The sequence below is a fragment of the Oncorhynchus gorbuscha genome, linkage group LG10 (assembly GCF_021184085.1).
Source record: "Oncorhynchus gorbuscha isolate QuinsamMale2020 ecotype Even-year linkage group LG10, OgorEven_v1.0, whole genome shotgun sequence".
Taxonomy (NCBI): domain Eukaryota; kingdom Metazoa; phylum Chordata; class Actinopteri; order Salmoniformes; family Salmonidae; genus Oncorhynchus; species Oncorhynchus gorbuscha.
The window spans coordinates 55,281,757-55,353,845 of record NC_060182.1 but is presented as its reverse complement, the minus strand read 5'-3'; the positions used below and the strand labels follow the sequence as shown (position 1 = coordinate 55,353,845).

The window sequence follows — 72,089 nt, the reverse complement described above, 5'->3', positions numbered from 1 at the left end:
TGACCTATTTAAAAGGTCTTGCTCACATCGGCCAAGGAGAGCATAATCACACAGTCGTCCGGAACAGCTGGTGCTCTCATACATGCTTAAGTGTTGCTTGCCTCAAAGCGAGCATAAAAGGCATTTATGTACTCTGTTAGGCTCGCGTCGCTGGGCAGCTCACGGCTGGGTTTCCCTTTGTAGTCCGTAATTGGTTTCAAGCCCTGCCACATCCGACCAGCATCAGATCCGAAGCAGTAGGATTCAATCTTAGTCCTGTATTGAAGCTTTGCTTCTTTGATGGTTCGTATGAGGTTATAGAGGAATTTCTTATTAGCGTCCGGATTAGTGTCCCACTCCTTGAAAGCGCAAGCTCTAGCCGGTGCGGATTCTGCCTTTAGTCCATGGCTTTGGGTTAGGAAATGTACGTACGGTCACTGTGGGGACGACGTCGTTGATGCATTTATTGATGAAGCCGGTGATGGGGGTGGTATACTCCTCAATACCATTGGATGAATCCCAGAACATATTCCAGTCTGTGCTAGCAAAACAGTCCTGTCGCGTAGCATCCGTGTCATCTGACCACTTCTGTAATGAGCGATACATCCCGTCACTGGTACATCCTGCTTTTAGTTACAGGAATCAGGAGGATATAATTATGGTCAGATTTGCAAATGGAGGGTGAGGAAGAGCTTTGCTAGCATCTCTGTGTGTGGAGTAAAGGTGGTCTCGAGTTTTTTCCCCCTCTGATTACACATGTGACATGCTGGTAGAAATGAGCTAAAACAGATTTAAGTTTGTCTGCATTAAAGTCCCCGGCCACTAGGATGAGCATTTTGTTGTTTGATTTTGTTTGATTATGGTGTTGTTTGATTATGGCCTTATGCAGCTCGTTGAGTGTGGTCGTAGTGCCAGCTTCGGTTTGTGGTGGTAAATAGACGGCTACTAATAATATAGATGTGAACTCTCTTGGTCGATAGTTTGGTCTACAGCTTATCATGAGGTATTTTACGTTCACTATTTTACGCTTAGTCTATGAAGCTGATAAGACTGCTGGAATCATTCATAGAGGGTTCTCTGCAATGGGTTCTACCTAGCACCAAAAAGGGTTCTCTATGGGGGAAACCGAAGAACCCTATATGGTTCTTCTCAGCACCTTTTTTTCAAAGAGTGTAGTTCTTCATATACAGTATATACACAGGAAGGTCAGTGACTGAGAGGAATGCATCTTATGTTATGGGCTTTTCCTCTGCTGTCTACTCCACAGTTCTCACTAATGTACATAATTAGAATGTAGTATCACTAGTTGGTCGATGTTTAGTGGGAGACAGACACTATTATATTTACTTTGTAATGTACTGAGTAAAGGGGACTGTTGAAGAATCTTTGTCAGATAGCAGAGGTTTAATTAGTCTTGGCCTTTAGTATTCATGTGAACCTTATCAGCTTAATATAATGTTAGCTATCATGTTTGCTAACTTCACAAGTTTGAGGACGCAAATACTAATTATGCTCAGATGGACTCAAAGTCACAAATGCTGCAAACGTTGAGACTGTAGATCCAACTACACTTGAACTATTCACACACTTCTAAAATGTGTTGCTTTCATTGGCATGTCTTTCTGCAATGTAATGTACAAAGACAGAGTAGATGTGGCCTATATTTATGAGCAAACAAAAGGGCACAGATCTCATGCTGTGGACTGGCTTAATCTGACAGTGGTTGTGAAATAGCACTTCTGTGTTAACACCACTAAACAGACATTAACACATTGAGGTTTGCTAGTTGAGCACTATCTGTCAGACAACAAAGCGGCTGCATTGGCTTGCAAAGTGATGTGTAATTTCTATTGAAATCCAGCCAGAGTGGAAAAACCCTCTCAGTAACGGGTGCAATAAATGTATGTTATTTACCAACATCCAAAAATTGGAACTGTTAATTTAGAAGGACTACGAGGGTACAGGCATTTGACTGATGAGACTGCCTGGAACATATAAACCGGAACAACCATCTCAGTAATGGGTGCAATAAATCCAACTACAAACAGATTGGATTCGTTTGGAAAAAATATGTTATCTATGGCTGCATTAGGCCTTGAACAACGAGGCTTCAAGAAAGTGTTATTATTTTACTTTGTTGGGTACATTAAGGTGGTGACTTGTTGGGGAGGTGGAGTGATGTTTCCCTCTGAGGCACAAAGCTTCCCTGCAATGAGCCTTATAGTTGCCTGGTATTGTGATGACAGGATAAGTGGATCCATTGGGTTGAGATGGGGCTTGTTCTAGTGGTTAATGAGAGGCCTCACACAAACCTGTTCCTCAGAGCCGGGCGAACCGGCTCTGAGCCGGGTCTCAGAGCCGGACACTTTTTCCGCCATGGAGACCCAAGGTCCAGGCTCTCAGCCAAGTACTCTGCCTAAACAGGATAGCCTCAAAGGGAGTGGGCAGGGGACAAGTAGGAACAATCGCAAACTCTGTGATCTAGCAAAACCGTACACCTCTTCAGGGCTAATCTGTGAGTGCCTGTGAAATTGGTTCCCACCCACTGTTGCCAAGTGAGTCATCGTAAGACAAGACCTGTTAGCGAGCCAGACGTCTGATCCCTTCTTCTAAGGAGGAGTTAAAAGCTATAACACGTTGAATAGAGTAAACATCTACTATTATATATTTTGACAATGAGAGTAGGGTAACAATGATTACATACAGTAATCATGCAGCATGCATCTGACAGGTTTGCTGGTATAGCATGTCATCAATCAAGAAAAAATCTACATGTTCAACCAGAGTCAAGGAAAATGGCTGAGAATAGAAGGATCCTCAAAAAGTTCTACAGCTGCACCAGAGAGCATCTCGACTGGTTGCATCGTCGCTTGGTATAGCAGATGCAAAGCGCTGCAGGAGGTGGTGCAGACAGCCCAGTATATCACTAGGGAAAAGCTCCCTGCCATCCAGGACCTCTATATCATGCAATGTCAGAGGAAGGCACGAAAAATTGCAAAAGAGTCCAGCCACCCAAGCCATAGACTGTTCACTCTGCTACCTTCCGGCAAACGGTACCAGATCAACAGGTTCCGAGACAGCTTCTACCCCCAAGCCATAAGACTGCTAAATAGCCAGACTGCTAAATAGTCAAGTAATGCTACCCAAACTATCATGACTGACTATCTTGCACTGACCCTACACACACTCACTAGACTCACTTTGCCTTCAAAGTATTCACACCCCTTGACTTTTTCAAAATGTTTTTTTTTTTACAAATATGTTTTTATGTACAAATACGAGGTATTTGAGGTAGGGTAAAGTGTCTAGGCATTAGGATAGATAATAACAGTCAAATAAAGAACAGAGACGCAGCAGCAAATGATGAATACAATTGTGTGTGTGTGTGTGTGTGTGTGTGTGTGTGTGTGTGTGTGTGTGTGTGTGTGTGTGTGTGTGTGTGTGTGTGTGTGTGTGTGTGTGTGTGTGTGTGTGTGTGGGTGGAGGCACTTATCCAGTTTTGGCACTCCCTGCATATAGCTCCATTCTTGTGTATTTTATGTTATTATTATTCAACTCTGTATTGTTGGGAAGGGCTCGTAAGAAAGCATTTCACTGTCAAGTCTACACCTGTTGTATTCGGAAGCATGTAACGAATACAATTTTCTTCATTTTTTATTTTACAATTCTGTGTTGAATTGAAACAATAGCTGTTGATGACTTCGCAAATGGTATTTAGGTCTAAATGGCATCATTGATTACATATGACTGATATGGTCCTATTTAATTTGCTCTGTGAAACTTATCCTTTGAAATGACTTCCATTGCCACAGTGACTCTATTACATTGTTAAGTGGAGATCATTCAACAATCATTCTCAGAATTGATAATAGTCAATGACAAATATCATGGCTGGGCTTGGTTAAAACCCTGGATGGGAGACCAGAGGTTAGCTGTAGATAAATCAGTTCTCCAACAGGTGCTGCTGCCCAGCCTTTTTTCTTTCTGATAGTAGATATAATGTTGAAGATCTGATGTTGTTTAAAAGGTACAATTTCAACATATTTTATACAAAAGTTGTTGATGCTGAAAATTGGTTACCATGATGACATAACCCGTGGTTTAAATTTGTACCTATTTTCTGCGTAGATTCCATGCCACATTACCTTGACAAATGACATTGAATCAACATTGATTCAATCAGTTTGTGACCAGTGGGGTGACTCTTTTAATAAAACAAAAGGCCTTTTATTTGAAAGACAGAGTGGTTTAAGGATCTCTACAGATCGGTGTCCCATCCGTTTTGTTCAAGAACTTGTTGCATTAGATAGCAAACGTGTCCACTCTGGTCTTGGCACGTGTACTCTAGCCAGCTCAACAGCTTGCTGATAAGCCTACAGTGTGGGTAGTTCACCTATATTATGAGATTATTATGGATAAGAGCGATATTTTTATTTCTCAAACAGCAGCCAAGCATCAATCATCATGTCACCAGAATAAGACCCTCAATATTTATTGGAAAGGAGCATCAAGCTTATCATTGTGCACTTTCACCACCATGTGAAGTTCATCATAATTTATCTGTAGCCTAATAAACTGCATGATTTCCTGAGTCATAGTGGGTCCACCATAGGTCCACCCACTTGGGAGCCATGCCCACCCACTGGGGAGCCAGGCCCAGCCAATAAGAATGGATTTGTCCCTACAAAAGGGCTTTACAGACAGAAATACTCCTCCGTTTCTGTCTTTCTGGGTGTCTGGTCTCAGATGATCCCACAGGTGAAGAAGCTAGATGTGGAGGTCCTGTGCTGGCGTGGTTACACGTGGTCTGCGGCTGTGAGGTCGGTTGGACAAATTCTCTAAAATGACATTGGAGACGGCTTTCAGTAGAGAAATTAATGACATAATCTGACAACAGCTCTGGTGGACATTCCTGCAGTCAGCATGCCAACTGCACGCTACCTCAAAACTTGAGACATCTGTAGCATTGTGTAGTGCGACAAAACTGCACATTTTAGAGTGGCCTTTCATTGTCTTCAGCACAAGGTGCACCTGTGTATTGATCAATCTGGTTAATCAGCTTATTTATATGCCACACCTGTCAGATAGATAATTTCTTGGCAAAGGAGAAATGTTCACCAAAAGGGACGTAAACAAATTTGTGCACTAAGTTTGAGAGATATAAGCTTTTTGTGCGTATGGAACATTTCTGGGAACTGTTAAGGATCGGGGTCCCGTTTGCGGGACAACATCCGGTGAAACTGCAGGGAGCACAATTCAAATCAATTCTAATATTTCTATTATATTTGAAACATTTAGGTAAAAATAAGTGTCTTATATTTGCTGAAAGCTTAAATTCTTCTTAATCTAACTGCACTGTCCAATTTGCAGTAGCTATTACAGCGTAAAAATGCCATGCGATTGTTTGAGGATGGAGCCCCACATCAAAATATTTTCCCACTGGCACAGGTTTCATACATTCACAAATAACGATTAAATATTCACTTACTTTTTGCAAATCTTCCTCTGATTTGTCATCCAAAGGGTCCCAGCTATAAAATGTAGTGTCGTTTTGTTAGATAAAATCCTTCTTTATATGCCAAAATGTCAGTTCAGTTGGTGCCATCGATTTGAGTAACACACTCATTCAACTTGCAGTGAAAGAAAACCCGAAAATCTACCCCTAAACTTAGTTTCAACAAATCAAAATACGTTTCTATTTACTCCTCCGATACCCTTAAATGTAATCAAACTTCATAATTTATTTCGGAAAGAAGCATGTTCAATAGGAACCGACTTTAGCAGGTGCATAATTTCTTCAGGGCGTCCCCTGACACGGATTTCCCAAGACTGTGTCCTTCTACAAAACCTGTTCTTTCTTATTTGTTTTTCAAGTTACAAGCCTGAAACCTTAAACATAGACTGCTGACACCCTGTGGAAGCCATGGGAATTGCATCCAAGGGAGCCATTTTACAATATCGCCTTTCTCTTGCATTTCTAAGAGGATGGTCTCTCTCTCAAAAAGAAAAATCTGGATTGGTTTTTCTTTGGATTTTCTACTACCATATCTATTGTGTTATATTCTCCAATATTATTTTAACATTTCTACAAACTTCAAAGTGGTTTCTTTCCAATGGTACCAATTATATGCATATCCTGGCTTCAGGGCCTGAGTAACAGGCAGTACTTTGGGCACATCATTGGAAATGTTATTTTACATGTTGCGTTTATTTTTTGTTCAATGCAAATATAAACAATATTGGTTAGTCTGTAAGAAATTGTAACCTCCATTTGTATGCGGACGATACTGTTGTGTATCCTGTTGCTTAAGGTGGCCAGATTTATGAAATTAAAACCGGGGTCATTTCCAGTTCGGCGGTTAATATATCATTAAAATATCCAATGTTACTATCTATGAAATAAAACAAGGGGACAATTCCAGTTTCATGTATTTAGTAGTGCTCCAAATTCACTCCATTCATTAAAATCAACATCTATTTGTTGGACTACTGTAAGGGTTTTTTTCTGGTGAAAGAGAGGCGGACCAAAATGCAGCGTGGTGGTTATTCATGTTTTTAATAAAGACGACTATACATGAACAGACTAAACAAAACAAGAAAAGTGAAAACCTAAACAGTCCTATCTGGTGCAAACACAGAGACAGGAACAATCACCCACAAAACCCAACACAAAACAGGCTACCTAAATATGGTTCCCAATCAGAGACAATGACTAACACCTGCCTCTGATTGAGAACCAAACATAGAAATAGGCAAACCAGACACACAACATAGAATGCCCACCTAGCTCACGTCCTGACCAACACTAAAACAAGGAAAACACACACGAACGATGGTCAGAACGTGACAGTACCCCCTTCCCCCCCAAGGTGCGGACTCCGAACGCACAACCAAAACCTATAGGGGAGGGTCTGGGTGGGCATCTCTCCGCGGTGGCGGCTCTGGCGCTGGACGTGGACCCCACTCCATAATTGTCTTAGTCCACCTCCTTAGCGTCCGTTGAATGGCGACCCTCGCTGCTAACCTTGGCCTAGGAACCCTAACAACGGGCCCCACTGGACTGAGGGGCAGGTCCGGACTGAGGGGCAGCTCGGGACTGAGGTAGCTCGGGACTGAGAGGAAGCTCAGGAAGGTTGATGAATCTAGCAGATCCTGGCTGGCTGGCGGTTCCGGCAGATCCTGGCTGACTGGCGGTTCCGGAAGATCCTGGCTGAATGGCGGATCCTGGCTGATTGGCGGATCTGGAAGATCCTGGCTGACTGGCGGATCCTGGCAGACTGGCAGTTCGGGCAGGTCCTGGCTGACTGGCAGTTCGGGCAGATCCTGGCAGATCTGGCTGACTGGAAGATCCTGGCTGACAGGCGGATCCTGAGACTGGCAGTTTGGGCAGATCCTGGCTGACTGGCAGTTCGGGCAGATCCTGGCTGACTGGAAGATCCTGGCTGACTGGTGGATCCTGGCTGACTGGCGGATTTGACTGGCAGATCCTGGCTGACTGGCAGTTGGCGGATCCTGGCTGACTGATCCTGGCTGACTGGAAGATCCTGGCTGACTGGTGGATCCTGGCTGACTGGCGGATTCCCCTGGCTGACTGGCAGTTCCGAGATCTGGCTGAAAGATCCTGGCTGACATCCTGGCAGACTGGCATCCAGATCCTGGCTGACTGGCAGTTCTCCAGGCTGGGATCCTGGCTGACTGGCGGATCCTGGCTGGCTGGCGGTTCCTGGCTGACTGGCGGATCTGGAAGATCTGGCTGCATCCTGGCAGTTCTGGCGGATCCGGGCAGACTGGCGGATCCTGGCAGACTGGCAGTTCTGGCAGATCCTGGCTGACTGGCAGATCCTGGCTGACTGGCAGTTCCTGGCTGACTGGCGGATCCTGGCAGACTGGCGGATCCTGGCAGACTGGCAGATCCTGGCTGACTAGCAGATCCTGGCTGGATCTGGCGGATCCTGGCAGTTCTGGCGGATCCTGGCAGACTGGCGGATCCTGGCAGACTTGCGGATCCTGGCAGACTGGCGGTTCCGGCAGTTCCTGGCTGACTGGCGGATCCTTGCTGAATGGCGGATCCTGGCTGACTGGCGGATCTGGAAGATCCTGGCTGACTGGCGGATCCTGGCAGACTGGCGGATCCTGGCTGACTGGCGGCGCCTTGCAGACTGGTGGCACTGGCTGCGCTGGGCAGACTGGCGGCGCTGGGCAGACTGGCGGCACTGGCGGCGCTGGGCAGACTGGCGGCACTGGCGGCGCTGGGCTCTGACGCCTCTGGCGCCTCTGGACTGAGAGGTCTCTGGCGCCTCTGGACTGAGACTGAGGGCTCTGGACGGCGCCTCTGGACTGAGAGGGCTCCGGCTCTCCGGCGCCTCTGGACTGAGAGGGCTCCGGACGCGCCTCTGGACTGAGAGGGCTCCGGCGCCTCTGGACTGAGAGGGCTCCGGCGCCTCTGGACTGAGAGGGCTCCGGCGCCTCTGGACTGAGAGGGCTCCGGCGCCTCTGGACTGAGAGGGCTCCGGCGCCTCTGGACTGAGAGGGCTCCGGCGCCTCTGGACTGAGAGGGCTCCGGCGCCTCTGGACTGAGAGGGCTCCGGCGCCTCTGGACTGAGTCCGGCCCTCTGGACTGCTGGGCCTCTGGACTGACACACCGGCGCCTCTGGAGGGTGAATGCGCCTCTGGATACTACGCGCCTCTGGAAATCAACTGCTCTGGACTGAGGAGCTCGCCTCTTCGCCGGACAGGCTGTGTTGATGGGACCAGCCTGGTACAACTGGTGGTACTGGGGACACACACCTCAGGGTGAACACCTCCTCGCCAAATCAACTGTGTCTCCTCATCTCCCATCTCCCATCCGTTCACTCACCTCCATGATGTCCAATAACTCCTCGACCCTCTCAGACTCAGTCCTCAGCTTCGCCGATAGCTCCGATAACATCCATGGCTCCTTATGGTAAACAGGCTCAGGTCTGGCTCCTGACTCTGCCACACTCTCCCTGTGCCCCCCTCCAATACATTTTTGGGGGTGCCTCTCGGGCTTACAGCCGCTCTGCCGTGCTAGCTCCTCATAATGCCACCTCTCTGCCTTCGCTGCCTCCAGCTCGGCTTTGGGGCTGCGATATTCCCCTGGCTCTGCCCAGGGTCCTTTCCCGTCAAGGATCTCCTCCCAAGTCCATTTCTCCAAATAGTGCAGCCTCTCCCACTGCTGCTGCTGCTGCTGCCTCTGTTGCTTCTCCTGCTGCTGCCTTTGCTGCTGCTGCTGTTGCACCTGTCGCTTCTCCTGCTGCTGCTGTTGCTGCTGCCTCTGTTTACCACGCCGCTTGGTCCTTGGTTGGTTGGTGATTCTGTAAGGGTTTTCTTCTGGTGAAAGAGAGGTGGACCAAAATGCAGCGTGGTGGTTAATCATGATTTTGATAAAGACGACTATACATGAACAGACCAAACAAAACAAGAAAAGTGAAAACCTAAACAGTCCTATCTGGTGCAAACACAGAGACAGGAACAATCACCCACAAAACCCAACACAAAACAGGCTACCTAAATATGGTTCCCAATCAGAGACCATGACTAACACCTGCCTCTGATTGAGAACCATATCAGGCCAAACATAGAAATTGACAAAAGAGACACACAAAATAGAATGCACACCCAGCTCATGTCCTGACCAACACTAAAACAAGGAAAACACACACGAACGATGGTCAGAACGTGACAACTACCTGGACCTGCCATTTGGTTTTTAAGGTTTGCAACCAAACTATTTGAATTAAAAGTATTTTAATAAACAACATGAAAAGGTTACTGTAAGAAAAGCTCATCATTTGAAGTAGGCTACATGTCGTTTTAATTGGCATATAAATGCTCTTTTAATAGGTCAGGAGCCAGAAAGGTAGACTAAGAAGAAAGAAAATTGATTATTTTGGCTATGTTATTAGCCTATTTCAAGGATGTAGCCTATAAAGAAATACATTGTGAAACATTTGAGAGTGCGACACACTAGGCTGGTATGGACAGTAAGCTCTCCGCAATTAAGCAAAAATTTGTTGTATTAAATCATTATAGCCAACAAATTACGCATATGGGCTTTCACTTAGAATGAAATGCCTTGTTAGGCTCAGTCTACGGTGCCTTTGAAATCATTTTTAGAAACACTAGTTTGGGTTCAGGATAGCAGGCCAGCAGCGCTTGCAGAAGAAAAAAAATGATTGACCTTTTATTTAACTAGGCATGTCAGTTAAGAACAAATTCTTATTTACAATGAAGGCCTTATCCCGGCCAAATCCGGATGAAGCTGGGCCAATTGTGAGTTGCCTTATGGGACGGATATGATACAGCCTGGATTCAAACCAATGACTGTAGTGACGCCTCTTGCACTGAGATGCAGCGCCTTAGACCACTGCACCACTGGGTAAACACTGTTCAGGCCACTCTTGCCAGGCTGGGCAGGGATGCAGAGTTTTTGTTTTATTTTATATATGTAGGCCTAAAGGTTTTTAGGCAAAATAACCCTATCAAAACAGAAAGCTCCTTGAAAGAGGTAATATGTTAGGCCTATTGGGCCAAAATAAATTATAGCCTATTGTATAGATAATATAACATTTAAGAGATCAGATTTGTTGTTTATACTGTACATACTTTGCTACAATGACACACTTAGCAAGCTACCTACCTTGTTTCTTTCTGTGCACATAGAAAGTACACCATGATTTTGGGATACATCTTTTTTTCAGATTCCATTATAATTTTTTTGTTGTGGACACTATATCATTGCACTCCCACTATTACGCTTGGTCCTCCTCATAAGTCAACTTGATTTTGAATGTTTTATCAGTTTCTTTATGATAACATTTAGAACTCCATGACAATAGGTAAAGCAAGGGGCTATAGCAGCACACAAGTAGCCTACCATTGCATGCTGGGATGGTAATGCCCTGAGCTCGAAGTGAGCGGTACTGGAGAAAAATTGGAGTGGGTGAGAAGGCTGGTGCTGAAGACTTTGGAAAACTCACTCACCACTCCAGTCAAATTGGGCACGATCCCGCTCACATACTTTGGTCAGGAAGAGGTTGAAAATGCGAGTGAAGACACTTTGCCATCTGATCAGCACATGCTCGGAGTATGCGTCCTGGTAATCCACCTTGCACTGTGGCATCGTGAATGTTAACCTGCTTAAAAGGACTTACATCAGCCAAGGAGAGCGAGATCACACAGTCGTCGGGTACAGCTGATGCTCTCAAACTTCGAAGCGAGCATAGAAGGCATTTAGCTTGTCTGGCGGACTCGTGTAACTGGGCATCTCACAGGTGGGTTTCGCTTTGTAATCCGTGAGTCCTGCCACATCCAACTCAGTCCTGTATTGACGCTTTGCCTGTTTGATGGCTCGCCAGAGGTCCTAGTGGGAATTCTTATAGGCCCTCTTGCACAAACTTCAGCCATACCTTACTACATGGTTGTGTATGTGACAAATAAAATTTGATTTGATTTGATTTTTGTTTTAACCTACTGGTAAGAGCTACCAGTCCCGTTGTCACGGATGTCTAACTTTGGAGATCCCTTCGATCTCCACTTAGGGTTAGGTACATCTGCATTTCATTGTGTTTTTTTGCATCTTACTTGTGTGATAATCTTCTGAACTCTCTAAAACTGGATGAATTGGTGCCTCTAAGGCAATTCAGCCAGCTGAATGTGGACGTTTTTACTGAAGAATGTGTCTAAGAGCCGGCTCTTGTAGGTGAACATTGGGAGCCAGCTCGCATATCAGAAGAGCCGAATCTATTTATGAAAATATGAAAAAATTAAGATATGAATAATTAAAATATTTAAATAAATAGAATTACCTCGTTCGAAAAAAGAAATATAATAATATATGCCTAAATGCTCAAGCGCACACACATTCGTTCTGACTGTCTGCTGCTCAGACTTTACATTTTTGATTTATTTCACCTTTATTTAACCAGGTAGGCTAGTTAAGAATAAGTTCTCATTTAAAACTGGGACCTGGCCAAGATAAAGCAAAGCAAACAACAACACAAAGTTACACATGGAATAAACAAACACACAGTCAATAACACAATAGAACAAAATAAGTCTATATACAGTGTGTGCAAGGTAAGATAAGGGAGGTAAAGACAATAAATAGGTCATAGTGGTGAAATAATTACAATTTAGCAATTAAACACTGGAGTGATAGATGTGCAGAAGATGAATGTGCAAGTAGAGATAATGGGGTGCAAAAGGAGCAAAAATAAATAACGGTATGGGGATGAGGTAGTTGGATGCGCAGATAACATGTGCAGTTATCTGTGAGCTGCTTTGACAGCTGGTGCTTAAAGTTAGTGAGGGAGATATGAATCTCCAGCTTCAGTGATTTTTGCAATTTGTTCCAGTCATTGGCAGAAGAGAACTGTGAAGAAAGGCGGTCAAATGAGGAATTGGCTTTGGGGGTGACCAGTGAAATATTCCTGCTGGAGTGCATGCTACGGGTGGGTGCTGAGACATAGATGACCAGGAGCCAGTGGGTTTGGCGACGAATATGAAACAAGGTCGAGCCAACAAGAGCATATAGGTCACAGTGGTGGGTAGTATATGGGGCTTTGGTGACAAAACGGACGGCACTCTGATAGACTGCATCCAATTTGCTGAGTAGAGTGTTGGAGGCTATTTCGTAAATGACATTGCCAAAGTCAAGGATCGGCAGGATAGTCAGTTTTACGAGGGTACGTTTGGCAGCATGAGTGAAGGATGCTTTGTTGCAAAATAGGAAGCCGATTCTAGATTACATTTTGGATTGAAGATGTTTAATGTGAGTCTGGAAGGAGAGTTTACAGTCTAACCAGACACCTAGGTATTAGTAGTTGTCCACATATTCTAAGTCAGAACCGTCTAGAGTAGTGATGCTGAATGGGCGGGTAGGTGTGGCCAGCAATCGGTTGAAGAGCATGCATTTAGTTTTACTTGTGTTTAAGAGCAGTTGGAGGCCATGGAAGGAGAGTTGTATGGCATGGAAGCTCATCTATAGGTTAGTTAACACAGTGTCCAAGGAAGGGACAGAAGTATACAAAATGGTGTCGTCTGCATAGAGGTGGATCAGAGAATCACCAGCAGCAAGAGCGACATCATTGATGTATACAGAGAAAAGAGTCGGCCTGAGAATTGAACCCTGTGGCACCCCCATAGAGACTGCGAGACGTACGGACAACAAGCCCTCCGATTTGACACACTGAACTCTGTCTGAGAAGTAGTTGGTGAACCAGGCGGGGCAGTCATTTGAAAAACCAAGGGTGTTGAGATTGCCAATAAGAATGTGGTGATTGACAGAGTCGAAAGCCTTGGCCAGGTGGATGAATACAGCTGCACAGTATGGTCTCTTATTGATGGCGGTTATGATATCGTTTAGGACCTTGAGCATGGCTGAAGTGCACCCATGACCCGCTCGGAAACCAGATTGCATAGGGGAGAAGGTACAGTGGGATTCTAAATGGTCGGTAGACTTTTTAGAAAGGCAGGGTAGGATAGATATAGGTCTGTAGCAGTTTGGGTCTAGAGTGTCTCCCCCTTTGAAGAGGGAGATGACTGCGGCAGCTGTCCAATCTTTGGGGATCTCAGACGATAGGCTAGTAATAGGGGTTGCAACAATTTCGGCTGGTAATTTTAGAAAGAGAGGGTCCAGATTGTCTAGCCCTGCTGAGTTGTAGGGGTCCAGATTTTGCAGCTCTTTCAGAACATCAGCTAAATGGATTTGGGTGACGGAGAAATGGGATGGCTTGGGCAAGTTGCTGTGGGGGGTGCAGGGCTGTTGACCAGGGTAGGGGTGGCCAGGTGGAAAGCATAGCCAGCCGTAGAAAAATGCTTATTGATTTATCGGTGGTGACAGTGTTTCCTAGCCTCAGTGCAATGGTCAGCTGGGAGAAGGTGCTCTTATTCTCCATGGACCTTAGTGTCCCAGAACTTTTGGAGTTTGTGCTGCAGGATGCAAATTTCTGTTTGAAAAAGCTAGCCTTTGCTTTCCTAACTGCCTGTGTATATTGGTTTCTAACTTCCCTGAAAAGTTGCATATCGCGGGGGCTATTCAATGCTAATGCCGTATGCCACAGGATGTTTTTGTGCTGGTCAAGGGCAGTCAGGTCGGGAGTGAACCACGGGCTATATCTGTTCCCAAGTTCTACATTTTTTGAATGGGGAATGCTTATTTAAGATTGTGAGGAAAGCACTTTTAACCTCTCTTGGGTGGGGGGCAGTATTTTGACGTCCAGATGAAAAGCGTGCCCAAAGTAAACTACCTGTTAATCAGGCCCAGAAGCAAGGATACGCATATAATTGGTAGATTTGAAAAGAAAACACTAAAGTTTCTAAAACTGCTAAAATTATGTCTGAGTATAACAGAACAGATATGGCAGGCGAAACTCCAAGGACAAACCACCCCCCGCCACCAAAAAAATCAGCCTACCCCTATTTTCAATGTCTATCACTTTTATTATCAGGCCAAGTCCTCCCAGATTGGAGTTCCTAGGGCTTCCAGTAGATGTCTACAGTCTTTAGAAAGAGTTTCAGGCTGGTTTTTGGAAAAATGAGCCAGAAATTGTAGTTTTTCTAGGTGGCTCCCCTTTCACATATGGTGTCCAGGGCACAGCTTTGGGCAGAAGGTGGTCTATAGCAAGCAGCAACGGTGAGTGACTTGTTTCTGGAAAGGTGGATTTTTAAAATAGAAGCTCAAATTGTTTGGGCACAGACCTGGAAAGTAAGACCGAACTTTGCAGGCTATCGCTGCACTAAATTGCAACTCGGCCCCCTTTAGCAATTCTATCTTGATGGAAATGTTATCGTTAGGGATGGACATTTCTGGGTTTTGGTGGCCTTCCTAAACCAGGATTCAGACACAGCTAGGATATCCGGGTTGGCAGAGTGTGCCAAAGCAGTGAATAAAACCAACAAAACAAAGGGAGGATGTTAACATGCATGAAACCAAGGCTTTTGGGGATGAGAGCACCTGGGGAATAGGAGTGGAGCTTGGCACTGCAGGGCCTGGATTAACCTCTACATCACCAGAGGAGCAGAGGAGGAGTAGAATAAGGGTACAGCTAAGGGCTATAGGAACTGGTCGCCTAGCCTGTTTGGAACAGAGAGTAAAAGGAGCAGATTTCTGGGCGCGGTAGAATAAATTCAATGCATAATGTACGGACAAAGGTATGGTAGGATGTGGATACAGTGGAGGTAAACCTAGGCATTGAGTGATGATGAGAGAGGTATTGTCTCTTGAGACATCAATTAAACCAGGTTAGGTCACCGCATGTGTGGGAGGTGGGACAAGAGGGTTAGCTGAGGCATATTGAGCAAGCCTGGGGGCTCTACAGTGAAATAAGGCAATAATTACTAACCACAACTGCAATGGACAAGGCATATTGACATTAGGGAGAAGCATGCGTAGCCGAGTGATCATAGGGTCGAATGAGTAGCTGAATGGGCTGGAGACACGGCGATTCAGACAGCTAGCAGGCCGGGGCTAGCAGGCTAGCAGAAGGGCCTTAGAGGGATGTCGCGACGGAAGAAGTCTGTTGTCGCCCCCTCGTGTGGTCACGTCGGCAGGCCAGTGATGATGAATCAGCAGGGGTCAGTGTAGTAAAAGGGTCCAGGCCAATTGGCAAAATAGGTATAGTAGCCCAAGAAATTGACTGATGGACCACTTCAGCTAACAGTCCGGTATGCTCTAGACAGCTAGCGGGCCACGGCTAGCAGGCTAGCAGATGGGCATTCAGGGGATGTCGCGTCGGAGTTGCCTGTTGAAAAACCACATTGGGCGGATTATGTCGGTAGTCCAGACGTGATGGATTGGCGGGGCTCCGTATCGGCAATAAATGGGGTCTAGGCCAATTGACAAAATAGATATTGTAGCCCAAGGAGTGGCTGATGGACCTCTTCAGCTATCCGGGAGATGGGCCTAGCATAGGCTAATTGGTGCTTGCTTCAGGACAGGAACATTAGCCAGGAGAAGTCAATCAGGATAGCAGCTAGCTAGCTGCGCTGATCCAGGTGAAGAGGTTCAGAGCTTGCGGTAGGAATCCGGAGATGTGGAGAAAGGGAGTCTGATAAACTCTGGGTTGAATCACGCTGTGCAGGCTAGCAGGAGTTGTCCAGGTTTAAGGTTAGCTGATGACCACTAGCAGTGGGTAGCTGACTACTATCTAGTAGCTAGTTAGCTGGCTAGACTCTGTTGGGGGTTCCGGTTCTAAAGTAAAGAAAATAGCAGAGTGAGTTGCAGGAGTGTATGTTGAAGTTGGGGTAAATAAAAATCTAAAAATATAAGCAAAGAAAAAAAATAGAGAGAGAGAAGATCAGCTGTGAATACAACAGCAGGAAAATGAGTTGGAAGCACAGTAGTATTTTGGATGCATTTTAATAATGTGGACAATGTTAGCGCACAGTGTAGAATTTGCCAAAACAAAATCTCATGTAAAGCCGGATCTACGCACAACCTACAGCGGCATATGTCGAACTGTGCACCCAACTGTGAAGCTAGCTGTAGCGGAGCTTTGAGAAACTAGCGGGCCTGCTAGTGATAGTGGTGGAGCCAGCACCTCCACACGTGGAGATGTATCCACTCAGTCAAGTAGGCCTACTCCACGACCCACAGCAACAGTCTTCTATGGACCAGTTTATGCCAAAGTCTATGTCTGTAGTAAAACAAGGCTAAATTGATATTGCTTTGGCTAAAATGATTTCCACCTCGATCGTGGAGGACATTTTTTTTATAGAAATGATAGCTATAGTCTAAATCCAATGTACAGAATTCCAAGTAGGAAAACTCTTTCAAAATCACTTATTCCACAATTGTACGAGAGCACACAGGTTTCAGTGCGGGACCTGATTGTAAGAGATGCTCTGAAGATGATGAAGCCCACTGTGGACAAAGTTAAAGCAGCTGTGGAATACTTCCACAGGAGCGCAGTAGGTGCTGAAAAACTAAAGTCTCCACAACTCCAGATAGGGATGTCTGAGCTGAGGCCTAAACAAGACTGCACTACAAGGTAGAATTCAACATGTTGAAGCGGTTTCCTGAGTGCCATCATCTCTACCCTGTCCATTGTCAATGCACCTGTTGACGCTCTGACCCAAGAGGAATGGGAGGTGGTGGAGGAGGTGTGCAGTGTCCTGGAAACCTTTGAGCAGGTCACTGTGGAGATCAGTGGAGGAAGGTACAGTAAGCACTTATTCTTACATCATTATTTAATCCAGTATTATATATGTATATGATGAGAATGTAGTATCAGTAGACAAAACATGAACCTGAACTAATAAGTTACTGTTCTCTCTTTTCAGCTATGTGACAGCCTCACAAATTATACTCCTGTGTAACGGTCTGCAGCGAATCACAGCCAGCCGCCAGAGAGAAGCAAATGTAACCACAGGACATGTGACAGACAGCCTTATGTTCATCAATGGACAGAAAGTTCCACAGAATGGAATATAATCCCGTCCTATCAGAAACCGCTGCAATTTGACCCCAGGTTTAAGAAGTTAGCCTTCAGTGATGCCAGATCGATTGATGAAGCTCTTCAAAGAATAACCTCAGCAGCAGGGAGGGACAGCCCCTCCTCCAAAGAACTGCAAATCTTCTGAGCTGGTGGAAGAACAAGGCCTCGGTCTACCCACGCCTTAGACTCTGCATAGCGGCCTCTGAGAGGGTATTCTCGAAAACGGGAGAAATAATTTCTGAGAGAAGAAACCGCATCAGCCCCTCAAAAGTGAGGCAGCTTGCATTTTTGAATGCAAATCTCTCATAACAGTGAAATATGGGCAGCATCGCTGTGTGCTGCTGGCAATAAAGAAGAGAGAGAAGAGAGAGTAACGAGGGACCCGTTTAAACGTTATAAGTGGGATGCTGCAGTTTTGTTATTTATTTTTCTTTCATATTGTTCAATATTCTATTATTATGCTGTTCAGATTGTATGTGTTTTGAATTGCTACATTTATATGCACTTTGTTTATATACATTCAAAAGTTATACTTTAAATGCAAATGTTTAATAGCATTCTTTTTCATAACAAACCAATGCATTTTTAAATACATTGTGGCTAAGGTAGAGTATGAATTAATTTAATAATTTAATTATAATTTTTAAACACCAATCATAGTCAAAATATCGCAAACTGTTTTACTTGAAAAAATGCAAAACATATATTTTTAAATGAGCCGCTTGGGAGCCAAAAGAGCCGGCTACGTTTTGGTGAGCTGAGCCGAATGAGCCGGCTCACAGAAAAGAGACGGAATGCACATCACTAATATCAACACTACCACATATCAGTTAAATTGGTAGAGCACTCTCACAAACGGGTGGCAGAAATGTAGCCCATTATAAGGCATGCCTCCATGTATGTTAATGAGCCAGAAGCAACAATACCATGTAACCACTAGTGGTCAAAAGGTTTTTAGTGTGCCAACCATACTGTATGATACTATATTCTGTGGGGTGGAATTACAGAAAAATTTGAAATACAGCAATTCTTTGCACATAATTTACAAAAGGTTGCCAGCATCCCACCACACTGTGCGGTTACAGTAATGTACTGTTAAACCAAAGTTAAATTGAAATTTAAGGAATCATTTACTGTTTACACCTAAAATCCCCGACTGCATTGCCATTTATGGCAATTTACTCTAAATAATTAATATGGAACTTAACTGTGAGTTGTATTGTATAATACTGTAAAAACAAGATTATTTTACAGTGTACAGTATCCACACTTAAGATTCATGCAAATCTTGCATTGAATTCTATCATGCTTATCTAAAGTTAGGGTTTGTGTTATGCTGGTGAATGAGGACCCAAAAGCGACTTAACGAAAACAGAGTCTTTATTCCAGTAAATGACAAAAGGAATAATCCTGGAAAAATCAAGAAGAAAACAAAACAGGAAAAAACTTCAATCCACTCGTAGTAACGAGGACAGACTGGAGACTCGACCATTGACTGCAGGATGCTTCGGGAAGGCACCGACCGTAGCAGACTAAGACACCTGCTCACACGCAGCATCTGAAGGAGACAAAACACGACAGGGCGAGACAAGGACACAGAACAGCGAACATCATACAAGGATCCGACAAGGACAGAAGCGGGAAACAAGGGGAGAAATAGGGACTCTAATCAGAGGGCAAAATAGGGGACAGGTGTGAAAAGAGTAAATGAGTGAGTTAGGAGAATGAGGAACAGCTGGGAGCAGGAACGGAACGATAGAGAGAATAGAGAGAGGGGGGGGAGAGAGGGATAGAAAAAGGAACGAACCTAATAAGACCAGCAGGGGGAAACGAACAGAAGGGAAAGCACAAGGACAAGACACTATATGACAAAACATGACAGTACCCCCCCACTCACCGAGCGCCTCCTGGCGCACTCGAGGAGGAATCCTGGCGGTAACGGAGGAAATCATCAATCAGCGAACGGTCCAGCACGTCCCGAGATGGAACCCAACTCCTCTCCTCAGGACCGTAACCCTCCCAATCCACTAAGTACTGGTGACCACATCCCCGAGAACGCATGTCCATGATCCTACGTACCTTGTAAATAGGTGCGCCCTCGACAAGGACGGGGGGGGGAGACGAACGGGGGCGCGAAGAAAGGGCTTGACACAGGAGACATGGAAGACAGGGTGGACGCGACGAAGATGTCGCGGAAGAAGCAGTCGCACAGCGACAGGATTGACGACCTGGGAGACACGGAACGGACCAATGAACCGCGGAGTCAACTTACGAGAAGCTGTCGTAAGGGGAAGGTTACGAGTGGAAAGCCACACTCTCTGGCCGCGACAATACCTAGGACTCTTAATCCTACGTTTATTGGCGGCTCTCACAGTCTGCGCCCTGTAACGGCAAAGTGCAGACCTCACCCTCCTCCAGGTGCGCTCACAACGTTGGACAAACGCCTGAGCGGAGGGAACGCTGGACTCGGCGAGCTGGGACGAGAACAAAGGAGGCTGGTACCCCAGACTACTCTGAAACGGAGATAGCCCGGTAGCAGACGAAGGAAGCGAGTTGTGAGCGTATTCTGCCCAGGGGAGCTGTTCTGCCCAAGACGCAGGGTTTCTAAAAGAAAGGCTGCGTAATATGCGACCAATCGTCTGATTGGCCCTTTCTGCTTGACCGTTAGACTGGGGATGAAAACCAGAAGAGAGACTGACGGAAGCACCAATCAAACGACAGAACTCCCTCCAAAACTGTGACGTGAATTGCGGACCTCTGTCTGAAACGGCGTCTAACGGGAGGCCATGAATTCTGAACACATTCTCAATGATGATTTGTGCCGTCTCCTTAGCGGAAGGAAGCTTAGCGAGGGGAATGAAATGTGCCGCCTTAGAGAACCTATCGACAACCGTAAGAATCACAGTCTTCCCCGCAGACGAAGGCAGACCGGTAATGAAGTCTAAGGCGATGTGAGACCATGGTCGAGAAGGAATGGGAAGCGGTCTGAGACGACCGGCAGGAGGAGAGTTACCTGACTTAGTCTGCGCGCAGTCCGAACAAGCAGCCACGAAACGGCGCGTGTCACACTCCTGAGTAGGCCACCAAAACCGCTGGCGAATAGAAGCAAGTGTACCTCGAACGCCGGGATGGCCAGCTAACTTGGCAGAGTGAGCCCACTGAAGAACAGCCAGACGAGTAGAAACAGAAACGAAAAGAAGGTTACTAGGACAAGCGCGCGGCGACGCAGTGTGAGTGAGTGCTTGCTTAACCTGTCTCTCAATTCCCCAGACAGTCAACCCGACAACACGCCCATAAGGAAGAATCCCCTCGGGATCGGTAGAAGCCACAGAAGAACTAAAGAGACGGGATAAGGCATCAGGCTTGGTGTTCTTATTACCCGGGCGATAAGAAATCACAAACTCGAAACGAGCGAAAAACAACGCCCAACGAGCTTGACGTGCATTAAGTCGTTTGGCAGAACGGATGTACTCAAGGTTCTTATGGTCAGTCCAAACGACAAAAGGAACGGTCGCCCCCTCCAACCACTGTCGCCATTCGCCTAGGGCTAAGCGGATGGCGAGCAGTTCGCGGTTACCCACATCATAGTTGCGTTCCGATGGCGACAGGCGATGAGAAAAATAAGCGCAAGGATGGACCTTATCGTCAGACTGGAAGCGCTGGGATAGAATGGCTCCCACGCCCACCTCTGAAGCGTCAACCTCGACAATGAATTGTTTAGTGACGTCAGGAGTAACAAGGATAGGAGCGGACGTAAAACGCTTCTTGAGGAGATCAAAAGCTCCCTGGGCGGAACCGGACCACTTAAAGCACGTCTTGACAGAAGTAAGAGCTGTGAGAGGGGCAGCAACTTGACCGAAATTACGAATGAAACGCCGATAGAAATTAGCGAAACCTAGAAAGCGCTGCAACTCGACACGTGACCTTGGAACGGGCCAATCACTGACAGCCTGGACCTTAGCGGGATCCATCTGAATGTCTTCAGCGGAAATAACAGAACCGAGAAATGTGACAGAGGAGACATGAAAGGCGCACTTCTCAGCCTTCACGTAGAGACAATTCTCTAAAAGGCGTTGGAGTACACGTCGAACGTGCTGAACATGAATCTCGAGTGACGGTGAAAAAAATCAGGATATCGTCAAGGTAGACAAAAACAAAGATGTTCAGCATGTCTCTCAGTACATCATTAACTAATGCCTGAAAAACAGCTGGAGCATTAGCGAGACCAAACGGCAGAACCCGGTACTCAAAATGCCCTAACGGAGTGTTAAACGCCGTTTTCCACTCGTCCCCCTCTCTGATGCGCACGAGATGGTAAGCATTACGAAGGTCCAACTTAGTAAAGAACCTGGCTCCCTGCAGAATCTCGAAGGCTGACGACATAAGGGGAAGCGGATAACGATTCTTAACCGTTATGTCATTCAGCCCTCGATAATCCACGCAGGGGCGCAGAGTACCATCCTTCTTCTTAACAAAAAAAACCCCGCTCCGGCGGGAGAGGAAGAAGGCACTACGGTACCGGCGTCAAGAGAAACAGACAAATAATCCTCGAGAGCCTTACGTTCGGGAGCCGACAGAGAGTATAGTCTACCCCGAGGGGGAGTGGTCCCCGGAAGGAGATCAATACTACAATCATACGACCGGTGAGGAGGAAGGGAGTTGGCTCTGGACCGACTGAAGACCGTGCGCAGATCATGATATTCCTCCGGCACTCCTGTCAAATCACCAGGTTCCTCCTGAGAAGAGGGGACAGAAGAAACAGGAGGGATAGCAGACATTAAACACTTCACATGACAAGAAACGTTCCAGGATAGGATTGAATTACTAGACCAATTAATAGAAGGATTATGACATACTAGCCAGGGATGACCCAAAACAACAGGTGTAAAAGGTGAACGAAAAATCAAAAAGGAAATGGTCTCACTGTGGTTACCAGATACTGTGAGGGTTAAAGGTAGTGTCTCATATCTGATACTGGGGAGAAGACTACCATCTAAGGCGAACATGGGTGTGGGCTTCCCTAACTGTCTGAGAGGAATGTCATGTTTCCGAGCCCATGCTTCGTCCATAAAACAACCCTCAGCCGAACCGGTCCAGCATAGATGGACCGACATGGTAGTACAGGATCTTGATGGAGAGACCTGAGTAGTAGCGCTCACCAGTAGCCCTCCGCTTACTGATGAGCTCTGGCTTTTACTGGACATGAATTGACAAAATGTCCAGCAGAACCGCAATAGAGGCAAAGGCGGTTGGTGATCCTCCGTTCCCTCTCCTTAGTCGAGATGCGAATACCTCCCAGCTGCATGGGCTCAGTCTCTGAGCCGGAGGAAGGAGATGGTTGCGATGCGGGGAGGGGGAACACCGTTAACGCGAGCTCTCTTCCACGAGCTCGGTGACGAAGATCTACCCGTCGTTCTATGCGGATGGCGAGTGCAATCAAAGAGTCCACACTGGAAGGAACCTCCCGGGAGAGAATCTCATCCTTAACCTTAGCGTGGAGTCCCTCCAGAAAACAAGCGAGCAACGCCGGCTCGTTCCAGTCACTAGAGGCAGCAAGAGTGCGAAACTCTATAGAGTAATCCGTTATGGATCGATCACCTTGACATAGGGAAGCCAGGGCCCTAGAAGCCTCCCTACCAAAAACTGAACGATCAAAAACCCGTATCATCTCCTCTTTAAAGCTCAGATAATTGTTAGAACACTCAGCCCTTGCCTCCCAGATAGCTGTGCCCCACTCTCGAGCCCGACCAGTAAGGAGTGAAATGACGTAAGCAATCCGAGCTCTCTCTCTTGAGTATGTGTTGGGTTGGAGAGAGAACACAATATCACACTGGGTGAGAAAGGAGCGGCACTCAGTGGGCTGCCCCGAGTAACATGGTGGGTTATTAACCCTAGGTTCCGGAGACTCGGAAGACCAGGAAGTAGCTGGTGGCACGAGACGAAGACTCTGAAACTGTCCTGAGATGTCGGAAACCTGAGCGGCCAGGGTCTCAACGGCATGACGAGCAGCAGACAATTCCTGCTTGTGTCTGCCGAGCATAGCTCCCTGGATCTCGACGGCAGTGTTACGAGAATCCGTAGTCGCTGGGTCCATTCTTGGTCGGATCCTTCTGTTATGCTGGTGAATGAGGACCCAAAAGCGACTTAACGAAAACAGAGTCTTTATTCCAGTAAATGACAAAAGGAATAATCCTGGAAAAATCAAGAAGAAAACAAAACAGGAAAAAAATTAAATCCACTCGTAGTAACGAGGACAGACTGGAGACTCGACCATTGACTGCAGGTTGCTTCGGGAAGGCACCGACCGTAGCAGACTAAGACACCTGCTCACACGCAGCATCTGAAGGAGACAAAACACGACAGGGCGAGACAAGGACACAGAACAGCGAACATCATACAAGGATCCGACAAGGACAGAAGCGGAAAACAAGGGGAGAAATAGGGACTCTAATCAGAGGGCAAAATAGGGGACAGGTGTGAAAAGAGTAAATGAGTGAGTTAGGAGAATGAGGAACAGCTGGGAGCAGGAACGGAACGATAGAGAGAAGAGAGAGAGGGAGGGGGAGAGAGAGGGATAGAAAAAGGGAACGAACCTAATAAGACCAGCAGGGGGAAACGAACAGAAGGGAAAGCACAAGGACAAGACACTATATGACAAAACATGACAGTTTGGCCCGCCGTGACCAACTGAGACCATGGATCAATCTGTGTCAACTCTGCATGTTCGAAGGGATGATTGTGAATGCCAGAGTTCTAGTGAGGATCTTGGGTAACTAATGGCCAGAGAATTGAGGAGCAACCATCATAACACCGGGCCCTTTTTTTTCAGGATCCTATCCTGGTCTGAACATATTTTTTTTTACAGGATCTAAACAGGATTTACAGTCTGGGATTTGGGACACTCTTCATTTAGAAGACTTTCTTATTGAAACCTTATGAACATTGAACTTAGTCAATCTAGCACATTGTCTTCCAATCAATATGTAACGTATATGAACAGTTTAAAACGTATTTTCTTTTATCAATTTCTTTATTTTCTTGACACTAAAACACATCTACAGTTCAACACAACATTTGGCAAAATACAATGATTTGGCAAAAACCTTGTAATGATTGATTCAACATCTCTTCCAGTAAACTGGCAAAAAATTTGCATTTCTCAATTAGGATTCAGTAAAACATGAAGAATGCACTTCAATGTCTATGACACTAACTTTGTGCCAACTTGAATAAGAAACACATCCTAAGCTGCTCTCCTAATACACTCACTCACAGACTTGAAAAGGGAGAACAGAATTTGTGCAAAGAAAAAAGAGATCAGAGAACAAACCTTTTGCGACAGATCACCACCACATTGAACCTCAGTTTCATTTCTGTACAACAAAACAGTTTCATAATCATATTCTGGGACAGTTCATAAGCTCACAATAGCTCAATTTGAGACAGCCACCAGCACAATGAGTTACACATGAATAAAAGTTATACATCTCTGCTGAATTTCTAAAAGATGGTTGAAATGAGGTAATGTCACAGCAGGATTAGCATCTAAGCCAAAAATTGTCTGCATTCTCCTTTGTGTAATTGTCTCACTGGTGGAAAAATGTCCTTCCCACAACAGTATTACCACTGTCTTCAACACTGGCTCTCTGGATTAAGTGTCTCTTTTCCCCCACCATTCATGAGCTGCTTTGAAGCACCAACATTATTCAAAGCTGAATACACTTGAACATTAGCAACGGAAATATTACAAATACAAAATATACACTATATCATGCTACAGTGTTTAGAATGCCGTTTGACGGTCTTGATTGACTGTATTTTATTGCATAATTTGAAAATATGATTGGTTTATACAACTATGACATAGCCAGAAGATCCAAGCAAGGCAATGCCAGTGGCTGAGCTGAAGAATACAATCTTTTTATTAGCTATAATCTGTGGCTGTAAAATGTAGTGGTCTGCGGACACTAATAGGCTATGTGCTGTCATTTTATTTTACTAGCAAGTTATTTATTAATACCTACCTCTGCAAGTTGGGCTCCCGAGTGGCGCAGCTGTCTAAGGCACTGTATCTCAGTGCAAGAGGTATCACTACAGTCCCTGGTTTGAATCACATCTGGCCATGATTTGGAGGTGTGATTGGGAGGTACACAATTGGGCCAGCGTTGTCCGGGTTTGGCTGGGGTAGGATGCCATTGTAAATAAGAATTTGTTCTTAACTGACTTGCCTAGTCAAATATAAAAAGTTAATCTATTAGCCAGTAGTTGTTGGCCTATTCACTGGGCATTATTAGCTAGTGAGAATTAGTGTTAGCAATTTGCTTTTCAAACTTAAATAGCTATTAATGGACAAGCTAACTTAGTTGGAGTATAGGTTAACTCTGGGCTGCCGACTGGTGCAGCGGTCTATGGCACTGCATCTCAGTGCTAGAGGTGTCACTAACGACCCTGGTTCCATTCCAGGGTGTATTACAACCGACCGTGATTGAGAATCCCATAGGGCGGAGCACAATTGGCCCAGCGTTGTCCGGGTTAGGGTTTGGCTGGGGTAGGCTGCCATTGTAAATAAGAATTTGTTCTTAAAATGACTTGCCTAGTTAAATAAAAGGTTACAAAAAATTATAAAAATGGACCAACCAAGGGTATGCCTACATATTACTGTCAGCTGCCTACAATATCAGCTAGATTGATTGACTTTGCTGTGCAGCTCACCCTTGACTGGCGGCAGGCTATAATGCACCGCTGGCGCAGCTCTGCTTCAGCCTTTGGAACTAGGCTATGTCACAGCAGTATAAACCAATCACAGACCGGAACAGTGGAACAAAAAGCCATTTGTTGAACGGCCTTCTTAAATCTCTCTACACTTTTTAATTAATGGTAGAGCTGTGGGGTGTTTTTAAAATGAAAGTTACAGAATTCCGTGTGTCTACCTATAGGCATTGATATGTGTCAGTGGACTAGTTTGTTTGAAGGATGGAACACACCATTACGAATGTCGGCCATGCACAGTACTCTAGATCATCTTCAGGGAGTCAACAAAAGGTGACGTTTCGACATGTAGAGGCTATGATTGTTTTTTTCCCCCTACATAGTCTATAAGAAAAATACGTATTTACCCTCTTTATACAAATGGTCCCACACAAAATGAAAGCAGCCTGAAAGTTGTTTACACCGTTTGCTCTAAGATTCAATTGTAAACCTTTAGGTGACAATATCTTTGAAGTTTGCATGTATAACTTGATTGAATGCGTATCGTGGAAGATGGCGCGAATTGATATTTAAAGGCAATGTCCCTGTGTTTGCGGAGACTGCATTCATGGTAAAACGCTGCGTATGTTCGGCTCAAACGGAAATTACTTTTACACTTGAATTGCGCCATACTACGGATCTTCTGCGTAACGGATTGAATCAAGCCCGAACTTGGCTTGAAAGCACCACCTGCAGCACTGCATTGGTGATGTAGCTTTTTGGTAGCGCAGCTCGCTCAAGGTGTTTCAAGAGGGTTGTCGTGTGTTGTTGCGAGGCAGAGGTTATTTTCTCGGTGTGAGCTGGAGGAAGTGGCACGGCTTAGCAAGCACAGTGATCCATTACTCCTACATAAAGCATTCATAACAGCATAAGAAACATTCATAACACATCCATTAAGGTATAAGTCACATTTATAAAAGACCTTCCATAGTGCATTCGTAAAGCATCCACAGAAAGAACTCAAATGCGAAAACATTGGGAATGGTGGTAGTTCAGAACACTGAAATGTGCTTAACTTTTCAATTTAACTTCTCAAACCTTTTATTATTACTTTTATTGATTGCATTTTTACATGTGTTTGCAAAACATATAGCCAGATACTGTAAACATCTGGTGTATTTCTAGAGCATGTAAGCAACAGAAGTTATATTTCCCATTCGGTTGACCGGTCAGTCTAACTCTGAGGTTCATATATTTGAGGATCAACTGCATGTCATTAGTGACATTAGTCCAAAGTTAATTATTGTTTCATGACAAATATAAACATTTTCTTATTTCATGTTTTGGTTGATCACTATCATTTACATTACGAAATAGTATATGGTAAGTTTTAACATTTGGAAAGCAAAAGGAAATGGCTAAATTGCTTTTAACAATTGCCAGTGACAGTGTTCTGTTTTTGGTAAAAACATCAGAGGTAGGATATTATTTCAGACCATTTCAAGAATATGCTTTATGCTGGCTATGGATATTTGGAAATTAAATTCAAAGTAAGCAAAGTATAACAATGGCAACATTCATGACTACTTTGTAGTGATACATAATAATGCTCTAGAGGGAAGAAAAATATGTGTTCTGACAAAAATGTATTTGTTCATGTGACTTTTATTTTCACATTTATCCTGTCATGTGACATACTATTCAATAATGACTATATGAATGCACTCTGAAGGTCATTAGGGTGCCACATTTTATGTATCGTTTATGTATGCTGAATGGTTTGTGTATTCAACCTTCAACGAAAGTGGTGCACTGTATTTGAACTATACATCATACCAGCATCATAATATAGTCAAACATGACATAACGACAGGTATTATGATATACACTATCGTTCAAATATACAAGTGAATATTTAAGACAATGTGGCTAGATGGCAATAGACAAGCCCACACAGATAAGCATATGATTCATTATTCATGTCAAATGTGTGCTCTCATCATTGTACCACAATAGGTGTAAATATTTGAGAGCAAAAACATTCTAAATTAAATTGGATAATGTCCGCATTGTAAGTAAAATATTCATGGAGCATATGATAGAACTGCAATGCATTTAATGTGATAATGCTCACTAAGAAACCACTATTAACATAATAGTTATCTATTTTATTTATTTATCTTCCTTTCCTTCTTTCTGCACTGTATTACTGTACATACATGATCAACGATGAGTGTCAATGTGTTTTGCAGTGCAAATGCTACCTTCAAACAATGCAAATATCAATTTTACAGTAAATGACACAATTTAATTACTTTCATGTGTTCAATAAACACTGCATAGATGACTGTATCACTAATACATATGAAAGTCTATCATAAAATGCCTCAATTGAATAAATAGTACATATTTTAAATGACAACTATTTCTTCAATTCCAAAAATGTATTGTATACTGCCATATGAAAATGTCATGCCAGCCCGATTCCCACATAGCAAAACAGTTACAGTGCATCATAAAAAACAAATAGCAGCAAATGCGGTCACATTCAGAGATTAAACACCTATAAACACAAAAGTATGTGGACAGCCCTTCAAATGAATGGATTCTGCTATTTCAGCCATATTGTTTGCTGACAGGTGTATAAAAGCGAGTACACAGCCATGTAATCTCCATATACAAATATTGACAGTAGAATGTCCTTACTCAAGAGCTCAGTGACTTTTCTGGGAAGGCTTCTGGAAAAGCCTTCCCAGAAGAGTGGAGGCTGTTATAGCAGCAAAAGGGGGGGACCAACTCCATATTAATGCCCATGATTTTGGAATAAGATGTTCGACGAGCAGGTGTCCACATACCTTTGGTCATGTATAAAAGTGAGATTTTATGAAACAAATATTAAATGCATTGCAAATGACAACATAAATCATGATTGAATTGAAATGCAAGAGACAAATTAAGGCTGACCAAATATGTCTGGCATCAAAATAAAAAAGAGAATGGCTTATTTGGGCCCCTATAACCAGTGAGAAAAACATGTTGGAACATTGTCGCTGACAATGTCAAATACATCATGACTGAATATATCTTAAAGCAATGCTTCCAACTGCAAAACAACAATTTCATGGCCCTTCAAGGCATTCCACCCCAAAACCATTTATCAAGGTTATTGAATGCCTTGTACTCCTTGTGCCTTTTGAGATTATCACAAGCGAGGCATGTGTGTTCGGCCCAGAAGTATGCCTTTTTCACTTTAAAGTGCCGTCGCCACTCAAAGTATCTGAGATACATCTCCTCATTCCTGTCCAAGAGCAGGAGATAATCAGCCAGCTCTTTGGGTGAGGTGAAGTCATCCACATGGATAAAGGCTTCCCCCTGGACAAAGTTCTCGTAGTTCTGTCTTGGTGGACCTAAAACCACAGGCACCGTCCCTACAGAGAGTGGGTTATACAGTTTCTCTGTGATGTAGTCTTTGTGAATTGAGTTCTCAAACGCCAAGTAGAATTTACAACTGGCGATGGTAGGAAAGTATTCTTGATCTGCAATGTACTCTCCAAAGGCTTGTCCGTAAGCGTGAACCTCAATATGTTTATAGAGCTCATTGTAGTACTTCACGCGCATGTGATCCTGGTTCCAGTTGCTGACAATCCAGCAGATCAACTTGCTTTTGCTCGGTGGCATGAAATCCTCGTCCCCTTGGGCCGCCACAATCGACCCATAAGGCACTTCGATATCAGCATCCTGACGATAGTTCAAAGTTAAATTGAACAAGTTTTCAATACCGGGCAGCTGAGAGGAGTGGGATGGTGACTCTAGGTTCATCCATATCCACTTTTGGAAGGAGGGACGCTGAAGGGGGGGCAGGTTGGAGAGATCAGTACAGATATCCCTGTGATGTATGACGACCCCATCTGACTTATTATATAGGTTTCGATCTGCTGTGATGAAACAGCCCTCGATGTTGAACAGAGAGCTGCAGACACCCAGGTCATAAGTCTGTCCAAAGGGCCAGAGCCAGACGAGTACAGTGGTAAGGTTTTTGTCACCCTTGGTAGAGAAGAGATTTTTAACTTGGATAGTGGATGCGGTTGACTCTACAGGACCTGATAGCCAGCTAGTTGACGGTTTGAAGTACATCAAAACCAGAGTCACAAAACAGCCCAGTAGAAAGGTGCCAAGTAGAAATGGTCGTAGAATTCTGTGGAAAGATGCAGATGGCATACTCTGTCCTATAAAGATACATAAAAAAAGAAAGAAAAGAAATTACATTAAACTCAAATCAGTAAATTCCTTATAATTTAATCAAAGTTACTCTTTCCAGTGAATAAAATGGAAGACTGTGCGAAATCAGCTACAATTTTGCCTAGAGGCCTGATGGCACATTTTCAAGATTGTTTGTAAACAGTATATCTCGTGGCATCCTTGCCTCGTACAGTATGAGAGGGCAAACCACATTAAGATAATGGCTTTTATGTTATTTTGTCATGTCCAATTAATAGTTTGGCAAACATTTTTGTCATGGCTCGTGCAGAGTGAGGCAATTTGTGAACAGGCACACTAGATGAGCTCGCCCGGTTTATAGAGTAGGTGGATTTTGCAACTAGGAATAAATAGAATAGTTCCAAACGTGAAACTCCGCTGGCCAGGGTAGGTTAAATGTGCCTTTCGACAACCACCAATAACCAATGGATATAAACAAACTATGGTACGAAAGGTACAGGGCAAATTGCTGAAAGTGTACTTGCATCATGTTTGGTTTGAATAAAGACCGCAAGACGTGGAAGCTTGAACGTACAGTGTGAGATGCTTGGGCTCGTTTGCGATTGGTGAAAATGTATTGCCTCTTGCTGGCATACATTGCAATCCTATAATTATAATCCAGATTTTCCATCTGTAGATGCTCATACTATCAACAAACTATCTGTTGATAAGTAAGTGCTTGCTAAGGTTATGGTTAAAATAAGGTTTAGTTTAAGGGTTAGTAGATAGTTAGTTGACAGTTAGTTGACATGTTAATGATAGTCTGTAAAGCATCTACAGATGGACTATCCAAATAAAGTGTTACCTATAATTCTTCAATCAAAAAGGTATTAATAACTATTCCACACCTGGTAGATCTGACTGTGTGCTGAAATCCAGGCAAGGAAAGAAGTCATGCAATCCTGAAGGTGCAGGTTCTACATTGGCTCGGCAATGAGATTTCCCTTCTCGGTGAAGTAGCGTTTGAATGAAGTGTTGCTGCACACAGTTGGAATAAGGTCGTTAGTCGTCTAGTGAATTTGGTCTGATTTTGAGTTCCCAGGTCATCTCATTGATGTCTCCTTAGGAAAGAGAGAATAAGTGAGGTTACAATAGTTTGTTAAAGAGACAATCTTCAGTTCAAGCAATACTCCGCTACTATTTTTGGGATAGAGCTGGAGAAATTCATAGACAGAGCAATGGATGCGAGGACTGACCATGAGATCATAATTATAGTTTTAATCATGTTTTGAGGCTATACCGTGTTTATTTACGATTACAGAGTTGACAAACAATGGAGTAAAACAAGCTTGCATTTGTAGCAATCGTAGATTGCTCCTTTAAACCCCTAGAGTCGATTTGACTCACCGGTACAAAAAAAACAACATAAACATCCGTTAATTTAAGCTAGAGACATGTTATGTTTTTTTTGCATTGAATGTGTCCACTAATGGAAAGGGTAGATTCTCACGAACACGATGGGGTCTCCATTTTGCTCTGTCACAGGACGATTCTGAAGGTATCCGATACCGGTTTAAAAAAATGAATGGAAGTATGAAGGTGGTTTTGTGCCTACCCAAATTGGTAGAAACACTTAAAAACCTTGTTTTTTAAGTTTTTTTTTTGCGTTTCTTTAGGCTATAGTAGTAAAAAGCCTAATTCAATCGTTTATCCACATTTTATTTATATCCCAAATCCCCAAAAATCTAAATCATATAGCTAAATGATCCATAGTATGACCACCTTAAAACAATGATGTCAGTTGAGACCCCCCCCCCCCATGGCTTAGAATTGTACAAATTAAATGACAATTAAGGCTATAGACTTGCACAACTGAAATAACTTGCTTATATTACTTTACATGTGTGACTGGCCTGATCCTGAACTTGATTAATATCAGTGATGCAAGACAGTGTTAGCCTATTTAGTTAAAGCCTAGGTATAAGTTCCCGGAGCTAGCACAATTCTTCAGGTCTCAGGCATGGATACTCATCACACATGCATACTGGTAATTCAATTAAGCACCTACTCCTCCAATACACATGACACTCCGAAAAAATACAGTATTAATATCTTAAGATATGTCACACATCAATCACATGCATACAAGTATCTTAAGGCTAAGAGGAAAGTGGACACGTGACATATGCTGGCCCATATTTTTATTTGATATAATCTTTATGTAACTAGGCAAGTCATTTAAGAACAAATTCTTATTTACAATGACGGCCAAACCCGGACGATGCTGGTCCAATTGTGTGCCGCCCAATTGGACTCCCAATCACAGCCGGCTGTGATGCAGCCTGGAATCGAACCAGGGACAACAGTGCCATCTAAGGGGAGGTTTAAAATGTCAGTGGCCACTTGACAGTTGGTCCACGCGTGCTCTGAGCACACGTCCCTGTAATCTGCCTGGCCCCGCGGCCGGAGCGTGCTCACACAGTGGTCTGGAACAGCTGGTGCTCTCATGCATGCTTCAGTGATGCTTGCCTCGAAGCAAGCATAAAAAGGCATTTAGCTCGTCTGGTAGGCTTGACTCACCGGGCAGCTCGCGGCTGACAGTTCTGTATTTCAGCCCCTTTTCAGGTGTCCCAACTTTTCTTTCTACAAAAAAAACTTATTTTTGTCAGCAACACGCATGGATCGCCAAATGTCATTTCACTTTTTGGTTCATCAAATGGTGTGATTGCTCTTTTTGGATGCTGGAATATTTTGGATGAAAAATGATATAGTGGATGAACATATGCAGGTAGCCTACTTTTTGAAGTGATTTGTTTTAAAATAAGATAACAACGTGACATCTCGTTGTATTCATACCCAATTTCTTTTTTTACAATACATCTACCATGATGATCCTCAACACGGAGGCCCCTCAGGGGTGTGTGCCTAGTTCCCTCCAGTACTCCTTATTCACCCATGACTGCATGCCCAAGTACGACTCCAACACCACCATTAAGTTTTCTGATGACACAACAGTGGTTGGCCTGATGACCGACAACGATTAGACAGCCTATAGGGAGGAGGTCAGAGACCTGGCAGTGTTGTGGCAGCACAACAACCTCTCCCTCAACGTGAGCAAGACAAATGAGATGATCGTGTACTACAGGAAAAGGAGGTCCGAACACAACGCCATTCACATCAACATTGCTGTATTGGAGTGGGTCGAGAGTTTCAAGTTCCTTGGTCTCCACCTTACCAACAAACTTTCATGTTCCAAACACACCAAGACAGTCGTGAAGAGGGCACGGCAACACCTTTTCCCCCCCAGGAGACTGAAAAGATTTGGCATGGGTGTCTAGATCCTCAAAAAGTTATACAGCTGCACCATCGAGAGCATCCTGACCGGTTGCATCACCACCTGGTATGGAAACTGCTCGGCATCCGAATGTAAGGCACTACAGAGGGTAATGCGTATGGCCCAGTACATCACTGGGGCCAAGCTTCCTGCCATCCAGGAACTATATACTAGGCGTGTCAGAGGAAGGCCCCAAAAGTTGTCAAAGACTCCAGTCACCCAAGTCATAGACTGTTCTCTCTGCTACCGCCAAGGCAAGCAGTACCGGAGCACCATGTCTAGTTCCAAAATAAACAGCGAAGGTGGCCATTTGATTATCTATGCATAGTCACTTTACCCATACCTACATGTAGAAATTACTTCGACTAACCTTCACCCCCACACATTGACTCGGTACCAGTACACCCTGTATATAGACTCGGTATTGTTATTTTATTGTGTTACTACTTTATTTTGTTTTATTTAGTAAACATTTTCTAAACTCTTTCTTTAACTGTATTGTTGGTTAAGGGCTTGTAAGTAAGCATTTCAGTGTAAGTTCTACTACACCTGTTGTATTCGGTGCATGCGACAAATACAATTTGATTTGATACAATGATTATCTACACTCAGTGCTTGTTCTGTCACAAGCTGGTAATTAGGTGAACTACTACAATTTTTGCAACCACGAAATGGCGTAGTGATTTCCGCATCTAGCACCTTTAATAACAAACGTGTATGTAATCTGTAAATATAAATCATATGTGAAATCACAAAGATGTTTAGCCACAGAGAAAATTCTGAATCTTGCCTGGGGGGGCTGGGACATTGACGAGAAAGAGAGCCCATTCTGTCACTCAAGGCTTCTCTGTCAAATGGCATACCCTGCTCCCTGCAGATATAGAACTCACCAGTTTATAGTCCTGAAACCCAGAAATTAGTTACCTCTGATTCGTTCAGCCATCTCTATGGGGAAAGAATAGTGTTTTGTAATTAACACAAAAAATAAGGTCTGAGGTTAACACAGGCTTAGTAGATATTATACATTTTGTTCTATGATATAATAGCAGTTAAAATGACCTTTGAATTATGAAGCCTTTATGTGCCTTTTACAAAAAGACACCATTTCTATTTCTCTCTATTTGAAAGATCCATAGTTTGATCAAAGACAAAAATGCCTTGATCATTGGACTTACTCATATTTTCATAATGGACAACATGCAAAATGTAGCTACAGCTTTTAAAAACAGTGTTGTCCTGAATTCAGCTGTAGGTATCAACACAGCTCTGTCTTCAGTGGCAGTCTGGTTGAAGTCCAGTGGGAAGGATTATTTTGAAAATGTTTCAGTCTGCCGTGAATCATAAACCCTAAATGGTACACAGGTAAGAGTCTACAGTGGAAATGGCAAGCTAGCTACATGTGCATACGTTATTGGCTCAACTGTATCAAAAAGTAGTTGTCATTGCTACGTAGCTAGCTAGACAGTTAGATACAGGTATAGTCAGCTAGCCAGTTGCATTCTGCTGTTATTGTTGATTGTTGATGTATTCTTTGTCATGTTTAACTTACTAGCTACCGAAAATAGCCACTGTGGTGTGAATGTTAATTGATTAGCAAGTTAATCAAATCCCATGTTAAGTGATAGGGACACATGTTACCTAAATTGACTAGCTAGCTAGCCATGATGAAATTATGGCTAAATACATTGGATTATACAGTAGATTCTGAGGTCGTTTTTTGCATGCTCAACTAGCTGGTTAGTTAGATGAATACAGTGGGGAGAATGTACAGTGGGGAGAACAAGTATTTGATACACTGCCAATTTTGCAGGTTTTCCTACTTACAAAGCATGTAGAGGTCTGTAATTTCTATCATATGCACACTTCAACTGTGAGAGACGGAATCTAAAACAAAAATCTAGAAAATTACATTGTATGATTTTAAGTAATTAATATGCATTTTATTGCATGACATCACCTACCAACCAGTAAGAATTCCGGCTCTCACAGACCTGTTAGTTTTTCTTTAAGAAGCCCTCCTGTTCTCCACTCATTACCTGTATTAACTGCACCTGTTTGAACTCGTTACCTGTATAAAAGACACCTGTCCACACACTCAATCAAACAGACTCCAACCTCTCCACAATGGCCGAGATCAGAGAGGGTGTAAGGACATCAGGGATAAAATTGTAGACCTGCACAAGGCTGGGATGGGCTACAGGACAATAGGCAAGCAGCTTGGTGAGAAGGCAACAACTGTTGGCGCAATTATTAGAAAATGGAAGAAATTCAAGATGAAGGACAATCACCCTCGGTCTGGGGCTCCATGCAAGATCTCACCACACGTGGGGCATCAATGATCATGAGGAAGGTGAGGGATCAGCCCAGAACTACACAGCAGGACCTGGTCAATGACCTGAAGAGAGCTGGGACCACAGTCTCAAAAAAAAAACATTAGTAACACACTACGCAGTCATGGATTAAAATCCTGCATCGCACGCAAGGTCCCGCTGCTCAAGCCAGCTCATGTCCAGGCCTGTCTGAAGTTTGCCAATGACCATCTGGATGATCCAGAGGAGGAATGGGAGAAGGTCATGTGGTCTGATGAGACAAAAATAGAGCTATTTGGTCTAAACTCCACTCGCCGTGTTTGGAGGAAGAAGAAGGATGAGTAAAATCCAAAGAACATCATCCCAACCGTGAAGCATGGAGGTGGAAACATCATTCTTTGGGGATGCTTTTCTGCAAAGGGGACAGTACGACTGCACTGTATTGAGGGGATGATGGATGGGGCCATGTATCGCGAGATCTTGGCCAACAACCTCCTTCCCTCAGTAAGAGCATTGAAGATGGGTCGTGGCTGGGTCTTCCAGCATGACAACAACCCAAAACACACAGCCAGGGCAACTAAGAAGTGGCTCTGTAAGAAGTATCTCAAGGTCCTAGAGTGGCCTAGCCTGTCTCCAGACCTGAACCCAATAGAACATCTTTGGAGGGAGCTGAAAGTCTGTATTGCCCAGCGACAGCCCCGAAACCTGAAGGATCTGGAGAAGGTCTGTATGGAGGTGTGGGCCAAAATCCCTGCTGCAGTGTGTGCAAACCTGGTCAGGAATCGGTCATATGGACACTGAAACACATGGAGACATTATTTTACTGTAACAGAGGAGAAGTGAACCTTTCCAACCATACCCTGTTTATGGTTCAACTCCTCAAATTGCGAGCATAGCAGACACTATTAAAATGGTTGTACCAATGAACATTCATTCTGCAAAATGCATGCTCAGTTTTTCTAGCGCGTATCACGGTACCACATATCACTAGCAGCATCTTTGTTAAATAATGATTGTTATACTAGCGGTTTAGTCTGTTTTATAAATGTGCAAAAAGCATAAAACAATTATATAAAGATTTTGCCTATAGTCAATACAAGAAAAAAATGGTGTACATGTGAAAATAAATAATATTCTATTGCCTGGGGATTCTGAAATCTCCAGGGATCTGTACACCCATTCTGACCCATAAAACCAGAGAAGGACTTTGACATAGCAGAAGGAGACATTGTTCTGGGGTTGGAGCGGTCTGAAGCTGGGCTAATAACACAATTCAGATCCCGCTAGATATCAAAAGATGGGTGTTCAGAGAAGAGATTTAGTACTGAGGAAAGACGTATTACATGCTCAAGAATGTGGTGGTTCTCATATCGCTGCTGCCATTTCAATGGCATTTGAGAACATGTTTGAAACATGAACACACTCCTAGCGCCATTTGAACAACTGACTGGAGAAATAAGCTAATCAACTGCGTTTGCAGCACCCTCTGTCATGGCATTGAAACGCCCTCTCAACAAAACTGTCGACACAAACCGTGGGGTAACTTACAAAAGTACTTGAGGCCGTGAACAAGCTATTCGGTGGTATTCTCTCTGAGCCTCTAGTGTGTCGATGCTAGGTACAAGGACCGCTACTTTAATGCATACAAGAACCAGGGTTTACGTGAAATGTTACATACATAGCTGGACAAGATAGAAATGGACACAGGGACGATGCGCACAGAGGAAGAGAGGCCATGGACAGACAGAGCTGAAACTTCATTCTTGACATGTATGATGAAATCCTTGACAGAGCTGACACTTCACTGCTTGACATGCATGATGAAATCCTGGTTGAGAATGAAATGACTGAACAAATGAACTACGAAACAGCACAGCATGTAAGTGAAAGAAATAGGTTTTCCTGATGTTTTACTGGTAATGGGGACATGCGTAAATGCCAACAAAATAGCTTCTTGGTCAGTGGTGTGTGTTTGTAACCTTTATTTAACTAGTCAAGTCAGTTAAGAACAAATGTTTATTTACAATGATCGCCTACCCCGGCCAAACCTGGACAACGCTGTGCCAATTGTGCGCCGCTCTATGGGACTCCCAATCACGGCCCGGATGTGATACAGCCTGGAATCGAACCAGGGATTGTAGTGACGCCTCTTGCACGGAGATGCAGTGCCTTAGACTGCTGCGTCCGTGTGTGTGTGTGTGTGTTTGTGTAACTATTTAACTGTCCTAGAATGATTAAAAGGCTGCTTAAATTTAAAATATTGGTTATCGGTATCTTTTTTTGGCAAGGAAAATAATGTATAATGGTATCAGCCAAAAATGTCATATCAGTGCATCACTAATCTAAAATATTGAAAGGAAAAATGTGTGAAAACAGACCAAGTGTTGGCAAAGCCTGCTACATTATTAGTGTATGTGCATTATGCATGGTTCTGATTCAATTTGTTACAAAAAGGTCATTTTTATAGACAGAACTGAAAACCAGGTCAGTGATTCATGTGCTTGAAAGCAGAATCCAGATGCATCGGATGTAGTGATCACAATATAGTAGCCATATCTAAGAAAACCAGAGTTCCAAAGGCTGGGCCTAATATAGTGTATACGTTTTGTAGTGATTTGTATGTTATTGATGTAAATAATATTTGTGACCGAACGGGTCGAATTGGTCCTATGTAGCAAAACTTGAGATGGTATTTTGTTTTTACATTGGATAGAAGTAGAGACTCAGAGCTAAAAAATTGTATATCATACACTTCAGTTGAGGAACAATGGGAAAGTATTTCTGCTTTGAAAGTTGATAAACTTTTAACCTCACTTCTGAGAAAATGTCCCTTGAATTTTTGGTACCTACTGGAGAGCGCTTTGTCTACACACATTCAACATCATTCACACCCTCTAAAGATTTATCCCCACCCGTCTCTTTAAGGATTCACATGTGAGGCTATGTACTAAACAACCAAACATTTAAAGACTAAAGGCTGTCTTATCCTATGGGTGTCTTCGTAAATTTAATCTGGAGTGCCAGAGTGTGCTCTGGGCATTCGTAAACTCAGTGTTGTCAGATTGTCCTTTTGTAAATTCAGAGCGTTTCTCTCTCCAAGAGGGTGCAAAGATGTCATCAAGGCAAAGGGGTGGTTACTTTGAAGAATCACAAATATATTTTGATTTGTTTAACACTCGTTTTGGTTACTACACAATTCCATGTGTTATTTCATAGTTTGTCTTCACTACTATTCTGCAATGTAGAAAATAGTAAAAATAAAGAAAAACATTGGAATGAGAAGGTGTGTCCAGACATTTGACTGGTACTGTACCTGTGGGAAGCATTGGAGTCAACAAGGACCAGCATCCCTGTGGAATGCTTTCGACGCCTTGTAGAGTCCATGCCCTGACAAATTGAGGCTGTTCTGAGGGCAAAAGGTGCAACTCAATATAAGAAAGGTGTTCCTAATGTTTGGTATACTCAGTATAGTTTAATGTACACTTCAACTAGTATATAATTTTAAATGATTTATGGACAAACAACAACAACACTTTGTTTATTAAAAATAAATGTCCTGAGAATTTAATCCAAATGCATTTCGGTAATGAGAATTTTGGTTGAAAAATGTACAAAATTCAGGCGAAATTGCAAAATGTACTTAAAAAGGACACTTTCCCAAAAACATCTTATTCCTCAGAATCATAGTTGATTTTTGTAGATCATGGTTTTTGTAACTCAATTTGCTACATACATTTTAAAGCTGGTTTCATGAGAATCATACACTTGCATAAAAGCATCACTCCAGCATATCACAGCTGTAAGGAAAGATATCAGACACAGCTGTTATTTTGAGAATATACAAGAACTGAATGCAAATGGGTCTAACTTAATATCATGGTTTCTGTTCACGGATGCTTATGAAACAAGTATTTTCTGATAGGCCAAAATAATTTCTCAGCTGTCAGGATGCAATCTTTCTGCATGTTTATGGACCAAGTACACTGTAGAGCAGCACACGTGTGTATGTGTGCGCATTCTTACTTCTCAAACTATGGGCAGATTTGAGTCATTCACACAGAATGTATCATGTTTTAGGAAAGACCCAGATGCAGACAGTGTCGAAGCAATAAATTACTAGAACAGGGGGCAGGCAAAACAACAGGTCAAGGGCAGGCAGAGGTCAGTAATCCAGTGTGGTGGGACAAGGTACAGGACGGCAGGCAGGGTCAGGGCAGGCAGAATGTTCAAAACCAGGAAAAATATAAAACCAGAACATTAGAAAAGACAGGAGCAAGGGGGAAAACACTGGTAGGCTTGGCGAACAAAACAAACTGGCAATAGACAAACACAGGTATAAATACACAGGGGATAATGAGGGGAGATGGGAGACACCTGGTGGGGGGTGGAGATCAGCACAAAGACAGGTGAAACAGTACCCCCTCTAGGGGGCGCCACCTGGGCACGGTGGCATACCTGGTTGACCGGGGTGTCGGCATTGGATATCAGCGATGAGGCCTGGGTCCAGGATGTCCCTAGCAGGGACCCAGCACCTCTCCTCCGGGCCATAACCCTCCCAGTCAACCAGGTACTGGAATCCCCTTCCCCGAGGTATAATCTGGGCCTGGAAACAGGAGACAAAGAGCTGTGAGACATGGGTCTGATTTTAGAAACATGGAAAGTGGGATGTATACGGAGGGTATGGGGCAGCAGAGGGGCTAATGACCTTGGAGATGGGGAAATGGCCAATAAAATGTGGGGAAATTCTGCAGGACTCCGCCCGGAGGGGCAGATCCCAGGTGGACAGCCATACCTTCTGCCCGGGGAACCTGGGATCTGGTGGCAGTCTGCTTGTCGTTGATACCTGGAGGTGGCCTTAAGGGCCAACCAGGCTCTCTTTCAGCAAGGAAGGGCGTTGCGGACATATTCGACCCACACTAGTTGCTGGCTCTAGGTGGTGGGGTCGGCGGAAACCACGCAGCGAAGAGTCGTTTCCAAGTCTTGGTTGGCTCGCTCCGACTGCCCAATGAGCATGCATAACGCCTTCCAGAACCTGGATGAGAACTGAGGACCCCAGTCGGAGACCATGTCTACCGGGAGTCCATGAATACAGAAGATGGCCCAGCTCATGGTGCAGCACGTCTCTTTGGCAGAGGGCAGCTTTGGAAAACCGGTCCACTATTGTAAGGATGGGGGTGTTGCCATCAGACGGGTTAAGGGATATGTGAGACCAGGGACAGTGAGAGACAGGCATCGGTTGAAGACCAGCCGGAGCTTGCCGAGGAATCTTGTTCTATGCACAGACCGTGCATGCGGCGATGAACGGGGAGACATCCGGGACCATGGTAGGCCACCAAAAGAGTTGTCGCACAAAGTCCAGGGTCCAACGGGAGCATGGTTGGCAGGCAAGCCTGGAGGAGTGGGCCCACTCCAGGACCAAGGAGCGGACAGCATCAGGCACAAACATCCGGTTATCTGGGACCCCGTGGGGTTCAGCTGGGAACGCTGTGCCTCAAGGACCTGCTTCCTATTCCCCAGCTGAGTGTCGTCACCAGACACAAGGTAGGAAGGAGGGTCTCGGGGTTCGAGTGTGTAGCCACAGGGCTATAGTGGCGTGACAGCGCATCCTGCTTGATGTTCTTGGATCCTGGTCAGTAGGAGAGGGAGAAGTTGAACCGGGTGACAAACAGGGACCACCTAGCTTGCCTGGAATTGAGATAATTGGCAGTGCGGAAATGGAATCCAGATGCAATTCGCACTTCTCAGCTTTCACAAAAAGCTGTTTCTACAGGAGACATTGGTGAACCTGTCGGATGTGGAGCACGTGTTCTTTGGCGGAGCGGGAGAAGACGAGGATGTCGTTGAGGACGAACCGGTTCAACATGCCGGATAACATCATTAACCAGAGACTGGAACACAAGTTGGGGTGTTAGTAGGGCCAAATGGCATGACCAGATATTCGTAGTGACTGCTGGCCGTATTGAAGGCAGCCTTCCACTCTTCCCCTTCCCGTATCCGCACCAGGAGGTAGGCGTTCCGTAGGTCGAGCTTGGAGAACACGGTGGCCCCCTGGAGCAGCTTGAAGGCAGAGGAGATGAGTGGTAGCAAGTAGGGGTTCTTCACCATGATGTCGTTGAGGCACCGGTAGTCGATGCACGGGCGCAGGGTTTTGTCTGTCTCCACAAAGGAGAACCCTGCGCCAGTGGGGGAGGCAGAAGGATGGATGAACACTGCAGCTCAGTCCTCAGTGTAGGTCTCCATAGCCTTGGTCTCCGGACCCGACAGATTACAGTTGTCCCTGGGGCAGATTGGTGCCTGGGAGAAGGTCAATCCCGCAGCCATAGGGTTGGTGCCACGGAAGCGAAGTGGCCCAGGCCTTACTGAACACCTGCCGGAGGTCCTGGTACTCCGGGGCAACTTTCGAGCCCACAGGAAGATGTCCCAGGGCAGGCTGCGCTGACTTCAGACAATGGGCATGGGAGGATGGGCTGCAGCCCATAATTGCACCAGGAGTCCAGTCTGATGGGATTGTCGTTGGAGCCAAGAGAATCCCAATACCACTGGGAACCTGAGGAACCATATTAAATCAACATAAATTGGATTGCCTTGCTGCGGTTCCCTGACACTCGTAGGTTGATGGGAGTGGTATTGTGAGTGACCTGGCCTATAGAGCACCCTTCCAGCGCTCTTACATGCATGGGAATGGAGAGTCCTTCAGTGAATCCCGAGATAACCCGAGATAATGTAGATTTCGGGGGTCTCCGGGATTCTTCAGAGGCGAGGTGGGAATCGAGGGCGAACAACGGGGACAGGGCACAGATTCCCTATCCCTCCTACGTTATCGAAGCCACCCATCGATCTGGATGGTCAAGGCTATGAAGGAGTCAAGGTCTATGGGCAGCTCCTGGACTGCAAATTCATGTATGACCACCTCCGATAATCCGTGAAAGACGGAGACGGAGGCGGACGGCAGGGCTGTTTCTCCTACAACACCATAGCCCAGGCAAGTGTCCTACCGGACATTAGCGTGTACGCTATCCTCGAGCAGTCCGAGGGAAACTAAAAAGGCTGCAGCTTGGAAAAAAAACTCTGGCAGGTTCCGGAATCTCCAGCGTAGGCTCCAGGGGAGCTAAATGGGGTTCTTGGTACACTGGGGTAGGCTGGGAGATTACGGGTGTGGCCCGCTGCCCAGTGGGGAATCCGCGGAATTGCTCCAGCAAAGTCTCGAAGTCTGGTCATGGCGTTCTGCCAGGGTATGGAGTCCCTCCATAAGACATTGCAGTAACTCATTGAGTCATCCAATGGTGGCTCCTTGCAGGGAGACAGCATTGTGAAGCTAATCTGAGTCTGCAGGGTCAGTCATGGCCAGTTCGTACTATCACATTTTAGGAAAGACCCAGATGCAGACAGTGTCAAAGTCATAAAAGTTAATAACTAGAACAGGGGGCAGGCAAATCGACGGGTAAAGGGCAGGCAGATGTAAGGAAGGTACAAGATGGCAGGCAGGCTCAGGGCAGACAGAATGGTCAAAACTGGAAAGACTAGAAAGCAGGAACTTTGGCAAAAACCGGAGCAAGGGGAATAACGCTGGTAGGCTTGACGAACAAAACGAACTGGCGACAGAGAACACTGGTATAAATAAGAAGGGATAATGAGGGGAGATGGGAGACACCTGGTGGGGGTGGAAACAAGCACAAAGACAGGTGAAACAGATCAGGGTGTGTCAGAACGTGCATCGTCGTTTCATCTTTTTTCCTACCCTCGCTCTCCTTGTTAGATTTTATGCCAAATTATAAACAACTCAATTGGCTATTTCAGCTATCTGTCAAGCAATGGGCAGGTTGTAAACTTACTGCTATGATTGGATAGAGCGAGGCTAACTCCGCTCCCTTTCACATCTCCTCATAACACTTGCTGCTGTTTACTTCCACTATGAGAAATAGCTCAATGGCGATGACATTTTCTACCCAGCCATAAATGTGCATAATATCTAACAAAGAGTGCTAGGGTTGTAAAAAATCTGAAATGGCGATGCACGTTCTGTCTGAATGACTCAAATCTGCCCATAGTGTCACACACTGACCATAATTTGCTTTGTATGTTTCTATGTTTTGTTTGGTCAGGGTGTGATCTGAGTGGGCATTCTATGTTGTGTGTCTAGTTTGTCTGTTTCTGTGTTTGGCCTGATATGGTTCTCAATCAGAGGCAGGTGTTAGTCATTGTCTCTGATTGGGAACCATATTTAGGTAGCCTGTTTGGAGTTGGGTTTTGTGGGTGATTGTTCCTGTCTCTGTGTTTGCACCAGATAGGGCTGTTTTGGTTTTTCACAATTCTTGGTTTTGTTAGTCTATTCATGTATAGTTTCTTTATTAAAGAACCATGAATAATAACCACGCTGTGTTTTGGTCCGCCTCTCCTTCGACACAAGAAAACCGTTACACATAGTTTGAGAAGTGAGAACGCATACACGTGCACTGATCTACAGCTTTCTTGGTCCATAAACATAAAATAACATTTGTAGGTAGCTAAACATATTGCCAACTTTTTATTTAGGCATTTTACAACACTTCCTTCTTTCCCTATAACACCAGTAAATAGCTAACGTTACACTGCAAGTCAGATGACTCGTTGCTGAAAATGGTGCATGTTCGAAATGATAACCAGCCAATAACTAGCTACGTTGGCTATTAGCTCATACTTGATATTTTAGCACCATGTTTATCTAGCCAGTTAGCTAGCATAGAAACTAATATACAGTTGAAGTCGAAAGTTTACATACACTTATGTTGGAGTCATTAAAACGTATTTTTCAACCACCCCACAAATTTCTTGTTAACAAACTATAGTTTTGGCAAGTCAGTTAGGACATTTACTTTGTGATTGACACAAGTAATTTTTCCAACAATTGTTTACAGGCAGATTAATTAACTGTATCACAATTCCAGTGGGTCAGAAGTTTGCATACACTAAGTTGACTGTGCCTTTAAGCAGCTTGGAAAATTCCAGAAAATTATGCAATGGCTTTAGAAGCTTCTGATAGGCTAATTGACATTTGTCAATTGGAGGTGTACCTTTAGATGTATTTCAAGGCCAGTGCCTCTTTGCTTGACATCATGGGAAAATCAAAAGAAATCAGCTAAAAGATATTATAGACCGAAGAAGAACGCCAACACCATCTCAACCATGAAGCACGGGGGTGCCAGCATCATGTTGTGAGGGTGCTTTTCTGTGGGAGGGACTGGTGCACTTCACAAAATAGAAGGCATCATGAGGCAGGAAAATTATGTGGATATATTGAAGCAGCATCTCAAGACATCAGTCACAAAGGTAAAGCTTGGTCGCAAATGGGTCATCCAAATAGACAATGATCCCAAGCATACTTCCAAAGTTGTGACAAAATGGCTTAAGGACAACAAAATCAAGGTATTGGAGTGGCCATCACAAAGCCCTGACCTCAATCCTATAGAAGATTTGTGGGCAGATCTGAAAAAGCGTGTGCGAGCAAGGAGGCCTACGAACCTGACTCAGTTACACCAGCACCGTCAGGAGGAATGGGCCAAAATTCACCCAACTTTGGGAAGCTTGTGGAAAGCTACCTGAAACGTTTGACCAAAGTTAAACCATTTAAAGGCAATGCTACCAAATACTAATTGAGTATATGTAAACTTCTGACCCACTGGGAATTCACATTCTTAAAATAAATGGGTGATCCTAACTGACCTTAAACAGGGAATATTTACTAGGATTAAATGTCAGGAATTGTGAAAAACTGAGTTTAAATGTATTTGGCTAAGGTGTATGTAAACTTCCGACTTCAACTGTGTGTTATATTTGAGATTCTTTAAAGTAGCCGCCCTTTGCCTTGAGAGCTTTGAAAACTCTTGGCATTATCTCAACCAGGTTCATTAAGGTTGCCACCTGGAATGCTTTTCAATGAATATGTGTGCCTTGTTAAAAATGTATTTGTGGAATATCTATCCGTCTTAATGCGTTTGAGCCAAGCAGTTGTGTTGTGAAAAGGTAGGGGTGGTATAAAGAAGATTGCCCTATTTGGAAAAAGACCATGTCCATATTATGGCAAGAACAGCTCAAATAAACAATGAAAAACGACAGTCCATCATTACTTTAAGATGTATTGACTGGCCTTCACGGAACATTTCAAGAATTTTGAAAGTTTCTTCAAGTGCAGTCGCAAAAACCATCAAACGCTACGATGAAACTGGCTCTCATGAGGACTGCCACAGGAAAGGTAGACCCAGAGTTACTGTACCTCTGCTTTAGACGATAAATGCATTTGTGTTAACTGCACCTCAGATTGCAGCCCAAATAAATGCTTTATAGACTGTTGCCAATTTAAAATATATATAATTAATTTTAGAATAATTTTAGAATAAGGCTGTAACACAACAAAATGTGGAAAAAGTTAAGGGGTCTGAATACATTCCGAAGGCATTGTATGCAGTTTAAGGTGAGTGTAATCATGTTGGCCATATTGGATTCAGAATTAAATTGATTCACACCAACAGTCTTTATAGGCATGAGTGTTGCAAATCTCTGAACAATATGCCTCATTTACAAAATGCATATTTACAGGTGATTTATCCTGCATCAATTGTTATTATGGCAGCCATATTTAATTTTATTTTGGAAGCCATATTGGATTTGAGACTAAATATAAAGATCATCTGTGATTGCACCTTTGATTTAATTGCAAGACTATGGGCTAAAGATCCAAAAACCTTGATGGAATCTTGCACTCCCAACATTTTAATTCTGATGTCTGTGCCCACTTGTTTTTCTTTGGTGCTACAACAACAAAAAAACGTGTAACTATATGCCTTTCTTTCAGGCACGGCCATACAGCACTGAATGAGAGCAAAGTTGTCTATTGAACAGCTATCAACTATTGTGTCTGTGTTTACAGTTCTATATTTCCACGATTAATTTAGATGTCCTAATGCTGAGCAATATCTGAGCTTTGCAATATTGGGTTACATGAGTTTATGTTGCCCAACCCCCTCCAGCCAGTTTAGGTTTGTTTTCAGTAGAGCAGATTACAATGGCCACAACATCAAAAACATGTGTTACTGTATGGACCATACAGCACTGATTGAGAGCAAATTTGACTTGGAAAGTTGTCTGTTGAACAGCTATCAAAAATTAATAGTTGATATTTCCGCATATTGTATCTGTGTGTTTACTGGTCTATATTTCCAACTTGCTTTAAGATATCCTAATGTCGTTTGTTTCTGTGTGTAGGGCAGACTATTGACTACTTGTACTCTACCTTTTAGCAATATCAGAGCTTGCAATATTAGGTTACGTGAGCTTAAAAAAAATCATAGGTAGGCAAATGCTTTAGTGGGATGCATGCAATGGTCTTGTGCAGGCTATTGAATTTATCCGAGGGCAGAATCAAACGGATCCATTTGCAGGCTAGCTATTAGAATAATTCCCTAAAACATGTCTCCTTTGGTTCATAGGCTACACTAGCAGAAGCTGGTATAAGCAGTATCAAAAGTGAGAATGGATTTTTAGCCAGTGCAACTGAGGGTAATTTAAAAACGTGATGTAGCCTACACACACTTGCAATGAGTCATTCGTCATGATGCAGCATTGTGTTTAATTGTTTAAAATAAAAGCAATTGTTCAAATGTAGCCTTATTAGATTGGCTACCTATTCTCTCTGGTTAACAAACGCCCTTTTACGCACCAACACAGGTTCATATCACTGTTGGCCGTAAGCATATTTGAGAATACTACTCGTTATCCTCATGCATCAAGAGGCACATTGAAGGATAACGTCAATGACCTTAATACAAATGTGTACTTTTCGCAATGCATCATTTTAATCCAAAATTGTGACTTGAACGAGATGACGAGATATGCGCATTACGTTGAATTTTTTATTGATGTTTTATTTTTAATTAGCTAGCACAGAATGTCTTGCGAAACCAGGTACCACTGTTCTGACATGGAGCGGAGAAAAAAAAGACATTTTACTCACCATCTCGACAAGCGTGTGTTAAAATATGCATATCTTCCCATTGGCTTGCCAGGTCGTCCCCTCATACCATCCTACATGCCGAAAACGTTAAGGATGTAAATACACTGCGCCGGTGGCAATATTTGCAGGAATTGGCCAAGATTCATGGGAGCCGAACCCCATATCGTTTCCACGATCTTGCAACGGAGGACTATAAAAATACACATCTAATGCGACCCGATTGCCAATGTTACCAGAATTCGAAAATGACTGTTAGGCTATTTTTAATTCACAAATTATGATCAAATGCAACGTTTCGTTTATATAAGGACGCAATGTAAGGCATGTGATGCGATGTGGGATAATTCCCCACTGGCTGCCCATGCGCTACCTTGACCCTATTTACCAATAATGCAGCTGTACGCTGAAAGCGTTTTCGCAAACCCGAAAGTAGGTAGACTAGCAGAGATTCTAGTCGGGCGTGCATGTTAAAAATGATTCGGGCTATTGATTCAATTGAATGTGATTCATACGTTCTCAATCTGAATTAGGAATGATTGTGCAATATTGCCGCTGCTCATACAATTAGCCTATTTGTTTGCAGGTGATGTGGGTTTTCCTAGTAAATGTTTAAAATGACAAATAAAACATAGGCATTGCCTATATCCGAACCCACGTTCACATATTTGACAAGATTCGTGCTTTATTTGGTATACAATTTTGAATAGTCTAATCCTCTATCTAAATTGTCTTGGAGGTACATTAGTCTACAGTGCACATCCCCAGAGATTATGTTGATGTATCCAGGTTGATGATTTCAATGACAATGTTTGCCCCTTTTGTTGCATTTCCTATATTTAAAGAAAGCTTATGGAGGAGAAGGATAACTCTGAAATGACACATCACATAAGAGTAGCCTAGATGTTCTCAATGTTGATTTAATGGAATGTTCATAAATTTGAACATAATCTTCAAGCTAGAATCCTTAGTTGATACATATTTTTGGACATACATTAATGAAATATATATATATATATATATATATATATATATATATATATTATATATACCCATTGATTCTTAAATGTATAACTTGCCTCATTAACTTAGTTCAACTGTCTACCCTGATCAGAACCCAAAATATGAGCTTGTTTTACTCTAATGTTTGTAAACAATGTAAATGTAAAAATAACGGTATAATTGTTGGTATCATGGATGATAGCTCTGTCTATGAATTTGAGAGTGGTTACATTACTCCAGGCCTATCTCTCAGCTTTTCACCAAAACAGAGGAGGGTAGACCACTTTGTTATTGTTTCAAATAAGGACTCAAGCTTTAAACTGCTTAGTCATTGGTTTGTATATGACAATTTGATTTATGGGGTACATTCACACACATTATTAAACATTCTCGGTGTCCTGTTAAATAGTGATGTGATCGAAAAGTAAGTATATTATGAATGCTCTGACGTAAGAACTGTCACATCGTGGTGGGTTGCACAGAACCAGGTTAATCATTCCCTGGACTAAGAAGCATATTCAATTCAGACCCTCCATTAAAAGTACTTTTTAATCAGGAAGGGGTTATACGGGGTAGGCCCTAGGTAGGCAACTGCCCAAATATAATTTAAGTAAACAGTTACACATTAAAGTGCAAATCATCATAATCATATGAAGCAGGAGAAATATCACATAATTCTATACTTCTGCACATAAGGCTGACTTTTTATTTGTTAGCATGTTAATGTAACCACACAGGATAAAAAGTGAATATAGGTTTTCTGTCACACTATTGTTGTCAAATTCTACAATCTATACTTTGTATACCTGGCTGATTAATGCAATATGTGTGAAGTACATTTCTGGTCAGATTAAACAATGTTACAAACTCATTCTGGCCATCTCTTCCTCTCACTGCTAAATATTGCTGCTTATTTGCGAGTTCTCAAAATAGACAACAGGCTTGTTGAGTAAGCAATCTAGGTGTCACGACCTGGCCATAGAGAGGCTTTTTATTCTCTATTTTGGTTTGACTAGGGTGGGCATTCTATGTTCTTTTTTCTATGTTTTGTATTTCTTTGTTTTGGCTGGGTATGGTTCTCAATCAGGAACAGCTGTCTATCGTTGTCTCTGATTGAGAACCATACTTAGGTAGCTCTTGCCCACATGGGTTTTGTGTGTAGTTGTTTTCTGTTTCGTACCTGTATCAGACAGAACTGTTTCGGGTATTCTTTTTGTCGTATTTGGTGTTCAGTTGCTAATAAATTCATTATGAACACGTACCACGCTACACCTTGGTCCTCACCTTCTTCCACCAACAGCCGTTACACTAGGTCACAGTCTGGCTTGTTTTTGTAATTGCCATCTCAATCTGGGTTCCCTCATGCCATTCATTAAATTATGTTATAGAGATATCAGCACCTGTATCTAGGACTGCAGGCATTACGTTAATGTGGTTGCATGTATTCTGGAAATTCCAAGGCCTAATACTGGTGTCAATATAACCTGGCCCCACACTTGCAATGAACAACAGGTTGTTGTCTTTATAGAATGGATTCCCAACTGCGGTAAGTGGAGCCATAGGAAAACCTATTAGTGGCAAAGTGTAAACTCCGTCAAAACCTGAGGTGACTATATCCCTCTTGTTTCTCTTCAATGAGGAGTCCTATGAAGATGCCCTCCTAGGGTGTATCTCTAATGCTATTGCTTTCAGGTGTTTCAGATGTTTTTCCCACTCTTCTGAGTTGAGTAGATATATGAATCGTACATGTAGAATAGTGGAAGAAACTTTCCAGTGTTTGTTCTATGCCTGTAGAATGCAGAGTGCTCACCATCTCTTAAGATAGAATGACACAATTACAAATTAAGTACAATTTCACAAAGGGGGTCTACTTAAAAAGGTGAAGAAAGACATAATCTGCTTGACTTAGACATTGGACTTCAATCATAGACAAATCCATGAAGCTGAGGTAGTATTTCATACATCACCAATATAAGGTATTACTGAACAAATACATTAATTAAGCTGGGGTAAAACCTATGTTGAATAGTAATAAGTCGAACTCCATTGATACTGATGAGGCTGAAGGCCAAATTAAACATTAATAATAAGGAATGGTGTACTATTTACTATGATGTACAGTTGAAGTCGAAAGTTTACATACACCTTAGCCAACTACATTTCAACTCATTTTTTCACAATTCCTGACATTTAATCCTAGTAGAAATTCCCTGTCTTAGGTCAGTTAAGATCACCACTATAATTTAAGAATGTGAAATGTCAGAATAATAGAGATAATTATTTATTTCAGCTTTTATTTTTTTTCATCACATTCCCAGTGGGTCAGAAGTTTACATACACTCAGTATTTGGTAGCATTGCCTTTAAATTGTTTAACTCGGGTCAAATGTTTCGGGTAGCCTTCCACAAGCTTCCCATAATAAGTTGTGTGATTTTTGGCCCATTCCTCCTGACAGTGCTGGTGTAACTGAGTCAGGTTTGTAGGCCTCCTTGGTCGAACACGCCTTTTCAGTTTTGCCCACAAATTGACTATAGGATTGAAGTCAAGGCTTTGTGATGGCCACTCCAATACCTTGACTTTGTTGTCCTTAAGCCAGTTTGCCATAACCTTGGAAGTATGCTTAGGGTCATTGTTCATTTGGAAGACCTGTTTGCGACCAAGCTTTAACTTCCTGACTGATGTCTTGAGATGTTGCTTCAATATATCCACATAATTTTCCTGCCTCATGTTGCCATCTATTTTTGTTTCATCAGACCAGAGGACATTTATCCAAAAAAGTATGATCTTTGTCCCCATGTGCAGTTGCAAACCGTAGTCTGGCTTTTTTATGGCGGTTTTGGAGCAGTGGCTTCTTCTTTGCTGAGCGGCCTTCTAGCACCACTGACAACAGAAACTGCCTCACTCAATATCGGAACCTTTCAATACACGAAGCATTATCGTATTTCGTCGTCCTAACATAGTCTTCACTGCTCTGACCAGCAGCTAGCCAGCTAGCAAACGTCCACCGATTAGCAGCACTGTAGAAACTATTACACTCAACTGAACGACTTGATTAGTGTAGTGTTAGCTAGCTACATAGCTGTCTTTGCTGTCTTCGTATCCAAGATAATTGTGTAGCTTAGAGTGTGTAGTCTTAGAGTGATTATCTTAATTTGCCGAGGTTAGCTAGCCAGCTATTTGTCTTCCTTAACGTAGGAGACACTGCTAGCTAGCCAACAGCTAGCCAACGTCTTCCGAATAGAACTCAACAACCCGGTCGCATTCCGCTTCGCTCCACAGGTAGTATCACATTTTCACTTCATTTCATTACAGTACAACGGTTTGATTTGTTTGATCGTAGCTAGCTACATAGCTAGCTACATAGCCGTCTTTGTATCAAAGATAATTGTGTAGTCTAGAGCGACTTTCTAGGTTAGCTAGCCAGCTATTGTCGTTCTTTTAACGCAACGTAACGTAAACAACACTGCTAGCTAACCAGCTAGCCCCCGAATAGCAGCACTGTAGAAACTATTACACTCAACAGAACGACTTGATTAGTGTAGTGTCAACAACGCAGCCACTGCCAGCTAGCCTACAAAGTCAACAACGCAGCCACTGCCAGCTAGCCCACTTCAGCAGTACTGTATCATTTTAATCATTTTAGTCAATAAGATTCTTGCTACGTAAGCTTAACTTTCTGAACATTCGAGACGTGTAGTCCACTTGTCATTCCAATCTCCTTTGCATTAGCGTAGCCTCTTCTGTAGCCTGTCAACTATGTGTCTGTCTATCCCTGTTCTCTCCTCTCTGCACAGACCATACAAACGCTCCACACCGCGTGGCCGCGGCCATCCTAATCTGGTGGTCCCAGCGCGCACGAGGAGTTCCAGGTCTCCGGTAGCCTCTGGAACTGCTGATCTGCGGCCAACAAGGCAGAGTTCATCTCAGCCTATGCCTCCCTCCAGTCCCTCGACTTCTTGGCACTGACGGAAACATGGATCACCACAGATAACACTGCCACTCCTACTGCTCTCTCTTCGTCCGCCCACGTGTTCTCGCACACCCCGAGAGCTTCTGGTCAGCGGGGTGGTGGCTCCGGGATCCTCATCTCTCCCAAGTGGTCATTCTCTCTTTCTCCCCTTACCCATCTGTCTATCGCCTCCTTTGAATTCCATGCTGTCACAGTTACCAGCCCTTTCAAGCTTAACATCCTTATCATTTATCGCCCTCCAGGTTCCCTCGGAGAGTTCATCAATGAGCATGATGCCTTGATAAGCTCCTTTCCTGAGGACGGCTCACCTCTCACAGTTCTGGGCGACTTTAACCTCCCCACGTCTACCTTTGACTCATTCCTCTCTGCCTCCTTCTTTCCACTCCTCTCCTCTTTTGACCTCACCCTCTCACCTTCCCCCCTACTCACAAGGCAGGCAATACGCTCAACCTCATCTTTACTAGATGCTGTTCTTCCACTAACCTCATTGCAACTCCCCTCCAAGTCTCCGACCACTACCTTGTATCCTTTTCCCTCTCGCTCTCATCCAACACTTCCCACACTGCCCCTACTCGGATGGTATCGCGCCGTCCCAACCTTCGCTCTCTCTCCCCCGCTACTCTCTCCTCTTCCATCCTATCATCTCTTCCCTCTGCTCAAACCTTCTCCAACCTATCTCCTGATTCTGCCTCCTCAACCCTCCTCTCCTCCCTTTCTGCATCCTTTGACTCTCTATGCCCCCTATCCTCCAGGCCGGCTCGGTCCTCCCCTCCCGCTCCGTGGCTCGACGACTCATTGCGAGCTCACAGAACAGGGCTCCGGGCAGCCGAGCGGAAATGGAGGAAAACTCGCCTCCCTGCGGACCTGGCATCCTTTCGCTCCCTCCTCTCTACATTTTCCTCTTCTGTCTCTGCTGCTAAAGCCACCTTCTACCACTCTAAATTCCAAGCTTCTGCCTCTAACCCTAGAAAGCTCTTTGCCACCTTCTCCTCCCTCCTGAATCCTCCTCCTCCCTCTCTGCAGATGACTTCGTCAACCATTTTGAAAAGAAGGTCGACGACATCCGATCCTCGTTTGCTAAGTCAAACGACACCACTGGTTCTGCTCACACTGCCCTACCCTGTGCTCTGACCTCTTTCTCCCCTCTCTCTCCAGATGAAATCTCGCGTCTTGTGACGGCCGGCCGCCCAACAACCTGCCCGCTTGACCCTATCCCCTCCTCTCTTCTCCAGACCATTTCCGGAGACCTTCTCCCTTACCTCACCTCGCTCATCAACTCATCCCTGACCGCTGGCTACGTCCCTTCCGTCTTCAAGAGAGCGAGAGTTGCACCCCTTCTGAAAAAACCTACACTCGATCCCTCCGATGTCAACAACTACAGACCAGTATCCCTTCTTTCTTTTCTCTCCAAAACTCTTGAACGTGCCGTCCTTGGCCAGCTCTCCCGCTATCTCTCTCAGAATGACCTTCTTGATCCAAATCAGTCAGGTTTCAAGACTAGTCATTCAACTGAGACTGCTCTTCTCTGTATCACGGAGGCGCTCCGCACCGCTAAAGCTAACTCTCTCTCCTCTGCTCTCATCCTTCTAGACCTATCGGCTGCCTTCGATACTGTGAACCATCAGGTCCTCCTCTCCACCCTCTCCGAGTTGGGCATCTCCGGCGCGGCCCACGCTTGGATTGTGTCCTACCTGACAGGTCGCTCCTACCAGGTGGCGTGGCGAGAATCTGTCTCCTCACCACACGCTCTCACCACTGGTGTCCCCCAGGGCTCTGTTCTAGGCCCTCTCCTATTCTCGCTATACACCAAGTCACTTGGCTCTGTCGTAACCTCACATGGTCTCTCCTATCATTGCTATGCAGATGACACACAATTAATCTTCTCCTTTCCCCCTTCTGATGACCAGGTGGCGAATCGCATCTCTGCATGTCTGGCAGACATATCAGTGTGGATGACGGATCACCACCTCAAGCTGAACCTCGGCAAGACAGAGCTGCTCTTCCTCCCGGGGAAGGACTGCCCGTTCCATGATCTCGCCATCACGGTTGACAACTCCATTGTGTCCTCCTCCCAGAGCGCTAAGAACCTTGGCGTGATCCTGGACAACACCCTGTCGTTCTCAACTAACATCAAGGCGGTGGCCCGTTCCTGTAGGTTCATGCTCTACAACATCCGCAGAGTACGACCCTGCCTCACACAGGAAGCAGCGCAGGTCCTAATCCAGGCACTTGTCATCTCCCGTCTGGATTACTGCAACTCGCTGTTGGCTGGGCTCCCTGCCTGTGCCATTAAACCCCTACAACTCATCCAGAACGCCGCAGCCCGTCTGGTGTTCAACCTTCCCAAGTTCTCTCACGTCACCCCGCTCCTCCGCTCTCTCCACTGGCTTCCAGTTGAAGCTCGCATCCGCTACAAGACCATGGTGCTTGCCTACGGAGCTGTGAGGGGAACGGCACCTCAGTACCTCCAGGCTCTGATCAGGCCCTACACCCAAACAAGGGCACTGCGTTCATCCACCTCTGGCCTGCTCGCCTCCCTACCACTGAGGAAGTACAGTTCCCGCTCAGCCCAGTCTAAACTGTTCGCTGCTCTGGCCCCCCAATGGTGGAACAAACTCCCTCACGACGCCAGGACAGCGGAGTCAATCACCACCTTCCGGAGACACCTGAAACCCCACCTCTTTAAGGAATACCTAGGATAGGATAAGTAATCCTTCTCACCCCCCCTTTAAGATTTAGATGCACTATTGTAAAGTGACTGTTCCACTGGATGTCATAAGGTGAATGCACCAATTTGTAAGTCGCTCTGGATAAGAGCGTCTGCTAAATGACTTAAATGTAAATGTAAATGTAATGTCGATATAGGACTCGTTTTACTGTGGATATAGATACTTTTGTACCTATTTACTCCAGCCTCTTCACTAAGTCCTTTGCTGTTGTTCTGGGATTAATTTTAACTTTTCACACACATCTCTAGGAGACAGAACGCGTCTCCTTCCTGAATGGTATGACGGAAACTTGTGGAGGTCTTAACTTTTTTTGGGGGGGTCTTTGCTGATTTCTTAAGATTTTCCTATGATGTCAAGCAAAGAGGCACTGAGTTTAAAGGTAGGCCTTGAAATACATCCACAGGTACAGCTCCGATTGACTCACATGATGTCAATTAGCCTATCAGAAGCATCTAAAGCCATGACATAATTGTCTGGAATTTTCCAAGTTTTTTAACGGCACAGTTAACTTAGTGTATGTAATCTTCTGACCCACTGGAATTGTGATAGTGAAATAATCTGTCTGTAAACAATTGTTGGGAAAATGACTTGTGTCCTGCACAAACTAGATGTTCTAACCGACTTGCCAAAACTATAGTTTGTTAAATAAGAAGTGTGTGGAGTGGTGTAAAAATGAGTTTTAATGACTCCAACCTAAGTGTATGTAAACTTCCGACTTCAACTGTATTTGACATTGGAAACGACTTACTTGTTTCATCTCTTCCTTTGTATGGTTCAATGTGAAAAGCAACCTGTGTAGTAGACACAAACCAATGGCAATCGGGACAAAATAGGTATTACATTTGAGTAAACAAAAAAATGACTTAGGACACATTTTTCTTAGCTTTGTTTTATGATATTTGTCAAAGAATAAATATGTATGAGCCATGCTTGCTTTTTTTGCATTATCATATGCACCTGTTTTCATCCTAAATGCCAGGTGCGTACCAGGAAACAGCAAGAACACATAAATGCACAAAATAAGAAATCCAACTGATGAATGAGATTACAAACTTTGGTCTTGTCCATAGAGGGGTGAATTGTTGAGGGGTGGTTTTACTCAAATGTAACATAACAAAAAAAAGAGGTTCCATTACCAACATCAGAGAATTACCAATAGCTGCCATTCACAGTTGCCTAATGTGAGCTTCAATAACAAAGGGGTCCCAGGAACTATAAGCTCCCAAAGCTGGATAGAAGAAGGCTCCAATGTCATCTGGTGGGCTGTCTCCCCCTCTTGGCTATCTTGCTGCCACCTTTGAGTCCCAGTGTGGCAGAATAGGGTGGTGCCAGTGAATGTACTTTCCATCAAAATGTGTGTTGCCATACCATGTGTAGTAAAAGGCATGCAAATCAAATCAAAGTTTATTCGCCACGTGTTACAGTGAAATGCTTACTTACAGGCCCTAACCAACAGTGTGATTTTTAAGTAATTGCACATTGCAGTTTAAAGCAGGGAATTGCCCGAGGGCAGCCTCCATGTTCTTGACCCTCTCGGGGGTCTGTGTCATTCGTTTCGATTAGTGCTGCTTCAGTGATGACAATGTCAATGTTACTATGGATTTGAATGTCATTTTTTCCAGGTCCCTTGATATTAAGCTTTATTTTGATGTATAACACTTGTATCTTTTATGAATGTTTATTATGAGTATTTCTGTATTTTGAATTTGGTGCTCTGCAAATTCACCCGATGTTGTCGAGGTGGGTCGCTAGCGGAACACCTGCGCCAGAGAGGTTTTAACCAGGAAAATGCGGACGGGGTACACTAACCTAATGTGAACTTTTATGCCTTTCCCTAACCCTCACTGAAACTATACCCATGTCATGACTCCTACCGAAAGTGGCTCCCCTTCCTGTTCGGGTGGCGATCGGCGGTAGTCATCACCGGCCTACTAGCTGCCACTGATCTTTTTTCCCCCTTGTCTGTTTGTTTGGGTTGGCGTCGTTATCACCGGTGTGGTGAATTAATAGTATCGCTACCCTGAACTCTCTGTTTCCTGTGCCTGACTTCTTCCTCCACTACACCCCGGGCATTACAGAATCCCGCACCTGTTAAGAATGGAGTCAGCAGGAGCAGCTGCCATCCCCCTCCCATCGATGGAGGAACGTGTCCTCCACCACATCACCGTCCTCCATCGGATCAGATCCGCGATGGACCAGATGATGGAGAGAATGGACTGATGGGAGAGGAGTGGTCTCCTCTCTCCACCTTCGGTTTCCCCAGCTCTGGATCCCCCTTCTCCTCTCTCCCCATCCTCTCCAGCGCTCTCCGAGCGGAGAGGGTGAGTGTCCTCATCTCCTGCCTGACGGGTCCAGCTCTGGAGTGGGCAAACGCGGTCTGGAATGGCCCAGACTCCGCGAAGGAGCACTGCCCGGAATTCACCCGCAGCTTTCGTGCTGTGTTTGACCACCCTCCAGAGGGCAGAGGGGCAGGAGAGTGACTGTTCCACCTTAGGCAGGAGAAGAGGAGGGCCCAGGATTACGCCTTGGAGTTCCGGACCTTGGCCGCTGGGTCTGGGTGGAACGACAGGGCCCTGATAGACCACTATCGGTGTAGCGATGACGTCCGCAGGGAGCTAGCGTGTCGGGATACCGTTCTCTCCCTAGATGAACTTATCTGCTGCCCGTGGGAGTCCGGAGAGGGTCCTGTGCGTTCCACCACCCAGCACCCACGCTCCCATTCCTATGGAGTTGAGGGGTGCCGTGCCGAGGGGTACCTCTGCACCAGCTGTGGTCGGAGAGGACACACGGCAGATCGGTGCTGGGGGGGCCCGTCTGGGAGTCGAGATGGCAGGCGGAATGCTTCTCGGTCACCCCATGTGAGTCAGCACCAAACTCACCCAGAACCCCCTGTTGGTCACATGTTTGTCTTGATTTTGTTTCTTGATTTCTTCCCCCCCCTTCCCAGCATAAGGTGCTAGTCGATTCAGGTGCAGCTGGGAACTTTATGGATCGCGGACACGCCATCAAGCTGGGTTTTCCGCACGTGCCGATTCTCCCTTCCCCGTGCACTCCCTAGATAGCTGGCCATTAGGGTCAAGGTTGGTCAGGGACGCCACAGTTCCACTGGACATGGTGACGCAGGGGAATCATAGGGAGCGAATTAGTCACTTCATTATCGATTTGCCTGCATTTCCAGTGGTGCTGGGGATTCCCTGGCTGGCTAGTCACAATCCTAAAATTTCGTGGAGACTGGGTTCTCCAGGGGTGGTCAGAGGAGTGTTCTGGAAGGTGTCTGGGAGTTTCCATCGGTGCAACGTCGGTGGAGAGTCCAGTCCAGGGTTCCACGGTGCGCATCCCCCCCGAATATGCCGATTCGGCAATCGCTTTCAGTAAGGAGAGAGCGACTAAATTACCACCTCATCGACCGGGGAGGATTGTGCGATCAATCACCAGGTAAACGCTGCGCTTCCCAAGAGTAACGTGTACCCATTGTCCCAGGAGGAGACGTTGGCTATGGAGAATCTCTGGGACAGGTGTACATTCGGCCCTCCATCTCACCCGTCTCCTCGAGTTTCTTTTTTGTGAAGAAAAAGGAGGGAGGTCTGCATCCGTGCATTAATTATAGAGGTCTAAATGCCATCACAGTGGGGTTTAGTTACCCACTACTTCTCATCGCTATGGTGGTGGAATCATTTCACTGAGCACAGTTTTTCACAAAACTGGATCTCAGGAGCGCGTATAGTCTGGTGCGTATTTGGGGTGGAGACGAGTGGAAAACCGTGTTTAGTACCACATCGGGCCACTATGAGTACCTCGTCATGCCGTATGGGTTAAAGAATGCTCCAGCCATCTTTCAATCATTTGTAGACGAGATTCTCAGGGACCTGCACTGGCAGGGCGTGGTTGTTTATATTAATGATATTCTGATCTATTCCACCACCCACGCCGCGCATGTGTCTCTGGTACGCAAGGTGCTTGGTAGACTGCTGGAGCATGACCTATACGTCAAGGCTGAGAAGTGTGTTCTCCAAACGAGCCATCTCCTTCCTGGGTTATCACATTTCCACCTCGGGGGTGGTGATGGAATGTGACCGCATTAAGGCTGTGCGTAATTGGCCGAAACCTACCACGGTGAAGGAGATGCAGCGGTTTTTGGGGTTTTGCAATTACTACCAGATGTTTATCTGGGGTTTTGGCCAGGTAGCGGTCCCCATTACCTCACTGCTGAAGGGGGGACCGGTGCGTTTGCGGTGGTCGGCAGAGGCGGACAGAGCCTTCAATAGGTTGAAGGCGCTGTTCACGGATGCACCTGTGTTGGCGCACCCGGACCCCTCTCTAGCATTCATAGTGGAGGTGGACGCGTCCGATGCTGGGGTGGGTGCCGTGCTATCACAGCGCTCGGGTACTCCACCAAAACTCCGCCCCTGTGCTTTCTTTTCGAGGCTCAGTCCGGCGGAGCGTAACTATGATGTGGGGGACCGGGAGTTGTTAGCGGTGGTCAAGGCCCTGAGGGTGTGGAGACACTGGCTTGAGGGGGCTAAGCACCCCTTTCTCAACTGGACCGACCACCAGAATCTGGAGTATATTCGGGCAGCTAGGAGACTGAATCCACATCAGACAAGGTGGGCTATGTTCTTCACCCGATTCAGGTTTACTCTGTCGTACAGACCATGCTCCCTGAATGTAAAGGCTGATGCGCTGTCCTGGCTTTATGACACGGAGGATCGGTCCACCGAGCCTACTCCCATCCTTCCAGCCTTGAGGCTGATGGCACCAGTGGTATCGGAGGTGGACTCGGACATCGAGAAGGTGTTACGGGTGGAGCTGGCGCCTCCTCAGTGTCCGGCTGGGCGTAAGTACCTGCCACTTGGAGGTCGGGACCAACTGATTTGGTAGGCTCACACCCTACCCTCCACGGGCCATCCTGGGGTGGACAGTGCGAGGCCTCCGGGGGAAGTATTGGTGGCCCACCTTGGCTAGGGACGTTAGGGTTTATGTCTCTTCCTGTTCGGTGTGCGCCCAGAGTAAGGCTCCTAGCACCTTCCTAGAGGAAAGTTACAACCCCTCCCCGTTCCACAATGGGGAGGCAGGGTAGCCTAGTGGTTAGAGCGTTGGACTAGTAACCGGAAGGTTGCAAGTTCAAACCCCCGAGCTGACAAGGTACAAATCTGTCATTCTGCCCCTGAACAGGCAGTTAACCCACTGTTCCTAGACCGTCATTGAAAATAAGAATTTGTTCTTAACTGACTTGCCTGGTTAAATAAAGTTTATTTTATTTTATTTTTTATCAGTGGATTTCCTGACCGATCTCCCCCCGTCTCAGGGGAACACTACGGTTTTGGTGGTTGTGGATCGGTTTTCTCAGTCCTGCCGTCTCCTCCCGTTGCCCGGTCTCCCTACAGCCCTACAGATGTGGAGGCGTTATTCACCCACGTCTTCCGGGCACTACGGTCTGCCGGAGGACATCGTCTCTGATCGGGGTCCCCAGTTCACGTCCCGGGTATGGAGGGCGTTCATGGAACGTCTGGGGGTCTCTGTCAGCCTGACCTCTGGTTATCACCCGAGTGTAATGGGCAGGTGGAGAGAGTGAACCAGGAGGTGGGTAGGTTTCTGCGGTTGTATTGCCAGTACAGAACATAACAGAACATGGCCAAGATGTTAAAATGTTCATAGATGAGCAGCAAGGTCAAATAATAATAATCACAGTGGTCGTCGAGGGTGAAACAGGTCAGCACCTCAGGAGTAACTGTCAGTTGGCTTTTCACAGCCAATCATTAAGAGTATCTCTACCACTCGTGCTGTCTCTAGAGAGTTGAAAACAGCAGGTCTGGTGAACAGGTCAGGGTTCCATATCTGCAGGCAGAACAGTTGAAACTGGAGCAGCAACACGGCCAGGTGAACTGGGGACAGCAAGGAGTCATCAGGCCAGGTAGTCCTGAGGCATGGTCCTAGGGCTCAGGTCCTCCGAGAGAGATATAGAGAGAGAAATAAAGAAAAAGAGAATTAGAGAGAGCATACTTAAATTCACATAGGACACCGGATAAGACAGGTGAAATACTCCAGATATAACAGACTGACCCTAACCCCCCGACACAAACTACTGCAGCATAAATACTGTAGGCTGAGACAGGAGGGGTCGGGAGACACTGTGGCCATGTCCGACGATACCCCCGGACAGGATCAAATGGGTAGGAAATAACCCGACCCACTTTGCCAAAGCACAGCCCCCACACCACAAGAGGGATATCTTCAACCACCAATTTACCATCCTGAGACAAGGCCGAGTATAGCCCACAAAGATCTCCGGGGGGGCAGAGGGTGATATACATTTAGTCAGATGAGGGAATGTGAACCAGGTGTGCGGAAAACCAAGACACAACGAATGGAAAACGAAAAGTGGAGCGGCGATGGCTAGAAGACCGGTGACGTCGACCGCTGAACACCATCCGAACAAGGAGAGGGACAGATTTCGGCGGAAGTCATGACAGGCGTCTGTTTCTCAAACTAGACACACTAATATACTTGTCTTCTTGCTCAGTTGTGCACCAGGGCCTCTCACTCCTCTTTCTATTCTGGTTAGAGCCAGTTTGCGCTGTTCTGTGAAGGGAGTAGTACACAGCGTTGTACGAGATCTTAAGAATCTTGGCAATTTCTCGCATGGAATAGCCTTCATTTCACAAAACAAGAATAGACTGACGGGTTTCAGAAGAAAGGTCTTTGTTTCTGGCCATTTTGAGCCTGTAATTAAACCCACAAATGCTGATGCTCCAGATACTCAACTAGTCTAAAGAAGGCCAGTTTTATTGCCTCTTTAATCAGAACAACAGTTTCAGCTGTGCTAACATAATTGCAAAAGGGTTTTCTAATGATCAATTAGCCTTTTAAAATGATAAACATGGATTAGATAACACAACATGTCATTGGAACACAGGAGTGATGGTTGCTGGTAATGAGCCTCTGTACGCTTATGTAGATATTCCATAAAAAACATCATCTGTTTCCCGCTACAATAGTCATTTACAATGTCTACACTTTATTTCTGATCAATTTGATGTTATTTTAATGGACAAAATGTTTTTATTTTCTTTCAAGAACAAGGACATTTCTAAGTGACCCCAAACTTTTGAACAGTAGTATATATATGCCAATTACGTAATGGTTATGTAACCACATTCTTTCCCCTATCAACACTTCTTAAACTTTTGGTAATGGAGATAATGACATAAGAAAGTAATCAAGATGACTAGCTTGATTAAGCCTCCAATATATATATCTCACTAAATCAGGGTATTTCAGCCTCCATGTATCCACTAATTCCAATATATCCATGATATTCCTGATTTCCTTAACCTCTTGGCTATTGGCTATGTAGCCTTAACCACCGAACCCGTTAGCGGGATTAAATTAGACAACATATGGTGATCGCTACATAAATAGTCATATTAAACATTCATGAAAATACAAGTGTCTCACATGGTTCGAAAGCCTAGAATCTTGCTAATCCAACTGCGTTGTCAGATTTTTAAAAATGATTTATTGCGAAAGAATACGCTCCGATAAACTGAGCACAGACCCCCATATCAAACTACTTATTCAACCAGCACTTGCGTAACAAAATCACAGATTGCACTGAAATAAATTGTTTACCTTTGAAGATCTTGCTCTGGTTGCAACCCCAAGGCTCATTGTTACACAATGGATGGTCTTTTGTTTGGTTAAATCCATCTTTTATAGCCTAACACTAAACATTTTGTGAACGCTTATCTCGTTGAATTTCGTGTCATTCAATTTTCGACGTAACATCCAACGATGTTAACGATGCTTCGTGGGTGACTGTTGTTGACGTGTGCAGAAGGTCCCTGGTTCACGCCCGGGCATGGGCGAGGGGACGGTTTAAAATGATACTGTTACATTGATGCTGTTGACCCGGATTACTGGTTGCTGCGGAAAAAGGAGGAAGGTCAAAAGGGGGGTGTGTTTGGACCATTATAGGTTCTTAGTGTTGTGAACACCAAGGAACTTGACCAGCTCCATTACATCCCCCTCAATGTGAGTGCAACACTTTCAGGAAACGAAGCGTTTGTCGCATGTCACTAGTTTAATGGAAAGGCATTTGAACGTAAACAAAAAGTATTTCTGTATGTTTTTTGGCAGAAATGCCGTCTGGAACATCTGAACGTTAATGTTCATGTAACGGATGTGAAACGGCTAGCTTAGTTAGCGGTGTGCGCTAAATAGCGTTTCAATCGGTTACGTCACTTGCTCTGAGACCTTGAAGTAGTAGTTCCCCTTGCTCTGCAAGGGCCGCGGCTTTTGTGGAGCGATGGGTAACGATGCTTCGTGGGTGACTGTTGTCGATGTGTGCAGAAGGTCCCTGGTTCGCGCCTGGGTATGGGCGAGGGGGACGGTTTAAAATTATTCTGTTACAGAGGCATATTTTTTTAACCGAGGACATTGTTTTGGACTGGTAAGTTGCTCTCATGCTAATGCCGTTGTTTGAAATTAATATAAAATATTATTTGTGATTTATTTTTACATTTTATTTGCAATATATAAAGATGTAATGAAATGGGTAAAGTACACCTTAGCTAGTCATTGTGAGTGAGGGTCTGTTTGTATGAGAACGACCATAGCCTATGTCTGTGTGTGTGTGTGTGTATATATATATATGTATAAAAATGGTATGGTGTAGAATGTGTAGAATGCAAACCCATACATCTCATAGTTTTGGCAAAGTTGGTGGGGTTATATGGCAAAGTGGGTGGGGGCTAGGGTCAGTATGTTATATCTGGAGTACTTTTCCTGTCTTATCCGGTGTCTTGTGTAAATTTAAGTCTGCTTTCTTTCCGCTTCTTTCTCTCTGAGGACCTGAGCCCTTGGACCATGCTTCAGGACTACGTGCCATGATGACTCCTTGCTGTCCCCAGTACACCCGGCCTTGCTGCTGTTCCAGTATCAACTATTCTGCCTGCGGCTATGGAACCCTAAACTGTTCATTTTTACTCTTGAGGTGCTGTCCTGTTGCACCCTCTACAACCACTGTGATCTCCACCCGGCACAGCCAGAAGAGGACTGGCCACCCCTCATAGCCTGGTTCCTCTCTAGGTTTTTTCCTAGGTCTTTGCCTTTCTAGGGAGTTGTTCCTAGCCACCGTGCTTCTGCACCTGCATGGCTTGCTGTTTGGGGTTTTAGGCTGGGGCTAGATACATAGATTTGACTTGATAGTGGACTGAGGGTCTTCCAAATATTTAAAGTGTGTAAATAGTTATCCAAGTTATTTTGTAAATGTATATATATTTTTCATGATTTTTTATCAATAATGTATTTTTTTCACAAAAAAAAAATCATATATTTTTCTCATTTTGGTATTTTGTATATAGTTATTTGTTTCAAAATGTATACTGTCACCAATTTGGCCACTTGGGTACATTTGGGCTACTTGTGTGGGACACCTGGGTGACTTCATGATAAATGTCATGTAGCACACTCATTTTGGAAATATTCATTCTGAAACTTTGCACAAGTACTGTTGCCCTCTAATATTTTTCACTGAAATTGTCCCCATCATCCCATCTGAATGATTGTTTTATCTTGTTCATTTTTAAGATGATGATATAAAAATAAAAAACATAAGTTTTTTTTCATTGTTTTATCTAAACCAGATCTATTGTGTTATATTCTCCTATATTCAATTCACATTTACACAAACTTCAGAGTGTTTTCTTTCAAATTGTCACGCTCTGACCCTAGTTATGTGTTAATTGTTTGTTTTAGTTGGTCAGGACGTGAGTTGAGTGGGCATTCTATGTTTTGTGTGTCTAGGTTGTTTTTCTGTGTTCGGCCTAGTATGGTTCTCAATCAGAGGCAGGTGTCGTTAGTTGTCTCTGATTGAGAATCATACTTAGGTAGCCTGGGTTTCACTGTTTGTTTGTGGGTGTTGGTTTCCGTGTCTGTGTTTGTTTCACCACACAGGACTGTTTCGGTTTTCACATTTATTGTTTTGTATTTTTGTAGTGTTCTTGGTTATCGTCTATATTAACCTCTAGCGACGAGCAATCCCGTATCCGGGAGCGTAATCATAGCCTCAAGCGCATTACCATAATGCAACGTTTCCTATTCATGAAAATCGCAAATGAAATGAAATAAATATATTCAAACACAAGCTTAGCCTTTTGTTAACAACACTGTCATCTCAGATTTTCAAAATATGCTTTTCAACCAAAGCTACACAAGCATGTGTGTAAGAGTATTGATAGCCTAGCATAGGGGAAGCGACAGAAAGCCTAAGCTCATTTGTGGCCCATTCACAGCCATATAAGGAGTCATTGGCATGAGGCGGGTTTCAGAAAATGCAGCACTTCCTGATTGGATTTTTATCTGGGTTTCCCCTGTAACATCAGTTCTGTGACACTCACAGACAATATCTTTGCAGTTTTGCCCCCAATATCCAAGAAGTTAAAGATGTTTAACACTAACCACGCTGCATTTTGGTCCCCGTCTCCTTCAACGGAAGAAAACAGTTACACAAATGGTACCAAGAATATGCATATCCTTGGTTCTGTGCCTGGCTGTTAGATTTGGGTATGTCTTCAGGTGGAAATTGCACAAAGTAGGGGGGGAGCTCTAAGAGTTAAGAGCCCGAGGGTGATAGTTTGTAGTGTGATTTCCTTTACGGTCCATAGAGGTATTTAAAACCGTATTATAATCTCCCACCATAATATAGAGTCTAGTGTTGCTTGTATAGTTGATCAATTCTTATATGTTTTCAAAGAAAAGTGTATCATCATTTGGACCATATAGATTAATAAGCCATATCTGTTTATGGTCCAATAAAATATTTTAAATCATCCATCTACCTTGGTCTCTTTGGACAATTTGGATCAAAATTGCTGTTAATTCATATCACCCCTTTTGAATTTCTTTGCCCATAGGAGAAATATATTTTGCCCCCTCCCAGTCCCTTTTCCACAAAACTTAATCTAAATCTGTTGAATAAGTTTCCTGTAAATAATATATATTATATTCCTTCTCTTTTAGCCAGGTAACTACCGATCGTCTTTTCTTATTATCTGCTAAGCCATTACAATAACTGGCTATACTTATTTCACCAATTACTATAATGAGACAAGTTTAAATTCTATTCATTTGAGTATATGTTTGCAAACGTACCATTAAAAAGTAACATGATGATTGTCTATATAGCTGTACCATGACATTTGCATTGCTACTAAGTAAACCTCCAATTGGTCCCCACTACAGCAGACCACCCCCGACCCCCCAGATCCCATGGCCCCGGAGAGACCTGGACCCATCCCTCGAAAAGAGCACACAGTGCCACCCACAGAACAGAAGCAGATCAACTGCCAAAAGCATTTCCATCACCCTCACCTCGATTTGTATAGTATAAACAGTATATGTATATTGTGTGTGTGTGTGTGTGTGTGTGTGTGTGTGTGTGTGTGTGTGTGTGTGTGTGTGTGTGTGTGTGTGTGTGTGTGTGTGTGTGTGTGTGTGTGTGTGTGTGTGTGTGTGTGTGTGTGTGTGTGTGTGTGTGTGTGTGTGTATATGTATAATGCTTACTTATGAGCCCCTAACCGACAGTGCAGTCTCCAAAAATATGGATAAGAGATAAAAGTAACAAGCAATTAAAGAGGAGCAGTACATTATATACAGGATTATACATTATATACAGGAGGGTGCCGGGGGCACAGGAGTCAAAGTGCGGGGGTTGAGGGACAACTATTGGGGAATTGTGGGAGGATCTTTTAGGTTTCGGGTTCACGTTTTTTGAACTGATGGGAGATCTGTCAATGTGCCCTTGAGCCGGGCATTGACCCTGGATGCTTCTATGTGTTGGATGACTGGTATGGTGTAGTTGTTGAGCTGCTTCGCTGCAAGTATAATGTTTTGGATATAATTATTATTATTTTAAGTTCCTTAACTATAGGGACAAATCATTTCTACGACTGGCCATCCAAGCCAAAGAGTCGGGGAGTCTGACATTTTGATGCATGAGTACCATCGGATCTACATCAACGCTGACTTGAGCAGGGACCTCTACATGAAACGCAGAGAATTCGACCCCATAAAGAATAAAATTGGCGGAAAAACTTATCCCATTCTCATTGGTGTACCCCGTACCACTACGGGTCAAATGGAAGGAGATATCACACTGACATCAGCAATGGAAGCTACCCGATTCCTGGAGAACGTTGGAAATGGCAATGAACGAAATGTATAGACTACAGGACAGCCTCTCAACAGACAATGTCCAACAGAAGGGGCACTGGACTATTGAACTGTTTAGGCTACTGAAATTAATAAACTATGGACTATTACACCCCACCACATCAAAGACACAAAAGACAAAGGTAGGTGCTGTTAATATATTCTCTCACATACATATTCAAAAGATAATCACAGCACCACTCAGGCAATCTGTCTAAATGAATAACACTTTAATGACTATTGGCTATGTAGCCTAAATGACAACCACTTATTTGGTAGGTTATAGCCATGGTCTATTTGTTTAAATAACATTGACGAGTGAACAAAACAACGTGATGATTGCTATGATCTGGACAATTATTTTTGAACGCTCCCCAGCTGATAGGCTATAAAGGTCTAAGTGGGCCGGAATCATTTAAATGGAACCATATGTGAAAAAAAGATGTCATACAGCCTAAGATGCTGAAATTGTAAGCACACAGTACTTTTATTTCTGTTGCTATCTCTGCCTTCCGTTAAAAACATGTTTACAAAAGAGAGAGACAAACAAGCAGGCTATGTGCGCTAAGCCCACAATTATGCACCTTTAAATCATTATTTCCAGCTTTTCGTTGGGCAATTATATCAAAATAAATAAATTAATTGGATGTCAAGTTGGAATGTAAAAGAAATGTAGCTAGGCCAACTGAACATGAAAAGTCAATTGAATAGATGGATGCCCTCGCTTTGGCTCCACCAGTGCCTAGAGCAGACGGATGTTGCATTGATGTTACAAGTCACTTATACTACCCCTACTCTTTATTTATTTAACCTTTATTTAACCTGGCAAGTCGTTTAAGAAAGATTATTATTTACATTGACAGCCTACCTCGGCAAAACTCAGACAACGCTGGGCCAATTGTGCGCCACCGTATGGTACTCACAGCCGGTTGTGATTCAGCCTTTGGTAAGCTTGGGATGGGTTGGCATTGTCCTCCACCTACTCCTTAAGATCCAGAGGAGTATCAATTCTCATTGATAAAGTCTTAATTAAAAGGTACTTTCACCCTGGGTGAATCTGGGCTTGTTTTCATCATGTCCAGAGCCATTTCTATGTCAGTCAGATATGTTTCCCACATAATTTCCCAGGGGGAAGTCAGGTCTGGGCGATGCCCGCTGACGGCTTCCGGTGTATTGTGAGAACTGAACATACATTTTGACCTATTTGTGGCATTTCGTGAAGGCTCTATGTGATATTGTTCACATTATACATTTTTGTGCGTGAAGATATGGTTGTCCTTGTTAGAGACATTGGACTTCTTTCAGCAATGCTCCTACCAGTGGATTCATTGCTAAATATATAAGCTGAAACATTTTTCCAGTCTCTGGAAGACTACAACTTGTGTGGGGCAGTTCTTCGTGCTCTGGCCCTGTCCCTCCACCAAGGCAGGCTTTTCTGAAATGGAGGCAGACACCAATGTAAGAATATTTTGAAGATAACTACACAACGCAGAGTATGAGAGTTTGAGAGGACTAAACTAAAAGTGAGAGTACTAATGGTCAATATAGAATGGTAATAGGAGTGGGGTTTCAGTTCAACAGCTGTTAGAATCTGTGGAATGTCACTCCTGAACTCAGAGCAACGTGTTCTACGTGGGCCACATTTTCATTGGTCTGTACAATGAGTCTGGAGTTAGATACTTGTTATTTGGCCATGTGGCAAGGACTTCTGATTGGTCAACCCCAGGCTAGGGTGGAGGGGTTATAAATTGCATCCTGTTCCTTTATTCTGGGGGAAAAGCTTAGGACAGGGAGACTGAACATCTGACTCCCAGCATAACATCTTGATTTGTCCTCTCTGAATAAACCTATTTTCTCCCCCAATTCTATTTGGGGTTTGTGTTATTGAAGAATAACATAATTTGCTAACGCTAACAACACAATCCTTTGAGCAAAACTGAAATAACTGACACAAACACGAATTTGACAATGGAGCATTTTCTTTTGCTACATGGTGACATTCAACCATATGCTGGGTTTCTTCCCTGGTGATGCTCTGCCAGGCCTTTACAGCAGCTGTCTTCAGTTCCTGCTTGTTCTTGTGGTATTGTACCTTCAGGTTTGCCTTCAGCAAGTGAAATGCATTCTCAAGTGGATTCAGGTCAGGTGATTGACTTGGCAATTGCAGAACATTCCACTTCTTTGACTTAAAAAAAGTATTGGGTTGCTTTTACAGTATGCTCAGGTCATTGTCCATCTGCGCTGTGAAGCACCATCCAATGATTTATGAAGCATTTGGCTGAATCTGAGCAGATAATATAGACCTAAACACTTCTGAATTCATATCATCAATAAATACAAGGGAACCAGGTCCATTGGCAGTCATACATGCCCAAGCCATGCTTCACAGATGAGGTGGTATGCTTCGGATCACGATCAGTTCCTTCCCTTCTCCATACTCTTCTCTTCGTATCATTTTGGTACAAGTTGAATGTGTTTTGAAGTATTTTGGAATGGCAATGTTGAGTATACCAACTGAGATTTAAATCATTTACACAAACATATAAAAAAAAATTAAAATAATCAAAGATGGCTGCCATAAACCAATACACGAACGCTGAAATATTAATATACACCATTAGTCAAATGAACCCCAGAATTGGAAAATACACTCAATACATTATGCAATTACTTGAATAATTATTACCTGCTGTGTCACGTTCTGATCTTTATTTCTTTTGTTTTTGTCATTATTTAGTATGGTCAGGGCGTGAGTTGGGGTGGGCAGTCTGTTTTTCTATGATTTTGGGATTTCTATGTTTCGGCCTAGTATGGTTCTCAATCAGAGGCAGGTGTCATTAGTTGTCTCTGATTGAGAATCATACTTAGGTAGCCTGGGTTTCACTGTTTGTTTGTGGGTGATTGTCTATGTTAGTTGCTTGTGTCAGCACAGTCCTTATGATAGCTTCACGGTCATTATTTGTTTATTGTTTTTGTATTCAGTGTAGAGTACTTTAATTAAATATTCATCGTGAACACATACCACGCCGCATTTTGGTCCTCCGATCCTTCTCGCCTCTCCTCTTCAGATGAAGAGGAGGAAGACCGTGACATGCTGAATTCCAGGATAACCAACCTACAGCACAAGACCAAACTTCACTTGCATCAATCATCCTTGTGGTATTGAGAGATAAACAGGGTAATGCATTAACTGATTGCACATAAAGGAAGACACTTACATGATAGAGTGCTTGCTTTGTTATCCAATTGACCTTTCTTTCATCCTGTGAAACAATGTCATCCTGGTCCCAGATTCTGTCTCGCAATGTTCCGTGTAAAGTCAGCACAATTCTGCCCTTGTCCCACATTAGGTCAGTCAGCACTAGATTTGAACAATAATGTATTATGCAGTACTGTACAAAAAAGGTAAATAAAGCCGGTGACCATTTTACAAAAAACTTTATTTTTACACTTTGTGGTGGTTAAACTAGAACCATCTCTCCCTTGTACGGTTATAGAGCAGAGACATTAACTCATGATCTCTGGAATGATCTTTAGGTTTCATCACCCAAAGACATCGTAAATCGCCACTGTCCGTGTTATCTCAGAGGCCCATCCTCAGCAGAACACACACAGAATAATTATTAACAGAATACTCTATTCTGTCGAATAAATCAACCATTATAATGCAATACAAGCATTATAACATAATCTTGCAATTCCCCTGACAATTTACATAATTTGAAAACAGACACACTCCCTGGGAAATGACAAGATATACAGTACCAAGTACCAGATAAAAGTTTGGACAACTACTTATTCAAGGGTTTTTCTTTATTTTCTACACTGTAGAATAATATTGAAGAAATCGAAACTATGAAATAACACATGGATTCATGTAGTAACCAAAAAAGTGTTTATCAAAGCAAAATATTTTAGATTTACGATTCTTCAAAATAGCCACCCTTTGCCTCGATGACAGCTTAGCACATTCTTGGCATTCTCTTAACCAGCTTCATGAGGTAGTCATCTGGAATGTATTTCAATTAACAGGCCTGCCTTGTTAAAGGTTAATATGTGGTATTTCTTTCCTTCTAAATGTGTTTGAGCCAATCAGTTGTGTTGTGACAAGGTAGGGGTGGTATACAGAAGATACGTCTATTTGGTAAAAGACCAAGTCCATATTATGGCAAGAACAGCTCAAATAAGCAAAGAGAAAAGACAGTCCCTCATTACTTTAAGACATGAAG

At 44.0% G+C, this 72,089-nt stretch overlaps 1 protein-coding gene and 1 pseudogene across 1 annotated transcript; both read right to left on the bottom strand.

Moving 5' to 3' along the window:
* Positions 1-28,892: 28,892 nt before the first annotated feature.
* Positions 28,893-48,316, bottom strand: LOC124045201 (4-galactosyl-N-acetylglucosaminide 3-alpha-L-fucosyltransferase 9-like). Its single transcript, XM_046364458.1, has 3 exons — positions 47,953-48,316; positions 31,232-31,444; positions 28,893-30,352 (listed from the first exon to the last, which is right to left on the bottom strand). The coding sequence occupies exon 3, from the start codon at positions 30,342-30,344 to the stop codon at positions 29,256-29,258; it is 1,089 nt and encodes a 362-aa protein (XP_046220414.1). The 5' UTR covers positions 30,345-30,352; positions 31,232-31,444; positions 47,953-48,316; the 3' UTR covers positions 28,893-29,255.
* A 1,943-nt stretch (positions 48,317-50,259) lies between these two features.
* Positions 50,260-57,200, bottom strand: LOC124046908 (annotated as a pseudogene).
* Between the last annotated feature and the right edge of the window lie 14,889 nt (positions 57,201-72,089).

Excerpts from the sequence above, each read along its gene's own strand:
- LOC124045201 (XM_046364458.1), bottom strand. The coding sequence starts at position 30,344 with ATGCCATCTGCATCTTTCCACAGAATTCTACGACCATTTCTACTTGGC.